The sequence below is a fragment of the Trichosurus vulpecula genome, chromosome 8, assembly GCF_011100635.1.
Source record: "Trichosurus vulpecula isolate mTriVul1 chromosome 8, mTriVul1.pri, whole genome shotgun sequence".
NCBI lineage: Eukaryota > Metazoa > Chordata > Mammalia > Diprotodontia > Phalangeridae > Trichosurus > Trichosurus vulpecula.
Genome location: NC_050580.1, coordinates 44,530,393 through 44,602,288, shown reverse-complemented (window position 1 = coordinate 44,602,288; position 71,896 = coordinate 44,530,393). Strand labels below are relative to the sequence as shown.

Sequence of the window (71,896 nt, the reverse complement as noted above, 5' to 3'; positions counted from 1 at the left end):
ATGGGTGCCTGCCCATTGATGGGGAAATGGCCAAACAAACTGCGTGACTTGAGTGTAATTGAATATGACTGAATTATGAGAAAATGAGGAATTTAGAGAAACATGGAAAAACTTGTATCTGAGTGATGCAGAATGAAGAAAGCCTACCTAAAGAAACATGTCCATCATTTCAATTATGTAAATCACACTATTGCTAGAAGTCAATGGATCTTGGATGAACCATAGTGAACAACCTCAGTCCTTGAGTGGAAAGAGGCTAACACTCCTCCTTTGTAGAGGGGTAGGGGGCTAGTGGGAGAGAAAGTGCCATTCGTGCTCCTTGCTTTATGGGTCACTTAAGCTTAACATTTTCTTTGTTACAAGCTAGGCTTAAAAGAAGGGAGGAGAAGCATATCAGAAAATGACTAATGGAAAAAGATACCTTTTTAAATGGGAGAAGGGGAAGAATGACTGTGTCTCTTTCAAAAAAGCAAAAGCACAAAACCCTGGAGCCTACGGGTGGGAATAGGACCTAAATTTGAGAAAACCTGCAGTTGTTCAAATGATCACTAGAGGGCTAAGTCAGCACTGACTTAGAGAGATCTGGAAATTGAGGAATTAATGGTCAAACCGGAGAGCAAAAGGTGGATCTTTTTAAAGCAGCAAGCAAGTGAACCACAAAGAAGGAATTGCCTTTATTCTATTTAAGAAGTTAGGAGCATGGGGAACACCTTTTAGATTTCTATCAGAACTTAGTCCAGTTTAAAAGTTTTGGAGCTGAAAGAAGTAAACCTTAATTAGGGTAGCTAGCTGGTGCAGTGCGGTAGAATAGTGGGTCTGGAGTCAGGAAGACCTGAGTTCAAATTTTGCTTCAGATACTAGCTGTGTGACCCTGGGCAAGTCAACCCTTTTGCCTCAGTTTCCTCATTTGTAAAATGAGCTAGAGAAGGAAATGACAAACCACTCCAGTATCTCTGCCAACAAAACCCCAAATGGGGTCATGAAGAGTTGGACAGGACTAAAATGACTAAAAACCAAAACCATAATTATTTAGAAAATGCAGAGATGGGAGTGACATCACCTCTGAGGCTGGATAAATGGAGTGTTACTACATAAAGACATCTAATAACTTTGTAGAGCCACCAGGAATTGAGTTGCATTTATAATGTCCAGTTATCTGCCATGACTCAAAATATCTGTCCCCAAATAACTGGCAATTTCAGATGAGCATGCAAAATGGCAAAATGACAAAATGGGAGAAGATCTTACTTCACAAGTAAAGAGTATCACACCTTGCAGACCCTACCTAGATTTTACCATCTGCTCTGGTATGCTATTGATGAAATACAATCTCCTGATTCTATCACTTCAAATTCTACTGAAAGAAATTTTTCTATTAATAACCAATTATGAAATTTCCTATGTTTCTCTATTGAGGCCCAATTCCTGTGGAAGGTAAGCCTCTGAAGAACATAGCTAATTGAGATTACTTCTAACTCTCTGGGAACATGCTCTTTGATCTTGGCTGGATCCCACTCAACTAGGAGACCTTACTTCTGTGTAAACAGAATCCAGTCTAGGTAAGTTCTTATCCCAAAATGAGCTCCTGTCCTTGAACCCCTCCATTAGAGTTTAGGGTAACCCAGCTCATGAGAGAGAAAACCAATCAGAATGGTCTAGATGAAGATGGATTCCCCTGTTCAGATTGCTGGAGGCAGCTGAGTCTCATGATCAAGCCGTGTTCTCAGCAGGAGGAACTAAAAACCTCTAACCTACGCCCTCAATAAATGTCCACCAATTAGCATTGATTTTCAGTTATTATCAAGGAAATTCCCTTTCAAGGATTATTTAAAGCTTTCAGGTTCTCCATGCTTTTTGCCTTTGGTTGCTGAGAGAAACTGACTATCAATTTATTGATTGTTAGCTGGCCTAATTGATTAAACTGATGATTAATTACCCAGAAACTCATCTCTCAGGTTTATCATTCATTACATTACTGATTCAATTACATGCTTTATATGCTATAGTATGAGATTAGTAATAAGTAGTGGCTGATGCTTGTGTGGACCTTTAAAGTTAGCAAAGGATTTTTACATATTTTAACTCTGAGTGCTGTACTGGTATCCTCAAGTTAGCAGGAGACCCAGAGGAAGACCTCCAGTGTATTTGGTGTGACCTCCATGGAAGACTTATGGGAAAGCATGGGCAAGAATTGCGAAGGCTGATGCATGACCAATTCTTGATAAAGTCATATTGGCTTCTTGGGATCATTGCTTGACTTCCACTAACCATGTTTAGTACATTCTAGAATTGTGCTAGGAATTGAATTGCTCTAGGATTGAGAATTGTGTTTCCAACATGATAGTCTAACTGTAGGCCATGGGAAGGGGTGGGAGGAGAGAGGGCTGGCCAAGACATTTTCTATGGCTGTCCTCTGAGATTCTTGGTTGATTTGATTGTGACATATCTAATAGAATGTACACTGGAGAGTAGAGTCTGTTTCATTTTTGCCTTATTACCCGTGCCTGGCACAGAGTAACTGCTTAATAAATGCTTGGTGATAGATTGGCATGTCCAGTCACATGAAGTATGTGCTCAGATTGATGACCCAGCAGAACTGCCACCAGGCCTGTTGCAACCACTGACATTTCTGTCCCCAGGGGGTAGTTGACTTAGATTTCTTCTGGATCTTCCCTTATACCCAGGACATGATTCCATCTTGGTGGAGAAAGACACGCTGAGCAAAAAGTTTGCTGCTTTCCTTGCCAGGAACTACCAGTGCAGTGAATTTTTGTAACTGTGGTCTTCCTCTGATATAATCTCTCATCTAGGCACCTAGTTTCTTTCACATTTCTTGTCTACAGTATTCATGGCTTTCCAGGTAAAGAAAAATGACCTTTCAAAATAATTTCATCCTCTCTAATGGGCAGAAAGTGAAGCAAACACTGCCTGGAACAGTATTTCTAGTACAGCACTCCCCAACAAGATAATAGAAAATTTAACTTCCTATCATGCTTTAAAAACAAACAAGGGTCCACTCATCCAGGACACATTCATATGTACATAGAACAATTACTATTCTTCTGCTCTGTACCTGAAGGCCAGGTGTGTTACCATTCATCCCTCCCCTCAGGTTCTCTGGCAATCTTTAAGGGATTTTTGAGGCAGCTAGTCCCTAGCATTGGCTCAAGCCCCAACCAATTGTGTTGCACACATTTTAGGGGGTCCCCTACACCCCAGTTCCATTTAACCACTCAATACATTAGTCTTTACAATGGAATTTTTACTTCAAAGGTATAACACAAACATACAAACATCTGCCCCCACACCTAGAGTGATAATCCCCTTTTATACCACTTCAGTCTTTGGGGAAGAGAGGGAGATAAGGTTCACAGCTTAATTCAGTTCCTATATGCCATCAGTCCTACTAAATTCCAAGTCTAAAAGCTTCCTCGGCTTGAGTCCAAGCACCATCGCTCCTCAGGGTTCCCTGCTTGAGTGGCACCACATCTGTTCTGAAATCCTAGTTCCGAGGTTAACAAGATTCAAGTTCCAGGATTTAGGGGCTCCATCACCTGTGCCTCCAACTAGACAGGACAAACAAGACAGACCAAAACCCCCAAGCCCATTTTTCAAGGCCACGTGGCCTAAAGGAGTCGGTAGGCCTTGTGCCTGTGCTATGTATGAGTGAATAGAGCCTTCAACCCCTGGATGCTGCTGGAAAGACAGTCCCAGTCTGGTAAGCTTAAAGATACAGTTTGTTCTGACAATGCCACCCATGTGGTAGCAGAACCAGGGATGTGTTCTCCCTGCCCTGTCCTACATGAGTGCCTCTATCTTGGACATTTTGGGCATGGGCAGCAAAGCCCTATTCTATATCAACTGACTTCCACCCTCAGTTTTCACCATCCAGTCATCCAATTCACCACCAGCATTCTCAAAGGGGTTAAGTAAAGATCATAAAAGGAGTAAGTAGGTAAACCAGTCAGTAGTTAAACCCAGGACTTCCGACTCCACGTCCCCTCTTCTTTCCATTGTACTGTTACCATCCAGAACTAAGGGAAAATTGATGTCTGCTTCCTTTCCTTACCTCTTCTTCTAAGAGAGGTGAGACGGAGGAAATAATGGATGAAAATATTGAGAAGTATTGGGTTGTAGGTGCCAGAAGTTGAAGATGACAATGTTAATGTGAAATGTTCCAGGAATATTTTTATTTTTTTTATTTTTATTTTATGGAATAAAGCATTTCCCTAACATAGTACAATAGAAAAGATGATTGTACATGAAACTGTAAATCTACTATGCACAACTTACTATTCCTTTCAAATATACAAGATTATCATGTAAATTTCTTTTTTTTCCTTTTTTTTCCTTCCCCCCACTCCCCTCCCTGATGGCTACCGTTAGACACAAATAGATATAGATATGTATATGTATATGTGTGTGTGTCTGTAAAATTGTTCTATACATGCTTCTACTTATCAGTTCTTTCTCTGGATGCAGATAGCATCTTTCTTCATATGTCCTTTTTAGTTAATTTGGGTATTTATAATAGTGAAAATATCTCATTCGCTTAAAGTCATTCTTAAAACAATATTGCTGTTACTGTATTCAATGCTCTCTCAGTTCTGCTCATTTTGCTCTTCTTTATTTTGTGCAAATCTTTCCATGTTTTTTCTAAGATCATTGAATCCATCATTTCTTATAGCACAGAGTAGTCCATCACGATCACATACCACAACTTGTTCAGCCATTCTCCAATTGATAGACATCCCTTTGATTTCCCCTTCCTTGCCACCACAAAGAAAGCTGCTATAAACATCTTATAATGTGTTGGTTGTTTTTGTTTTTCCCTAATCATCTCTGTAAATAGATCTAGTAGCGGTATTGATGGGTCCAAAGCTATAGTGGCTTACTAACTTTTGGGGCATAATTCCAGATGGCTCTCCAAAATGGTTGGATCAGTTCACAATTCCACTAGCAATGAATTGGTATCCCAATTTTTCTATATCCCCTCCAACATTTGTCATTTTTCCCCTTCTATCATTTTAGCCAATCTGGTAGGTGTAAAATAATATCTTAAGGTTGGTTTTTGTGTTTTTTTTTTTTTTGCTTTTTGGCAGGGCAATCGGGGTTAAGTGACTTGCCCAAGGTCACACAGCTAGTACATGTGTCAAGTGTCTGAGGCTGGATTTGAACTCAGGTCCTCCTGACTCCAGGGCCGATGCTCTATTCACTGCGCCACCTAGCTGCCCCTTAAGGTTGTTTTAATTTGCCCTTCTCTAATTAATAATGATTTAGAGCATTTTTTTATATGACTATAAATTGTTTTAATTTCTTTTTTGGAAAACTGCCTATTCAGAACTCAAGTTGAAGCTCAGAACAGTTGTTAACAGCAAATGAAATCAAGAAGTATAGAATAAAATGGATGACTGTGTGCTGCAGGTCTAGCTGAGGGTAAGTAATGTATGTAAATGAAAGCCCCATTTTGAAACTCTTCAGCAGCTTGGGTAGCAGAAGCAGAGAAACCAGATGGTGACATCAATGCCAGTTAAGGATGAACAGGACAGAAGGAACAGGTGAAGGGAGCAAGGGATTATGGGGTTTGTTGAATCAGTAAAGTTGGTTGGCCCAGAGTTAAGACCAGGTAAGGAGTAAAACAAAGATAGTGTAGAGGAGACAGATTGAAGGAACAGGGAGAAATCAATCAACAAACATTTATTAAGTGGTTGCTATGTGCCAGACACTGTTCTATGTGATAGGGACAGAGAGACGAAGGTGAAACTGTCCTGCCTTCAAGGATGTTACAGCTGAGCCAGGGAAAGCAACATGTCCATGGATAGGTATGAACAAAATAGACGTTAATTTGATGAGGAAGGCACTGGCTGTTGGTGGGATCAGCAAAGACTTCATGTAGAAAGTAGAACCTGAGCTGAGTTTTGAAGAAAAGCAAGGATTTTCAGGGGCAGAGGTGAGGAGGGCATGCATTCCAGGAATGGGGAAGAGTCTGTGCCAAGTTATGGAGGTGGGAAATGGAGAATTTTGTGTGAGGAATGGTAAGAAGGCCAGTGTGGCTGGACTGTGTTGTGTGTGAAGGGGAATAATGTGTAATAAACTTGGAAAGTTAGCTTGAGGTGAGATGAAGGGTTTTGAACACCCACGTGGTTTATATTTGAGTCTAGAAGTAAAAGGGAGGCACTGGAATTTGTGTAGCCGGAAGGTGACATGGGTGTGCTTTGGAAGAATCACTTTGGCAGCCAAGAGTCTAACAGAGCAAAGAAGTTGTGTGAATGAGAGAGCAGGAGAGAGAGAAAGGCCTGTGGTCAGAGGATGGGTTTGGGAGCTTCAGAAATTTGGTTGTTGTGCAGTTCTGTGTAATGGTGAAGTCTAAGATGTGCCTGCGTTGGCCCACCATTAAAGTGGGGGAGGGCCAGAGATCACCTGTACAATGAGGAGGGTGAACTAAATGATCTTTAAGCTTATACAATTGTGTTATTCTAATGAGTAACAGGTTTCTTTCTCAAACAAAGGGGAGGGGAACATTTCTGTCCCACAGCCACAAGGGCAGCCCCAACAGAGGCCCGCTGTTTTACAGATGAGGGGTGAGGATTGAGAGAAGGAGAAAGACTATAGATAACCCAGTGCCATGACCAGGATGACTGTGACAACCACTGGAAGCGCACATCTGGATGCCCTGGGTTCCTTGTGTCACCTTTGCGTAAAGCTAAAGGAGGGGGAGAGCTGATGCTCCTCCTTCAGATGTGGCCACTCTCATCTCCCACTTTTCTGCTGCTCCCTCAGAAGAGCAGAAGAAGGGCAGGAAAAGGACTGAACTGAGAGTCTCTGAACTGGAATTAAGTCCTCTCTCTGTGACTGCCTAGCTGCATAACTTTAGGTAAGTCACCTCCTTATCTGTAAAATGACAGGGCTGGACAAAACGGGAATGACAATGAGCACTTATTTAGGACCTTAAGGTTTTGCAAAGGACCTTACAAATACTGTTTTATTTTCTCAACATCCCTGGGAGATAGAAGCTACTATAACTCCCCTTTTACAGATAAAGAAACTAGGGCAGACAGAAGTTAAATGACTTGCCCAGGGCGTCACATAGCTAGTAAGGGTCTGAAGTAGGATTTGAACTCAGGTCTTTCTGACTCCAGGTACTATGTTCTTTCTCTCTCTTTTTTTTTTGATGGGGGAAGGTAGGGCAATTGGGGTTAAGTGACTTGCTCAAGGTCACACAGCTAGTAAGTGTGTCAAATGTCCGAGGGCGTATTTGAACCCAGGTCCTCCTAACTCCAGGGCCAGTGCTCTACTCACTGTGCCACCTAGCTGCCCCCTACTATGTTCTCTTTATTGTACCACTTATCTGCCTTACATTAGATGACCTTTGAAGTCCTTTTACCTCTATTTCTATGATGTCGTGATCCCAGCTTCACTTCAACCTCTCAGCCTCAGTGTCCTCGTCTGTAACACGAGGATAATCATAACTTGCACTTCCTATTGTACGGTAATGCTGTATATATCAAGTGATTTGTAAACCTCAAAGTGCCACATATGGGTATAAACCATTATTATTAGCTATAACAGATTATCTATTCTAATTAAATCAGAACACACTTCATACTGACTGAGAAAATATTCAAGTGCCTTCAAACTTGAAATTGTCCTTTGCCCTTTGCCCTTATCCACATGTGTTAATTTGGGACATAGAGTATTCTGCTGCGTTTAGATCTTCTCACAGCCGGAAATGATCTTTGTCCCTAAAAAGAAATTCTCATTGTTTCGCTTGGAACCTTTTAAAAAAAACCCCAACAAAACAGGAACAATGACTCAACTGAAATTGTTTGGATGACTTACTTGCGAAGATGAGAACCTCTGGTGCGTACAGCCTCCTCCTGGGACAGAGGTATATCTTTGTGGACAGGTGGCCTGAGGCTGGCTGTGTTTTCCCTGCCAATTAGCAATATAAGATTTAGTGCTAGAAAGGACATTAGAGTTCTAGTCCAAGGCCAACACTCTGTTTATTTTTCTTTATCTATCTATTTATTTATCTATTTGCTATGTTATATATTTATAGATTTTTTTTATTTTGCAACTCTATTACCTCAGCCAAACATGACCGACATGGTGGTCAGGACAGAGGAAGGACACCATTTTCAAGGGCAAACCATTTCAGAAACAACCTTTTAATGAGAATGCAAGAAGAGTGTTTGCATCCTTAAGTAAGCCCCACAGGCAATGGAAATGACTATGGAGTGAATAGGATGGTGAAAGTGTTGCCCCAAAGCAGACCGCTCCCCCCCCCCCATTCCAAAAGGGCCAGATAAGCAGGGTTTAATGACATTTATAGGATTCAATTCGATTTCCCCCTTTACCACAGCCAACAAGGACTTCTTCTTGAACCATCTTGGTTGTTAGGCTGCTTTTCTTGGCTCTCGTGCTCTGTATTTTGGCTGCTTCAGCATTTCTGTCTGACTGTCTTTTGTGATAATGGTCTTGGTTTATGCTTTTAGGGGATTAATTTCCTTTGCTTGGGATAAAAGTCTATTTTCTTCTCTTTTCAACATCACTCATTCCTTCATTTTACAGAAGGGCAGACTGAGTGCCAGAGAGGTGGTGACTTGCTCAGTGCCACATATGTAGTAAGTACCAGAGCCAGGATTCAGACCTGTCTTTGAACTCCAAATCCAGTGATTTTTCCCTTGGTCCATCTTGCTCTGTCTGTGTGCCAAGTTCTCTTGATGGCTTAAGCTTGAGCAATCTTATTAGCAGAGGGCCTTGCACATAGTAGGTGCTGAAATGTTTCCTTGTTGAATTCTGATGACACTCAAATGAACTGGCAAATGAATTGTATTCTTTAAATGGATATACATAGACACATATGTCTGTATATATACATACACACACATACACAGAGGTCTGCTCAAACTTGTCAGTGGCTTGTGTTAACCAAAAGTTCCCACATTCATGTGGGAACTCCTTATACCAAGGAGTCTGCCCTACAGACAATGCCTTGGATTTTTATGGAGTACCACATAAAGGGGAGGTCACAGGGAGGAGTGGAGGGCAATCCCTTACCCCCAATGGGAGTGGCATGGGAGGAGGAAGGGAGAAGTAGGGGAGGGGGAGTGAGAGGAAGTAAGAGGGCTTGGGAATGTGGGACCATGGAAGAAGGATGTTCTGCTTATCAGAAAGGATTTCAGCTGCACAAACAGTTTAACAGCCTAGGTTAGGCTGGCCAGAGCCAAGATTGTAGCTGACTTGGCTTCAAAAGCACTGAGAGTTTAATAGAGTTCAGTGGCAAAAGATCACTATTAAGTTAGTTGGGGTGGAGGTGGGGGGTGGGGGTGGGGTTCATCTCTGGAAGACAGGGTGACTCAAGAAAACAAATTCAGGGAGTCCCTTCACATCACTCCCATTTGTCAAGGTGGCCTCTGGGTATGCCAGTGACCAGAGAGAGAGCACCTGGTAAAACATTATCTTGGACACTACCTGGGAATAGCATCTGAAGGCTAAGGTCAAAAAGCACTTCACAAGGATAAAAATTAACAGATACAAAGCTAACAAGAGACCTAAGCCCTGAAGGATCACCCAGGCCAATGGGGAGCCAGGATTTCTGAATTAAGCTCAGAGACAAAGAAATATGGCTTGGGTATGGGGGTGATACAGAATAGTTCTAATTACAAAGTGGGACCAAAGTCATTGACCAATCACAATACAAACCATAGTAAGAATGTCTAAAACCAGAGACTAATTCAGAGAGGAAATTCATATAATGCCAAGATAACCAAGAGAGATCTTAGTATACAGATACAGAAAAACAAAAAGCCAAAGTAGTACAACGAACATCAACATTAACAAACATTAAGTTTCCTGTTAATTTAGCGACCCACTCCCAATGTCTACTCAATCAATACATTTCATCTTGGATCTCAGATGTCCCATGCAGCTGTCTGTTTTAGAACATCTTTTCTTGAGGCAGTTTGAAAAATATCGTCCTCAGGGGCACCACTTCAGAAATTTCCTTTCTGGTTCCAAGTTACTTGTAAACACTCTTTATATGTTTCTGCTAAAATCTTTTACAAAACAGATCTCAATACAAGTCTCAAAGTTTACTTCTCCAACAACTAGTCCGTGTGGTGAAAACCAGTTGGAACCTTGTGGTTTGATCTTATCAATAACAGAGCTATAAGGGGGGAGAGGGGGCATCTACTTTTGATGCCACTCAGCTCTCACCTGTGGCTCCAGCATGCTACACCTGGGTAAACTGTCTTGGCAGACAGGCTAAATCAGGTTGAGGGTAACTGACAGGCCTCAAACCATTGGTGAGTTAGGGGGATGTCTACCCCACGCATGTGAAGACTTCCCCTGGCAGAATGGGTGAATGAGAACAATTTGTTTCAGTGGCCATGAAGGCAGCTGGAACAGGCACTGTGGAGCACTTAGGGATGTCATACATCCAAGATGCCAAGGTCACCCACTGTATCCCAGGCCATTGGTGGTTATCTTGATTTTTGTCTTGCCACTGGACATGGATGACTCTAGAAGAGATAGTGAGACTGACAACTTTGTTCAGTTCTGCCCCACTTAAATCCAATTCACCCATGAGTTAAGACATCCCCCATGATGTCACTGGTCCTCCTCAAAATGAAAGATGAACAATGGCTACGCACCAAGCACTGCACTGAAATTCTAGAAGTACAAAAACAAACGTGAAGACAGTCCTGGAGGCAAGGAGAATTCTTCATTTGGGCTCTCAGCCTGATTAGAGAGGCAAAACTCAGGGCAAAGAGAATTAAAAGGATTTCATTGTAAGTATGCCAAGGTAGCAACATGTTGATGGGCTAATCACTGAAGATTCCTTCAAGGTGGGGACAGCTTTTATAGGTAACTTTAAAATAATCCAGTTAGGTCCGCCTCCCCAAGGTCGGGTCCTTGAATCTGGGTTCCTCTCCAAGGTAGCAGAAATGTGACAATTTTCAGGTAGGATTATGTGGCAAAGAGCAGGTGATGCAAAAACTGCAGACTCAGTGTCTCCTTCCCCACCAAAGCCTCCCCCAACAATGTTTGATAAACAGGGCTGGGAACAATGGGGAACTGAGCCAACATAACCTTCAACACATGACTGCTGGTGAGATGGTCAGCGAAGTGAATCATGGTAGAAAATGGTCCGAGGCAATCAGGGCAACTACTAACCAGCAATCACTCCCCAGGGTGGGAGGTCTAGGCAGAAAGGATTAAGTCCAATGGCTGAAGAGTGGAGTAAGAAAAGAATCCAGGACTCCTGACTGGATCCTCCCAGGACACTGCTTTGTCATCTGCTGAGTAAGCCAGGGAGTATGGGTTTTGTCCTCTGCATGGCATAGTCAGAGGTAACAAGAAAGTACATTTTTATTGTAAGAGTCTCAAGTCTCAAGGTCAATAAATAATAAGATAATAGCACAGTTTTGGTCAATTAATTGAATGGGATTAAGAAAGGCATAGATATAGGTGAGATAGAGATATCTGTGGGCAAACAAAAGTCAGTGCCATTTTAAGCTTTAATAATGTAACACTGCACTAAGACTTTTTGAGTACCCTGTATATGTATATCACTACGTGTATACACAGATATCCCTCCATATGTATAGAGATAAGTAGATGTGCATTTCCATACATATATAGCTAGCTAACTAGAGATGCCTACCTACATGTGTGCGTGTGTGTATTTACATATTCATATACACAGAGATATGTGTGCATGTATGCGTATTTACATAGTCATATACACAGAGATATGTGTGCGCGTGTGCGTATTTACATAGTCATATACACAGAGATATGTGTGCGTGTATGTGTATTTACAGATGGCTCTTGCTTTATGTAATCGACCGTTCCACCATGGATCTCCACTATTTTCACTTTTATGTAATGCAGATTTGCCTGGGATGTGGGGAAGGGAGGGGGCTGGCACACAGTTCAAGGCCATGGCTGGGGACAGAGAAGGGAGAGCAGGAGGAAGAACATGAGGGGGCCAAGGGGGCAGGGCCAGCCAGTTCCCTGGCAGGAATGGAGAGGAAGGACACATGGGAGGCAGACACTTTGGGGCTGGAAATGGAGAGAGACAGGAGAGGACAGACAACATATGGGGTGGGGGAAAGACAAGCGGTACCCAAGCACAAATGGAAGATGGACAGGCAGGTGGGAGGACTGAACCGAGCCAAGGACTCTCTCAAAGCTGGAGGTCTCAAGCCAAGCTATATCCCCCATCCCATCCCATCCCATTCCATCCCCACCCCATCCAACAGCATCAGAGGAGATCTCTCTGTTTGTATTCTTCTCCTTTTACTTGGAGGGCTTTTTTGGGGGGTGCACCACCTAGCTGCCTGTCTGTGTATGTGTATGTATATATATTTTATATATATATATATATATATATATATATATATACACACATATATATGCACACATATATACTTATATGTACATACATACTTACATATTCAGGTAGCCAGAGCTACATATCTACTCTCTATTATTAGATACGTATACATATATTAGATATATAATATACATACATACATGTGTATATGTGTGTATATATACGTGTGTATATATATATATATATACACATGTACGTATACACATACACATATATATACACACACATATACCCTCTCTAATATATCCCCTCCCTCTCTATTATTAGAGAGAAAGCATTTATTAAGCACTTACTAGTGCTAGGTACTAATTAACACTGGGGATCTAAATACAAGCAAATAAAACAGTCCCTGCCTTCAGGGAGTTTCCTTTCTACGTCAAGGGTATAGGAAGGATTAGGAGAAAGCGGGTACTCCCTCAAGGTTATGACCCCTGGCAAGACAATTGAGAACAACTTTTCCAGCCGAGGAACCCTGGGGGTGGACTCTGAGTTTCCTGTGGGGTAGAGATGAGCCAGAAGAGATCAGAGAGTTCTGGTGGAAACAGTATTGGTTTGGAAGTCAGAAGGCAGATCAAAGATTCAGAGCTGGCAGCAGACTCAGAAGACACCTGGTCCCAATGCCTTCGTGCTGCACATGAGGAACCGAGATCCATAGAGGTTAACAATACCACATTGCCCCTCCTGGATAATGGACTGCTAGATCAAGAAGTGACCTGGAAATTGTCTAATTTCCCTGTGATATTTTTCTATGCTGTACTAGCTTCATGACCTTGAGGGAATCAGAGCTGGGACCCTTTCTGTCTCCCTAGTTTCTTCACCTGGAAAACGAAGTGGTTGGAGTAGTAGAGGATCTCAAAAGTCTTCCAACATTGGTCTTACTCTGTAGAATTCCTGTTGGAGATTGTTCAATGTGGCCACAAGATGGCAGCCGGTGATCAGACATGGGACAGTGGTGTCTCCCTGCACAGTACCATACTTCTACCAAGGCCGGAAATGCAGCCATGAAGATACGTGGTTGTTACTGCTGATACTTGCGTGTCTGGCTATTTTTATTGGTACCTTTTGTTTCTGAATCACCTAACTTTCCCTCTGTTAGAGGGAGGAGAAGGGCATCACTCTAATGTTACAGTAACAACAGAAGAAAGCTTGGCCAGAGGAAAGGATAGCAATAAGGCTTAGAAATAAGTACAATAAATTGTGCAGCGGCTAGAGCACCAGCCCTGGAGTTGCGAGGACCTGAGTTCAAATCCAGCCTCAGACACTTGACACTGTAACTCTGGGCAAGTCTCTTAATCCTCATTGCCAAAAAAAGAAAAGAAAAAAAGTACATTAGGACTGTCCTTTCCCTAGGAAGGAAAGGTGATAGTTCCAACCTTGTTGAACATTTTACACTTATGGCTACATAAGAACAGTCCTGAGTACAGATTACTGGGGTAAATGAACCAGAAGAAAGATTGGTCATGTCTACGGTGGAAAGAACATTGACTTTAGGATCAGAGGATCTGGGTTCAGATTCCACCCATGAAAAGTATAGTGCCTTATGGTTTGCAAAATACTTTGCAAATATTATCCTTACAACAACACTGTGAAGAAGATGCTAATTATTATCCCCATTTTGCAGATGGGGAAACTGAGGCTGAGAGCTTATGTGACTTGCCCGCATTCACACAGCTAGTAAGTACCTGAGGCTGGATTTGAACTCAGGTCTTTCTTACTCCCTGTTTGCCTCAGTTTCTTCATCTGTAAAATGATTTGGAGAAGGAGGAATGGCAAACAACTCTAGTGTCTCTGCTAAGAAAATCCCAAATGGGGTCATAAAAAGTCAGACGTAACTAAACAGCAACAAAAAACACTTTTTTTGAGCACTAGTCTTAACCTGACTTGATTTATAGTCATCTGTCTGATTATCTCAACTAGATTGAACCTCCTTGAGGGCAGAGATAGATCATTATCCTCCAGCCCCAGCATGACGCATTGGACTAAGTAACAACTTAAGAAATGCTTATTGAATTTGTTGTATCCCACAACTATTTCTGGGATTCCATTTGCACAAAATTCCTCCCCAGCAGCCCTGGCTCTCCCTGAATACCAGATACCAGTTGCTGTCTGGTTTCTAGTGCCAAGAGACTCAGGTTTCCTCCCCTTAAACAGGCTGGAACAATTCACAGAATCCCAGAATTCCAGAGATGGAACATTAGTACAAGCCATACCTCAAAATGAATTCCCACAGTGCAAAGCCCTGGAGTCCCCAGGGACAGCAGCTCACTGCTACTCAGTGCAATGATTTCAGGTTTGCTTTTGTTTGCTTAACCCAGGGGTGCAGCCCTTTGGTGGAATCATTTAGTTTGGATTCAGAGGGCCACACTTGAGGACCTAGAGGGCCACATGTGGCCTCCAGGCCACAGGTTCTCCACCCCAACTTGGAGAAGCTAGCAGACTTCTAGTGGCCTAGTCAAAACTCAGGCTTTTTAGAATAATAAAAGATCTATTTCTTGCACTAAGGTCCTACTCCAAGGTCTCATTATTTATATGCAAGCAGTTTGAAAGTCAGAAGTGCCTAGTATGGTGCCTGGCACACAGTAGGCAGTTGATTAATCTGTGATTTTTTGATTGATTGATTATCATGGCATGGAGGCCATCCTGGGTCAAAGGAATGACGGCAATGTGGGAGCTTTGGCCTGTGAACTAGTAATCCAGAAGGCAGAGAGCACTTGATGTCAGTCACTCCAAGACCAATCTAGCTGCATCTTAGCCACCAGGGGATCTGTTTCCACCTACTGGGGACCCCTCCTCCAGGTCACTGCAGCTCATGACTCTTCTCAGCAGGGTTTCAAACTGTGTTGGATGAAGGAAGATTTATACCGATGGAATCACACATTATAGGGAAAGAGATTAAACCTGCGATTTCACTGGTATGGGGAACTCTGCTACCAGTGCTTATCAGTATGCATCTTTCTGGCAATTTCTAGCCTTAGACGTCTAGAGAAGAGGAGTTTAAGCACAGGGCACAATGCATCTAATGCAATTGGGAGATACTTAGCATAATAACAATACAGTAGAATTTAGATAATGTTAACATAAAGTTTTCTAGGTTAATATGCTCCTGCAGGGATCCTTGTGTACAGTTTAGTGGCCCCTCTCCCCCCACTTCTATTTGACCTGGCACTAATGGTCTAGATCACTGGTACATCTAGTTATTTGCCTGGGCTCATGCAGACAGTATGTGTTAAAAGTGGAACTTGAAAACCAGGACTTCTTTGCTTCAAAGCCTGGTCTCTATTGCAACACTGCCTCTAAGATTTAGACTTGTAAGGGCCTTAGAGGTTACCTAGTCCAACCCTCTCATTTTATAGGTGAGGAAATTGAGAAAAGATGAAGTGACTTGCTTAAGGTAACAAAGGTAGTAAATCACACAGACATTAGAACTTGGGTCCCATGACTCCAAGGCCAACGTTTTGTTTTTTAGTCTTTTTATTTTTTTAAAAAAATCTAATATATGCTTTTTAATTTTAATTTATTTTTTTAATTAAGAAGTAATAGTGATACCTAGAGCTTTATATTTGTCCAAGGGGCTTCATAGACCTTCTAGTCTCCATGATTCAGGTGGGAAGGAAGGAGCCAGGGTTAGACTGGGAGTCAGACTAGTCTGGAGACATGCTTGCGTTTCCGGGATTGGCGAGGTAGGCACTAAGGCCAAACTGGTTCCTACCACCAGGAGCAGTCAGTCTTTGCCATGCTGGCATTTGTCTTGCCTCAGGAGGAGAGAGTGACTTTGCACAGCCCTCCCTCGCTTAAATCCAATTCACCTGCATGCCATGGTATCACCTTCCTGATGCCACGGTCGTCTTCAAGAACGAAGTACAAACAACAGCAACATTTGACCGTAGTGGACATGTTGGGATCAAGCCCAGGGGGCTTCCACAGCAAAAGAAATCCTGGTGTAGTGGAGGGGGGATTGGATTTGGACAACCACACAGATGATCTGAATTCCAGTTCTCACTAATAGGATTAGAAGTCGAGGCTCCAGGTTCTAATTCTGCTTCTGACACATACTACCTGTGTGACCTTAGGCAGCTGACTTCACTTCTCCCTGTAAATTGAAGACGTAGGACGAAATAACCTGGGAGGAAGGTCCCTTCCCAGCCCTAGCATTGAGTGATTTTCTGAATCCCGTGTCTGGGTGGCCACCGTCCAGCAGCCAAGAGCAGCCTGGGGCTCGGACCCCTTGCCACCGAAAGACTCTGGCTTTGCTCTGCCCTGTGGGCAAAGGCGAGGCCAGTGGTGGGAGCTGGTGATGCTCAGGGTCGCTGTACGAAGGGGTGGTGGTCAGCCGGTCCAAGGGCTCTCTCTTGTTTTTTTTTTTTAATCTTCTCACCGCTCCTCCCCTGTTGAAAGTGAAACCATTTCCCACAGCTCCCGAAGGTCCGCCCAGTTCCCTCCCCCTGTTGATCCCAGCCCACTTTCTCCGGCCACGGCGCAGGTAGCCACGCGTAGCCCGGGACCATGGTGGTGCTGAAAGGAATCCCCTCGCTGCTCTCCCCCGAGCTGCTCTTCGCCCTGGCGAAGATGGGGCACGGAGACGAGATTGGTAAGAACGGCCCAAGGCTGGCCCAGGGCTACCCCAAGACCCTGGGGGGCGGATGGAAGCGGGGGCAGCACCCCCTTCGCCCCCGGGATCCCCTTATGTTTTGCTCCCGCCAGCGCTGCAGCGATCACTTCTGCGGCCCCGTCACACACTCCCACACCCCGCCACCATCAGCTCCCTTAACCCCGTCCTTCAGGATCCCCCAAAAGATCACCTGGCAGCTCAGGTGTCCACTGGACAGGAAGTCAGGTGACTGGGCCCAAGGCTCCCTTCAGCAAGCCGGCAGAAGCGCGGGCTATTGGAATTTCACATGGATTCCCCCAGAAGAGGGAAAGCTTTGGGGTCTGGCCCCCTGACAAGCTTCCTTATGACTTCCGATTTTCCTCTATATCCTTTTCTCACCTCCTTCTTTTCATGTTCCTCTATTCCCCAAGAAAAGAACTTCAGCCGGTTCAACTACACCAAGCCCTTTATTTGAAAATCTGCATTCATAAAACTTTTCTTTGCAGGCTTCCTTTGAAGAGGGAGCTTTCCTAGGCCATCTTAGGCAGGATTTGATTTACAGAAACGGGACCTTTCTGCTGCTCAGTTCAGAGTCGGAAGAATAGACAAGCTCTTTCAAATATCCACCCCTATAATTCCCAACCACTCTTTCCCTAGGCTGTATACAAGTCACCCCAGGTGGCCAGCAGGTGGTGGTAATGGCCTGAGGAAATACAAAACACATTTATAATCAAATGATGACTTTTGGGGAATCTGGTTCCCATTGGATTCTTCATATGTAAAATGAAGGGGTTGGGCTAGGTCAGCCCCTATTAAACTGTGGGTTGAGGCCCCATCATGTCCCAAAGTTTAAGAAGCCCTGGGCTAGATGACCTCCATGATCCTTTCCAGTTCTAAATCCATGGTGCTCTGACTCTTGCTTCCCTGGCCCGACGATCCAGAGCGAGAAGATGACCAGTGGTAGCTCCAGGCATCAAATGTTCAGAACCAGCTCTCTGGACTTTCATACTTCAGCTCTATGTGGTACAATAGACAGGTGGCATTTTCACCTATCCTCATGGTCAGTTGTGTAGCTGATGATGCAGCAACCTCAGGGAGATCTAGTCTGACTTGTTACAAAAATGGCTTGAAAAACAAAATTGACTATTGCAAGTCATCTATCTCAGTCTTTTAAAAGAGCCTCTATACTGACCTTGTTATCATTCCTACAAAAATCCACTCTCCTTTGGTAGGGAGATGTTTTGCAAACTCTCTTCACTGGGGTCTTTGTAGCAAGGCCAGGAGGTAAGAACACTGGCTTGGGAGCTAGACTGCTGTCCCAGTTCTGTCATTGACACTCCTTGTGACTTTGGGTATTGGCAAGTCACAATCTTTGTCATCTTGGGTTTGTGCTGTGTAATAAGTGGATACAGTGATCTCAAAGACCCTTGTATTTCCAACATTCTTTGGTCCTAGATGAACCATTTATATTGTTGTATCAGTCTTCCTTCCTTGCTGGGAGGATGGCATGAGCTCCTCGAGGGTGAGGACTGATTTATTTTTGTCAAAGCCCAGTGTCTGGATAGCATAAACAGCTAATAATCCTTTTTGGATTGAACAATGGCACTGATCTCTTTTATATATCATTGTTTTTTGTTTGTTTGCTTGCTTTTTAATGCTGTGGCTATGTCTTCCTTCTCTTGATGTCCCAGAAAACTTAGTTCCCAAGGCATGTCATACGCAATGTGGCCAAAACAAAGCTTACTATCTTTCCCCCCAAACCCACCCCGTTTCCAGACGTCCCTGTTACCATGTAGGGCACCACCACCCTTCCAGTCACCCAGCTTGACCACCTCCATGAGTCATTGTAGCTCTCTCTCTTTGCCCGTATCCATTTGGCTGCCAAATCTTGTTTCTGTCTTTTCTATGTGTCCCCTTCCCTCCTCTCACGCAACCACCACCCTAGTGCAGGCCTGTAAAAGTAGCCTTATAACTGATCTTGATTTCTCAAGTCTCTCCCCAGTCCAATCCATTCAGCTGCCAAAGTGTTAATTCCTCAAGCACAGGACTGATTACGGAACCCACCCCCATACACCCCCTTAATAAACTCCAATGGCTCCTTTTGCCTCCGGGATCAAATATAAAATCCTCTGTTCAGCTTTCCAGGCTCTTCCTTCCTTTCTTCCTTTCCTTCCTTCCTTCCTGCCTTCCTGCCTTCCTTCTGTTCCTTCCTTCCTGCCTTCCTTCTGTTCCTTCCTTCCTTCCTTCCCAGTCTTCTTCCTCATTACTTCCTCCATAAGCTCCATGTGCCAGCCATAGTGACTTCCTTGCTGTCCCTCACACGTGATGGTCCATCTCTCCTCCCAGTGCCTTTGCATTCAATGTTTTCCATACCTGGGGTGCCCTTTCTCCTCATCTCAGCCTTTTTGAGTCTCTGGTTTCCTTCAGGACTCTGCTTAAGGTCCACCTTCTGCAAGAGACCCTTCCTGGTGCTTCTAGCCACTAATGTTACCCTATAAATTTTATATGTAGTTCATATAGACCTATACATGAACATCTCGTCTCCCCTATTAGAGTGTATACTCACTGAGGGCTAGGATTTTATATTTTTTTTTATGTTTGTATCCCCAGTGCTTAGCACAATGATTGACACATAGAGGAGGCTTGATTATTGCTATTAATTGCCAGAAGTCCTTTACCTTGCTTTGCCTTTCCTGGTTGAGAGGGGACCTCTTATTTCTGATTGGTCTAGACCTTCCTTAGTTCACCTCTTTAAGTAGTCATACACCCACCAGCCAGCTATTGCACAGTATGGTACAGTGGCAATAGTGTTGGATTTGGCCAGAGGACCTTTGTTCGATTACTAACTCTTCCACTGACTACATATGTGACCTTGGGCAAAACCCACTAGCTTCTGGCCTCAATTTTCTTATCTACAAAATGGGAGGATGAGATCAGATGGTCTCCAAGATTCCTGTCTGCTACAAACCTACGCTTCTGTGATCTGGGCTATTATTTTTATTGGGGCTGATAATGATGACTTAACACTTCTGCTTTATTCAGTTCTTGCAGATGCCAATTTTCCAACTTCTTCCATATGCCGTTGTGGCCCAGTGGAAGTCAGAGCAGATGGTGAGTCCCTGCTTTCCTCCCACCCCATCCCCAGATACACAAGGATCAAAGTGAAAAAAAATCCACCTTATCCTTCATTGATAAGGTTTCAGATTTGTTGTCAACTAACAGCGGAAGGTTTTTCATCTCTCTGAAATGCTTAGAGGTAGCGTAAAGGAAAATTAACGTGGTATCAGAAGTGGGTCAGAGAGAGGCATCTGTGGCTTGCTGGAGAGAGGACTAGATGGGTTAGGAAGAACTGGGTTTGAATCCTCCCTCAGGCACTCAGGTGGAACCCTGGGCAAGTCACTTAAGCCTCAGTTTCCTCATTTGTAAAAGGAGCATGATAGTAACAGGCTTGTTGTGAGGAGTAAGTAATATCATATGTGCAAAGCATCACAAACCTTAAAGCATCATAGAAAGGTGACTCATTAAAACAAGAAGTGGGTTCCAGTCTCAGCTGCCACTTCTTAGCTCTGGTGCAGCAGATTAGGATGCTGGACTTGGAAATCTTGACCACAAGCTTTGGCTCTGCCACTTACTTTTGGGGTGATTTTGTACAAGTTGTTTAAACTCTCTGGGCCTCAATTTCCTCAGCTATTTAAAAAAAAAGGAGGGTTGGTATAGATGACCACTGAAATACCTCCCAATTCTAAAGCTACAATCCTTCAATCCTAATGGGTGGCGCAAAAGGCAAGAGCCCTAGACTTGGAATCAGGAAGATTTGAGTTCAGATCTGACCTCAGACACTTACTGACTCTGCGCCTCTGGGCAAGGGAATTAACTTCTGTCTGCCTCAGTTTTCTCAGCTGTAAAAAGGGAATAATAATAGTATCCATCTCTTCACCTGCATAATTGATATATTGCTTGTCTTCTCGGTGGGTGTGTGTGTGTAGGGGGATTTGGAACTCAAAATTTAAAGAGAAAATAATATTAAAAATAAATACTAAATTAAAAATTAAAAAAAATAGTAAAAATAAAAGCACCTGTCTCACAGGGGTGTTGTGAAGATCAAATGAGATAACATGTATAGTGCTTTGTAACCCTTAAAGTACTATGTAAATGTTAGTTATTATTATGATTACTTACTGAGTAGGGTTATTTTGAGAAATGATTCCATTTCTCAGACATTATTCATGCATTTGCTATGAGTCCTGACATCAGTCGAGGTCATTCATGTATGTCAAGCACTTGGTAAGCAGGCATGCTTTCTTTTATTTTTATTTTTTATTTTTATTTTTTTTTTTAAATTTTTGTGGGAAGGCAGGGCAATTGGGGTTAAGCGACTTGCCCAAGGTCACACAGCTAGTACCTAGTGTGTCAAGTGTCTGAGGCCGGATTCGAACCCAGGTCCTCCTGACTCCAGGGCCAGTGCTTTATTCACTCTGCCACCCAGCTGCCCCCATACATGCTTTCTAAAGATAAAATGCTGATTGACTAACTGATCCCATGTGGATCTAGCCTATTGCAAAAATGGAACTCCAGCTTAGGTCTTTAACACCATGCTATGCTTTCTCCATTGTGCTAAATTAATGACATTAGCTGCATAAATAAATAAATAAATAAATAAATAAACAAATAAATAAATAAATAAATAAATAAATAAATAAATAAAGACTAGTTTTTGTATGAAATTTTAGAATTGCGATGCACTCCACATATACTATCTCTCGTGATACTCACAACAATCCTGTACTATCATCATCCCCATTCTACAGATGAGAAGCCTGAGGCTGTCACGTTCCCAAGGTCAAACAGCTGGCAAATGACTGAGGCAGGATTCGAACTCAGATTTTTCTGCCTCTACATCCTGCCCTCTATTCACCACACTACCTAGCTGCCTAGTGGGGAAGACGAAGCCTAATAACAAAATACCCAAGGCTGACCACTTCTGCGAAGACTTTTAATAAGGGAAACCTATGTCCTCCTGCGGCAGCCTGCTTCACTTTGGGGCAGCTCCGTTTGTCAGGTTGTTCTTCCCATTAGATTACAGGGCAGGGACTGTCCTTTTGCCTCTTTTTGTATCTCCAGGGCTTGGCACAGTGCCTGGCACAGAGCAAACACTTAAATGTTTCTTGTTTGTTTGATTGCATTGAAGCATGATTTTGCCTCTTTGGCAACTTACGCCCACTCTTCCTAGTTCTGCCCCAAACAGGGCAGATCCGAATACTCTTTTACAGGGTAGTTTTTCAAGTATTTGAGGATCTCTCTTGTGCCCTTTGCCCCTCCCCCCCCAAATCTTCTCTTTCCAAGTGAAATATCCCAAGATCCTTTGACCATTCCTCATGTGGTATAAAGTTGAGGCCCTTCACCTTTCTGGTTGCTCTCCTCTGAACATCTTTCCCTTTATCTGTGTTCCTCCTAGATTGTGCTCAGAGCTGAGCACAATATTCTAGATGTAGCCTGACCAGGGCATAGTACGCTGGGACCTTCATCACCACCCCTTTGGTCCTTAGAGCTCTGCCTAACTTAGCACAGTCCAAGATTGAATTAGCTTTTTTAATTTTTAAAATTTTCCCCTGGCTTACAGGGTTGCTCTCAGATTCTAATAAAATACTGGATAGGAAAGTGCTTTGAAAAGTACTGTAGCATTTTAGGGATGTAAAGGATTGCTATTAACCATCATGGGAGGGAAGAGCTCAGAGGAAGTGGCAGCCACCACACCTTTTCACCAGGCAAGTTGGATAAAGCTGTGTGGTCAGGTTTTGCTGTCCCAGAAGCCTCTGCTCATAGCCTTCATGACTTAGCCCTGCCATCCCCAGTGTCCAGGCTGCACTGAGGCTGTCTTTACTTTCTTTGTGGTTGTAGGCTTGAGCATCCCACAGCTACTGGAGTCCATTTTGAAGCTGCTACCCTTGGATACTCATGAGCCAAATTCGGTAAGAATACCTTCAAGGCCCTGTACTAAGGGGTAAGGATAGCAAGACTAGTGAGAAGTCAGGGAGCTTCTGGGGTCACAGAAATTACAGGATCTCATCCCAGAAGGATCCTTAGAGATCATTTAGTCCAGTTTGTACAGGAAAGGAATCCTTTCTGCAGTATCTGTAACATCCCCAGCATATCATCATCTAAGTTTTGCTTGCAGACCTCTAGGGAGGAGGAAAGCTTGGACACTGTAATTTTTCACCCCAGTGAAGAGAGTGGGGGACAGCTGGGTTCCTGGGTTCAGTTCTGTGAGCCTAGACACGAGTTTCTCTGTGCCTCAGTTTCTCCCTATGACAAACTGGAAAATTTTTGTTTACCCTCATTCATGCCCTTTTCTTCAAATTATAGCATGTAGCTAACATTTATACAGTGCTGTATCAGAAACAAAATTTAATGCTATTTTGCCATTAACTAGATATAAGACCTTGGATGAATTATTTCCTGGTCTCTAGGTCTCTGCTTTCTCATCTGTGAAATGAAGGGTTTGGGCTTCATGTCAAGGAGGAAAAGCCCCCAACTTCCTAACTCTGGGAGCTAGCAAATAAGTGGAATGAGCTGCCTCAGGTGGTGGTAGCCTTCCCATCATGGGAGGTCTTTGATCAAAGGCTGGATAAAGGCTTGTTGAGGATGCTTTAGCAGGGATTCGCTTTTGGGTGTAACTTGAATTAATGGCCACAGAGGGCCTCTCCAGCTCTCAGATTGGGTGATTCTGTGATTACCTGATCTCTTAGATCCCTTCCAACTCAAATATTCTCTGAATCCACAACTCTGCCATCCTATTCCCACTTGAACTGAATGGCCATGAGTACCTCTGTCCTCAGTATTTGGGGATTTCTTTGATTGGGTGCAGCCTATCATAAAATCATCAGGATAGGCAATAATTAGTTGGAGAATACTCACTAATTCTTCCCATCTGCTTTCCAGGTAGTGGTCATGGATCCGGTAGAGAGTGACAAGGCCAAAGGTCTCCAGACACCTGATGTGTGGCAAACCTACAAAAGTCTCCTGTCTCAGGCTGGCTTCAGGGTAAGTTTTTTGACTTTTCTGTCACATAATAAGGAAAAGGTCGGGTGGGCAACAAGGGGCCAAGTGATAAAGTCTCTGTGCCTGCTGGTTCTCATGGTGACACAGGTCTCTGAGGGGCATCAGTGACATACATCTTATCCTCTCCCAAACCTACTCTGGGGACTTTGTGTATGTTTCCCTTTTGTTGTTGTTCAGTCATTTCAGTCACGTCTGACTCTTCATGACCCCATTTGGGGTTTTCTTGGCAGAGATACTGGAGTGGTTTGCCATTTCCTTCTCCAGCTCATTTTACAGATGAGGAAACTGAGGCAAACAGGGTGAAGTGGCTCACCTGGGGTCACACAGCTGATAAGTGTCTGAGGCTGGATTTGAACCCAGGAAGTTGAGTCTTCCTGACTCCAGGCCTTGCACTATGGTGTCACCTAGCTTCCCTTTATTCTGTTTATATTTATATATGTACTTATCTCCCCCATTAGAATATAAGTGCTTTGTGAGTAGGGACTTTTTTCTTCTTTATATTCATTCTGCCACAGTGCATGGCACAAAGTGAGTAGGCATTAATGAGTAGTACCTAACATTTTTGTAGTTCTTTGCTTTGTGAAGCATTTCCTTGTGTTATCTCATTTGATCCTCACCACAGCCCTGCGAGGTAGATGCTTTTTTTTTAAACAGATGCAGAAATAAGGTTTAAGTGACTTGCCCAGAGTCACTGAGCTAATAAATGTCTGGGCGGGGCTTGAACTTGGTTCATCCTGACTCCAAGTCCTATACTCAGCCACCTCGCTGCCCACAAAATTTTTGTTGATTGTTTAATTTAGATTGATAATAATTAATTTCAGTGGCTGTTATGCACATGGACCTTCTCTTAGGAAGAGAGGGACCCTTTTCTCCCTTGAGTTTTGGGCTTCAAAGACAAGCCACCTGGCTCTTGAACCTTTGCTCCCACCCCCAACAACAACAATAATAATCTCTGGACTAGGAATCAGGGGAGGCGAGATCTAGTTTCTGTCCACTATTAACTATGTGGTGTTCTTGATCTCCTTTTATGTAAAATGAGTAGAATATTTTTTCCTTACTTTGTAGATGATGATCTCACATAAAATCCCCCTGAAATGTCTGTAGAGCCACGTAAGGGAGAAGTGGTAGGGTTTAGACCAATGGTGTCAAACTCAAGTAAAAGCAGGGGCCACGAATTGATACAAGAGGGCATCTGCGAGCTGCATGTTAACTTAATTTGAAAATGTAATGTTACCTACATTTTACTGCATTTTTTTATTTATCTCGTAAATATTTTCCAATTTTTAAATCTCGTTTGGCCAGCACAGCCACATGTGACTGGGGCAGCATGTTTAATAAGTCTGGTGTAGAGGACAGAGTGATAGAGGAATCAGGAGAATCCTGAGTTTGAATCCTACCTTCAATGCTTACTAGCTATGTGACCATTTAACCTCTCTTAGCCTCAGTTTCCTCATCTGTGAAATGGGGATAATCCCTGTAGCATTGAAGTCACAGAGCTTGTGAAAGTGCTTTTTAAACTCCCTTAAAACTGTAGGAACTCCAGCCATTATTAGATGCAAAGTGTCGTGGTTGTTTTTTTCACCTGCTTTGGAAAGGTGTGGGAGGATGGTGGGATAGCATCTGGATGACAGGCTGGGTGAACACACTGAATGAGAATAATTCCATGGTGAGCAGGAGCAAGTCACGCCATTTCCCCGGGCGCCTTATTCCTCTTATGTGAAATGAGGCATGATTGTGCTTGGGACAGAAAGCGTTCTGAGGATTCATCGATAGGTTCTGCTGCCGATAATACTCATCAAGAAGCAGAAAGGCCTGGAAAAACCAGGCTATGATATGTTCAGAGCATAGACCCACAGCATCCAAAAGTCAATGGGCCCCAAACAACAGCCTTAACCTGCGTTATATAGATTTTGGTTACCTAGGCAGGATAATACAACAGAAGGAAGAAGGAGAAGGTAAAGATTTACACATCAAAGAACAGACAGTGAAAAGACACCTATGTGAGATAAAATGAGAAACTGGTCAGGAAACACTGGGGATATAGCTGAAATTTGCAGACTAATCATTACCACCAGAGCCATGGCTAGTTACCTTACACGTTCATCTTAAGGAAATCGAGGTAAATTCTCTTTTCAGAAATTCTCTTTTCATTAATCAGTTAATCGCTTGTGTTACAGTTTGAGGTCTCACTTTGAGTTTTTTTACATGACTTCCTTGTCTTACACAAATGGCAGTAATGAAGCTGGGTCAGAAGTTCTCTTAAGACATCCTATGATGGCCACCTACAAAGATTGTGAAGATTTCATGACCTAATCAGGCAGCTAGGTGGCATAGTGGATATAACAGCAACAACAGCAATAATATTGACGATAACGATAACGAGCATTTATATAGTGCTTTAAGGTTTGCAGAGCTCTTCATAAACTCGTACTAGCCTCCTCACAACAGCCCTGGGAGGTTGCTCCACTTGTTATCCCCAATCTACAGATGAGGAAACTGAGGCACCAAGAGGTTAAGTGACTTGCCCAGGGTCACACAGTTGGAGTCTGCAGTCCCATTTGAACCCAGGTCTCCCTGTCTTCAAGTCCAACACTATTCACTGCGTCACCTAGCTGCCCCCAGGCGCTTAAGTTTAGGTGCTTTAGTGTGGAGTCATGAAGTTCAGATCCTCTCTCTTAGACCATCAATAGCTCTGTGACCCTGGGCAAATCTCTCCCAGCCTCAGTTTCCTCATCTGTAAAATGGGGGGGGGGGTAATAACAGGACCTACCTCCCAGGGTTGTTGTGAGGATCCAATGAGATAATATTTGTAAAGAGAGCTTAGTACAGTGCCTGTACACAGTAGGTGCAATATAAATGTTTATTCCCTCCTTCTACAAAGCTTTGGACCCAGATCTGCACTCATGGTTTAGTCCTGTTCTGCAGAGATCAGGATAGGGATCGTATCTGTGATTTCATTGGTATAGGCAGCTTTCAGTGCAAGTGGGCACCTTCTCGGCAACCGATAATCTTGGAGAGACTGTAGCTGCACTACAACACGGAGAGTAGCTAATTTGCCCAGGGTCACAAAGCCAATGTGGGTCAGAGATGAGCCTTGAGCCCGTGTCTTCCTGAATTTCAAACTTCTGGCTCTCTCTCCAGTACTTCGTGTTGCCTTTGTACTATAAAAGTAAAAACAAAATATAAGCTTAGTAAAAATGCTAGACTAATTCAATGCTCACATGGAAAAATGTTCTCTATTTAAAACACATTGCCAAACACAATAATATCAGGAACAACTGATATAAAAAGCAGCATCTTCCAGGGAGACAATTTAAGCTCGCCAGTGTTGTGTCTATTCTTAAGCCCATTATCATCCTCCGATGGCTGTCAAGTAAAAGAGAATTATGTCGAAACAACACATGAATCACTTAATGTATACTGGTAACATCGATTTACATTATATAGTTTAACTGAAAAACAAGTTAAATAGGCTACTTTATCTCGTGAGAATTTTTCCAATGGCATTATAAAAATGTGATTTGGACTTGATAAGTATAAAATTCTTAATGCACACCAATGAAGAATGGAGACTGAAGGCTTTGAGCTTGAATGCAAAGGTCAAACTGAATCAGTGGGTGAAGGTGATAACTTTGAAATATGTTGGCCTTCTCCAAGCAAGGTGCATTGAGTGTGAGCCACCAAGAAGAAGCAAACCTCACTTTACAAAGCAATAATAAATGCTAACTGCAGGTACACAACACTGTAAGCAAATAGTCTCCAAATGGACACCATGGAACAGTCAAGATCCAAGGTGTTATCCAAAGACTCTCTATGGGCAACATCTACATGAACTCAACCGAAAATATACTGATAAAGAAGCATCCAAAAATGGCTTAACCATGTGAATTTGTTTATATCAACCAAGAAGTCTAATAGTGATCCAGGATCTTTTCATTGCTATGAGAAACAACAGAAAATTTATCTTTAGGAAGCCAGGACTCATTGATTAATGCAGATTACACAAAGAAATGATGGAAACTACAACATATCTCTACAAGTTGCAAAATTTTAGTGTCAGATACTTGGAAAGATGTGAAAAGGTAGCTTGAATTGTACACCAGAAGCTCACTACTCTTTACAGACTAAGAGCCGACAAACCCCCATGCTACAAATACAAACCCTAAAATAGTCTTGAGAACTCAACAAATACATAGTATTGGAAGCACAGAGTCATTACAGACAAAACTGATGCTTTCAATCAACTGGACATAACATTGATCTATGTGCATTTTTAACAGATGTAACCATTTCAAATACTTGTAATGTCCCTACAAAATGGAATGAAAAGCTTTCAAAATATAGAGATTTAGTGGAAGAAATTGAAAACCATGTGGGATTGGGATGAGGTATTTGTCATCCCTGACATCTTCTCTGTTATGGAAGTTGTGTCAAAGATGTTTTCCATGAGTTAACCTTGAAATTAGCATTAATCCTAATCATGTACTTTCAGGTACCATGTTTAAAAATAACTGAATCCATATACAGGTTGCTCTTTATCCACCTGGGACTTTTTGTCACTCTTTTTTATCTTTAACCTAATACTGTTTTTTTAAATATATGTTTATAGGGGTTTCTTTGGAGCCATACAAGCTGTGAATGCTTTATATTAAGTACATAAATACTTGGTTTTTATTTGAAAGGGTCATGGGTATTCTCATCTTCTGTTAATAAAAATGTGATGCCTTCTATGAAGAAATATAAGATCAGGGAGGAAGGTGAGTTTGAGTCAATAATTGTGGATCAGATCCAAACCTTCTATTTTCTAGTTTTGCAAAGAAGTTAGAATTTCAATCACCTCCCTTGATGTTGCCATTGTGTTGTTTATGACATTAATGGTACATAAGCTTTCTGTTCTGTGTTTAATCCACTCATGTTTTTGTTGTTTTGGACTTATTTTAACCAGTTAATAAACATTTACTAAGCGCCTACTCTGTACCAGGCACTGTACTAAGCTCTGAAGATGCAAAAAGAGACAAAAGACAGTCCATGATCTCAAGCAGCTCACAATCTAGTGGGGCAGATAACAAAAAACAGATATGGAAGGGGCGGAGCCAAGATGGCCGCATGAAGGCAGCGTCTTACCGGAGCTCTCTTACAAGGTCTGTCAGATTCCCATAAAAAAGTGAATTTGAGCAGATTTGAGAGAGTCAGAAACCGCGAGCAGTCTGCGTGGGGCAAATTTTCCAGCCGGGAGAGTCTGAAAGGCCGAAGGCACAAACCTGTAGGCTTGGAGAGTGCTCGGTGCGGAGCTGCTCCAGACCAAGGCGGAAGCGGCTGGCCGGGAAATCCACGTGGGAGACAGGCTGGGAGAAAGCTGGGCACCCGAAACCAGTGGAGATCCCCAGGCCACCCAACACAGGACGGCAGTCTGTGGAAGCGACGAGAGGCAGCGCAACGCCACTGGCTGTGAAACACCGACTCCGGAAGCTTGCAGCCCAAACGTATGAAACGCAGCTTCTTGAACTTCCGGGAGGCATAATGCCCAGGTAAAGCGCTCTAATCCCTCCCTTCCCCACCCAGAGAATTCCTCGGGGGAAAAAAAAGAACGCTGGAACTGAGCAGAAAGTAGTGGGGCTTCAGTGGTCAAATAGTAGAAGTTCATCAGTCCCAGAGGGGCAGAGTCGGCAGGGGTCAACACCAGGAGCCCAGACGTAACCTTGCTCCCCCAGGGGAAGTGCCAGACATCAGCTCAAACAACAAACAGCTGAGACCATTGCTGATAAGCAAGAGCTGGAGAGCACCCATAGGGGGTGAGAAGCCAGGGAGCCAGACCCCTCCCCCACACCTCAGGAAACTGAAGGCTATAATTCTAGACTCACAACCCCCAGAATAAGAAAGCTGGGACAGAAAGCCCTGAGGCCCAAAGGTAGAAATTCATTGTAAAGGCAGGAAAAGGCAAACCAACATGAAGAAGAACACAAAAAAACCAAGGACAATAGATTCTTTTTATGGAGACAGGCAGGATCAAAATACCAACATAGAAGAGGACAGCAATGACACTGTAGATACATCATATACCTCAAAAGGTAATATGAACTGGTCTCCAGCCCAAAAAGCACTGCTGGAAGAGCTAAAGGAGGATTTTAAAAACCAAATTAGGGAGCTAAAAGAAAATATGGAAAAAAAGATTGGCGAAATGACTACGGAGATTCAGAATCTAGAGAGAGAAAATGACACCCTGAGAGGTAAAATCAACCAATTGGAAAAGGAGACTCAAAAGCAAAATGAAAACACTAACTCATTAAAAATTAGACTTGAGCAAGTGGAAGCTAATGAATCTATGAGGCACTAAGAAGTAGTAAAACAAAAAACAGATATGTACAAACAAACTCCATAGTAGTTAAATAGGAACTAATTAACAGAGGGAAGGCACTAGAATTAAGAGGGGTTGGGAAAGACTTCCTGTAGAAGGTGAGATTTTATTTGAAGGAAGCCAAGAAAACCAGTAGGCAGAGAAGAGGACCAAAATCATTCTAGGCATTTGGGATGGCCAGAAAAAACACCCAGAGCCAAGACATGGAAGAGCCAGGAGGACAGTGTCACTGGACTGATGAGTACATGACATGGAGTAAGGTAGAAGAGGGTTTGGTTATGAAGGGCTTTGAATGCCAAATACAAGATTTTGTATTTGATCCTGGAGGCAATAGGGAGCCACTGGAGTTTGTTGAGTAGGGGGCATGACGTGGTTGGACCTGTGCTTTAGGAAAATCACTCTGGTTGCTGAATGGAGGATGGATTGGAGTGGAGAGAGACTTGAGGCAGGTAAATCCACCAGCAGAATAGACCAGGTATGAGGTAATGATGGTGGGCACCAGGGTGGTGGCAGTGTCAGAGAAGAGAAGAGGACATATTGGAGAGATGTTGCAGAGGTGAAATCAGCAGGCCTTGGCAGAAGCTTGGATATGGGGGAGTGAGAGCTAGTGAGGAATTCAGGATGACTCTCAGGTTTTGAGTCTAGGGGACTAGGAGGATGATGTTGCCCTATATTGCAAAAGGAAAGGTAGGAGGTTTTAGGAGAAAAGATGACTTTGATTTTGGATATGTTAAGTTTAAGACATCCAGTTCAGTATGTGTGAGAGGCAGTTAGATATATTGGATATAAGTGAACAGAAATTCTCTATATCCTCCTTCTTTGAGAATTCTTTCCTCAAATTTGTTTGCTTTTCAAGCCTCTAAATTTAGTTTTTCACTGATATTGAATTATTTAATTTGTTCTTTGTCTCCTTTCACTCCTTATAGCTTTAACCTTTGGCTTTTGTTTTTGATTGTTGGTTGAGGGTATTGAGAATTTCTGATGTACTTTTCCCCCCTAGATTCCATTCTGCATGGGTATTTTTCTTTTTTGTCTGCCTTTAATTGGCAATATGCTGTTGGCATTTTCTAATACACTTAATGGAATGTTATTGATGTTATGAGAGGTGGCATGGGATAGTGAATAGGCCTCTGGATTTGGGGTCGTGAAGACGTGGGTTTGAATCTTGTCCCTGACACTTACTAGCTGTGCGGTTCTGGGTAAATCACTTAACCTCACTGTTCTTCAGTTTCCTTATACATAAAATGAAGGGATTGAACTTAATAGTTTTTAAAGCCCTTTCTGGCCCTCCATCTACACCTCTGTATGCTTCCATTGCCTTTCTGAGAGTCTTCAATAGTTTTCTCAATCCACTTCTGCCTTGGTGGTATTTAATGCCTATCCTTCAGATTATTCCTAGGCAGCTACTTCTTTCTTCCTATGTCTCTATGTATTGGTGATGGGTCTAACATATGCCATTCTGAACAGTTCCTGAAATGTTTTTATATACTCAGTCAAGTAATTCATTTGTTCATGAGGGTTATAGCAGATACCAGCTTTTTAGGATGACTCTGTGTTGGTATACCATAGTTGGTCTATCAGTTGAATCTGTGCTAACAAACTAAAAAAAGGGGGGGCTTTTTAAAAATTCTATTGTAAGTGTGCCCATCTCTACTTCAAAGTTGTTTTAGACCTTGGCATTATTTTTTGCCATCTGTTTCATTGTTATGCAATGCTCCTGGTGTTCATGCTAGGTGTAGCTTTTCACTGTTTCCAGGTTCATCCGCCTTTCTTTCTTCAGATTTAAGTCACTCTGCAATTTCCACTTTTAGTTCATCTAATCTGGGATGAGGGATGAAGTTATTTCTTCATATTGCCATACACTAATGCGTAATACCTAGCCATGTGATTTAGAGGACAGTGTTGAAAACAGCAATACAAAATCTTTGTCTAACCCTGCTAAGATCTTTCCAGTTTTATCAGGCAGCCCTGATGTGTTATAAAAGCATTCGTATCTTCACAAACTAATAACAACATTAATAACTACTAACATGTTTATAGTGCCTACTACATACCAGGCACTATGCTAAACACTTTATAGTTATCACATTTAATCTTCGCAGCAACTTTGAGAGGTAGGCGCTATTATTATCATCCCCATTTTACAGAAGGAGAAACTGAGGCAAGCAGGGGGTAAATGCTTTGCTTAGGGTCACTTAGCTAATAAGTGCCTGGGGCAGGATTTAAACTTCTTGACTCTGGACCTGGCATTCTGGGCACCATGGTGCCAACTTTCTTCCATCTCAAGTGAACTCGTGTATTACCTACTTTTGTGATTGGGGGCATGTGCACTGAAGCATTTCTAGCGTGTGAGAGAATGGTATCTCTGATCTGTTCCAATACATTTTTACTTCTTGTGGTAATAGAATGCAAAAGAATGTGCCCCATTCACTTCTCAGATTCCTTCCTCTGGCTGGGGGTACAGTATTATCAGAGTCCAATGGGCCAGCATTTCAGGGCTCTGCCAGGCCTTCACAGCTACTGTTGTGGTCTCAGAGCACACATAGTCCCTTTTCTATATGTTACCTAGATTGGCTTCTCCTACTTGGCCTTTCTTTCCACCCCTATGTACTGATGATGGGTTGGGTTTGGGCACAGGGGTTATTATTATTGGTTTGAACCTGTTGTTTAATCCAGTGTTGGGATACCCCAATGTGGAAACTTCCTCAACCAAGGCAGATTATGCATTGTTATAAGATAGATAACATAGCAAGTTATGTGTGATATGTAGTGTTAGGATGTCACCTGGGGCTCTGATAAGTTAAGGGACTTTCAAAAGGTCACACAACTTGTGTATGTCAGAAGCAAGACTTGAACCCAGGTGTTTCTGACTCTACGTTAGGCTTTCTACTCACAATTCTGAGATATTTTTGTCATCATCATCATCATCATCATCAAATTGGTAATTATGATGCTAGTGTTGCCTATGCAATGAGGTCATGTAAGGACCTAATACCATTACATATGTAAAGTGCTTTGCAAACCATAAAGCATCATGCAAATTTCAATGATTACTGTTATCACTAAAAATGAGTAGTACGTACATTATGGGGCTGGTGTGATGTTCAAATGAGTAGAAGTGTGTGAAGGACTTTGGGCACTGACTCTAGAGTTATCTGGGTTTGAAATCCTATAGTGACCCATTGCTCAGGTGACCTAAGGCAGGTTATTTATCTCCTTGGGCCTCAGTTTCCTCATTTGTAAAATGAAGAGTTTGGACTCGATGACCTCCAGCTCTGGATTGATGGTCCTACCTCTATCTATTCTCATTAATTTTTTTTTGCATTTTAACAAGTCAATTTTTATTTAATATTTTAGTTTTCAACATTGATTTGCACAAGATTTTGAGTTACAATTTTTCTCCCCATTTCTACCCTCCCCCCCATTCCAAGATGGCATATATTCTGATTGCCTCATTCCCCAGTCAACCCTCCCCTCTTTCACCCCACTCCCTGCCCCATCCCCCTTTCCCTTACTTTCTTGTAGGGCAGGATAGAGTTCTATGCCCCATTCGCATATCTTGTTTCCCAGCTGCATGCAAAAAAACAACTTTTTTTAAATTTTTTAGGCATCTGCTTTTAAAACTTTGAGTTCCAAGTTCTCTCCCCTCTTCCCTTCCCACCCACCCTTTCTAGGAAGGCAAGTAATTCAACATAGATCACACATGTATCATTATGTAAAACAGTTCCACAATGCTCATGTTGTGAAAGGCTAACTATATTTCCTTCCATCCTATCCTGTCCCCCTTTATTCAGTTTTCTCCCTTGACCCTATCCCTTTCCAAAGGTGTTTGCTTTTGATTACCTCCTACCCCTATCTGCCCTCCCTTCTATTATCCCCCCTTTTAATCCCCATCCCCTTACTTTCCTGTGGAGTAAGATACCCAATTGAGTGTGTATGTTATTCCCTCCTCAAGTTGGATCCGATGAGAGTATAATTCACTCTTTTCCCCTCACCTGCCCCCTCTTCCCTTCCAACAGAACTGCTTTTTCTTGCTACTTTTATGTGAGATAGTTTATCCCATTCTATCTCTCCCTTTCTCCCTCTCTCAATATATTCCTCTCTCAGCCCTTAAATTTATTTCATTTTTCTAGATACCATCCCTTCACATTCAACTCATCCTGTGCCCTCTGTCTATGTTCCCTTCAACTCCCCTAATACTGAGAAAGGTCTCCTGAATTACACACATCATCTTTCCATGTAGGAATGTAAACATAACAGTTCAACTTTAGTAAGTCCTTTGTGATTTCTCTTTCTTGTTTACCTATTCATGCTTCTCTTGATTCTTGTATTTGTAAGTCAAATTTTCTATTCAGCTCTGTTCTTTTCATTGAGAAAACTTGAAAGTCCTCTATTTTATGGAAAGTCTGTATTTTGCCTTGGAGCATGATACTCAGTTTTGCTGGGTAAGTGATTCTTGGTTTTAATCCTAGCTCCTTTGACCTCCGGAATATATTCCAAGCCCTTCCATTCCTTAATGTAGAAGCTGCTAGATCTTGTGTTATTCTGATTGTGTTTCCCCAATATTCAAATTGTTTCTTTCTGGCTGCTTGCAGTATTTTCTTCTTGACCTGGAAACTCTGGAATTTGGCAACAATATTCCTAGGAGTTTTCTTTTCGGGATCTTTTTCAAGAGGCAATTGGGGGATTCTTTCAATTTCTATTTTACCCTCTGGTTCTAGAATATCAGGGCAGTTGTTCTTGATAATTTCTTGAAAGGTGATGTCTAGGCTCTTTTTTTTAATCATGGCTTTCAGGTAGTCTAATAATTTTTAAATTATCTCTCCTGGATCTATTCTCCAGGTCAGTGGTTTTTCCAATGAGATATTTCACATTGTCTTCCATTTTTTCATTCCTCTGCTTCAGTTTTATAATATCTTGGTTTCTCATAAAGTCACTAGCTTCCACCTGCTCCAGTCTAATTTTTAAGGTGATATTTTCTTCAGTTGCCTTTGGACCTCCTTTTCCATTTGGCTAGTTCTGCCTTTCAAGGCTTTCTTCTCCTCATTGGCTTTTGGGTACTCTTTTGACATTTGGGTTAGTCTATGTTTTAAGGTGTTATTTTCCTCAGTATTTTTTGGGGTCTCCTTTAGCAAGTCATTGACTTGTTTTTCATGGTTTTCTTGCATCACTCTCATTTCTTGTCCCAATTTTTCCTTTACTTCTCTTACTTGCTTCTCCAAATCCTTTTTGAGCTCTTCCATGGCCTGAGACAAATTTTATTTTCCTTGGAGGCTTTTGATATAGACTCTTTGACTTTGTGGACTTCTTCTGGCTGTATGTTTTTCTCTTCTTTGTCACCAAAAAAGGAATCTAGAGTTTGAGTCTGAGTTCGTTTTCGCTGCCTATTCATGTTCCCAGCCAACTACTTGACCCTTGAGCTTTTTGTCAGGATATGACTGCTTGTAGAGTAGAGAGTATGTTGTCCCAAGCTTTTGGGCCCAAGCACTGTTGTTTTCAGTTACTACTACTCAACCATCACCCTAGCCTCTGTCCCAGCAGTGCTCCTCCTCCACCAAGAACCGCCAACCAGGACCACAATCCAGATCCAAGCAGGGCAAGCAAGAGAATCTGCCTTTGTGCCCACAAAGTGTTCCTTGCACTCCCTCTCTGATCCACTGCTACATTCCTCCCACTCTGTGAGCCAGGGACTCGGGAAGCAGCTGATGCTGGAGTTCTGGAAGCAGCCTCAGGAGCTTCCTGCTGCTGCTACCACCAGTGCTGCACCACCTCCTCCACCCTCAGAGCTGGCGGCCGGACCACTCTGAACTTGATCCCGCAGTTTCCCCCAACATGCTCTTTGGCGTTTATGGATTGAGAAGTCTGGTAACTGCCACAGCTCACTGTTCTGGCTGGCTGATTCTGGGTCTGATCTGTCCTGGCACAGCCCACACTGGGCTGCCCTCTGCTCTCAGCGCCGTGCAATAGACCCTTCCTGGCAACCATCCAGGCTCTCCTGGGCTGGAGACCTATTTCCATCTGCTATTTAGTGGGTTCTGCAGCTCTAGAATTTGTTCAGAGCCATTTTACAGGTGTTTGCGGAGATTTGGGGGAGAACTTAAGCAAGTCCCTGCTTTCCAGCTGCCATCTTGGCTCTGCCCCTTATCTATTCTCATTATTAAAGTTATTGGTGACTCTCTTCCAGACTTCCTATTGCTGTCCAGGGCACCATCATCCTCCCAGTCACCCAAACTCACAATCTGAGCATCCTCTTCAGCTCTTCTCTTGTATATCCAATACTTGCCGAGTCTCCTCAGTTCTACTTGCTTGACATCTCTTGTCAATGAACCTTCTCTCTGCTCACACAGCCATCTCTCTGGGGCAGGCCTTCAGAACCTCACAGTAATAGCCTGCTGGTAATTCTCCCTACCTCACCTCTCCTTATTCTTGTCTATCCATCTCAAGCCAAAGTGATCTTCTAGAATTTCAGATCAGACCATGTTACCCCTCAATAAAACTCCAGTGGCTCTTTTTCACCTCTGGAATCAAATGTAAAATCCTCCAACTTTTAAAGCACTTTACAACCTGGCCCTTTTCCTACCTTTCAAGGCTCCTCACACTTTACTTCCCTCCATACTAACTACAATCCAGCAATAATGGCCTTCTTGCTGTTTCTCACACACAACAAACACCCCATGTCTCAGTTCTGTGCCATTTCACTGGCTTTTCCCCATTCCCAGAATTCTTGATGTCTTTACCTATGCCTCCTGACTTCCTTCAAGACACAGCTCATATTTTACTTCTTCAAAAGGTCTTTTCTAGTCCTTTCCATTGCTAGTACTTTCCCTCTGAGATCACCTCCCATTTATGTTATATATATATCTTATATGCACATAGTTGTTTACATTTTCTCTCCCTGATTAGGATGTGAGCTCTTTGGGGGCAGTCACCTTATTTTTGCCATTCTTTGTATCCTCCCAAGTTTAGCATGGTACCTGGCACATAGTAGGTGCTTAATAGATGCTTATTGATTGATATTATAAGGTCCTCAATTGTGGGCTGATTGCAGAGACTGTGAGTCTCTGCTCTCTTTTCACTACGTGAACTCAAGCCTCACTGAGGTGCTTTCTCTGATCACATTCTTTATAGGCTCCAGCTCCCAGCCCTCCCCATATGCCCAACTGTCCATGCAGTACTGTAATTTATAGATTCCTAGCATATAACTTCTGCCCTTAATTAGTTCTCATGGACTAGGGCCTGGTGGGCAGCCTTGACTGGTTGAGATCCAATGTGGCATCTACTTAATTGTTGGGTTCAGACTCAAGACCGCAGTTACTGTTCCATACCAAGGAATGAAAATTGCTGCATTTTAATTTTTGGCACTAGGAACAACTACACTCCCATACTCCACCTCTTCAACTCAACCTTCCTTCTTTCCCTCTCCTCTCTCTGTGAGTCTCATACTTCTGAAGCCTTTGTTCAGTATCTTCTGGAGGAATTTCTGTCCTGCTATTTATAGAAGAAAAGCACATAACAAATCATAGTTTCAGAGCTGAAAGGGGCTTTTGAAGTCAGTTAGTTGATAAACATTTATTAAGCACCTACTATGTGTCAGGTGCACTGCTAACCACTGGGGATACAAAGAAAGGCAAAAGACAAAAGACAGACTTTGCTTTCAAGGAGCTCACAGTCTGATGGCAGAGACCATCAAAGGTCATTTAATCAACCCCTTTTATGGATGAGGAAATGGAGTTCCACAGAGGGTAAAGTGACTGGCCCATCATCACACAGCTATGGTCAGAGTCAAGATTTGAACCCATATCTTCCTGCCTCAAAATCATTGCTTTATCCACTACTGTAGAGTCCAGACCCCTTTTGTCTCCCTCCTTATTTTTATCTCCATCAACTCCGGGAGACTTTCTCCTTTCCCTTTCTTTGACTCCTCCAAGGTGACAGCAGGTGGGGCTGGCCTCAGCTTCTTTTGTGATGGTAACATAATTACACGGTGTTGGATCTCTCCTCTCACCATTATCTCCACGTCATCCCTCCGAGTCCAGGGGAGCGTAGAGCATCTGTTGCTCTCTGCTACATTATTATGCCACCTTTCTCTTTCATCCTCCGGAAGTCTGGCAGTTTATTGCTGACTGTCATCAGTCTGGGAAACAGCAAGTAAAGATCGGATCTTTGTCATTCCCAGGCCTCAGAAATGCCTTCCAACTGTGGTCATTCACACAGTAAATTCACACAGTGCTTATCCGATGCCGTGGAAAGGACACTGGCCTGGGCGCCAGGTAATGAGGTCTCCGTTCCTCCGTTCTGGCAATCATGAGCCATGTCATCATGGGTAGTCCGTACCATTTCTCTGAATTCATTTCCCCCTCCTGTGAAAGGAAGGGGCTGGACTAGATCACCTCTAAGCTTGACTTCTAAGCTCAAATTCTAAGCAAATGCCATTGACCCAACTTATGAGGGAAACTGAGGCACATTTGGTTTCAATTGTCATGCCCACTGTCTCCAACCTATTCTGAAGCCATGCTGGAGCCTGGCAATAGATTCTCACATTACTGAATTTTGCATCTAACATACATTGACCTTCTGCTGATCATTGAGCCAGATACTCAGCATCACGGAGAGATAAAAGACCTTGCAGGCTTAGAGTCAGAAAGACCTGAGTTCAAATATGGCCTCAAGTACTCATTAGCTGTAAGACCCTTGGCAAGACACTTAATCCATGTGGCAATCAAACCTCCTTGCAGCAGGGTGTTCCAGTGAACAGAGCAGTGGACTTATGTCAAGAAGACCTGAGTTACTCACTAGCTATGTGACCTTGGGCAAGTCACTTAAGCTCAGTCTGCCTCAGTTTCCTCATTTATAAAGTGGGGATAATAATAGCCCATACCTCCCAGGGTTCTTATAAGACTTAAATGAAATGGAAATATGTGAAAAGCATTGCAAACCTCAAGGCTCTATATAAATGCAAGCTATTTATTATTATCTAATGAGGGAGAAGGGATGAACGCATAAACATTGAATGAGGATAATTGCAAAAACTATATATATATATATATGTATATGTATATGTATATGTATATGTATATGTATATGTATATGTATATGTATATGTATATGTATATGTATGTATGTATAGTCCACAACAGCCTTCCAGGTGGTCTGTATACTTGTCTTTTGTGGCATTGATGTTTATAAGATGGCTGCATCTCTTCTCTGTCTGGCATGAATTAATAATTGACTTATAGTTAATGAAAATCAGATGTTGTCTCACTGCCTGTCTCATCAAAAACAGCTGCTTTCTTGCCATTGTGTTTTTTCAGTGGCAAGCAGGAGATTGGGGTGATAGGTGGCTCCCAGAATTCTTTGTCCTGCTGGCCAAAGGATCCTAGGCCTTCGAGTCAGTAGAGATCTTAGAAGTAAATCATCTACATGAGAACCAGGAAAGTTGGAAAATGGTTGGGCTAGGACTTCAGGAGGACTGGATTCTTTTCTGGGTCTTGCTCCTGGCTTTCTTTGTGACCACTTAGCCTTTGGGAGATGAGCGTGTCTGTGAATCTCTGACTAGCTCCCAGGGCTAATATGAGGATGAGTGAGACATATCATGGGAATAGGTTCTTTGAGTTCCTGTGAAGAAAAATTCCAGGAGAAAGTGGTGAGGGTGGGAGTGATGGAGGGGGTGAGGAGGGAGGGAAGGCAGGAAGATACTGGAAAGGGCAGAGAAGGAAAGACAGGGAGGAGAGGACAGGAAAGGGAGAGAGAGAGAGAGAGAGAGAGAGGGATGGAATTTTTTTTACTCTATTTTAATTTCCTGGGCAGGTTTATCTAGTGGACAGAATGTTGGTTTCTTTAAAAGTTTCACTTTTGTCGCTTCTATTGGTGCTAAATCTCTGTCATGAAGGGGGACTGTTGGATCTCTCCCCAGATGGGGCCATGTTTTAAGGACTTACCTCAGTGTATCTTAGCCGAAGGCCTCAGTGCTAGGGACCCTAACAATATCCACACTATCCAATAGGAAAATGAGACAATAAATGTATATAAATGGCTCACTGAATTCCCTTGCAAATCTCTCTGATGATCAAGGCCAGAGTCTACCAAGCACAGAAAAGACTATTTGTGGGTGGAATTGATGCTTCTTAGGAGTGCATTTATATCTTCTGCTTGGACCTGCATCTCTGATTGTTCATGTAGGAAGAAAGTCATGAACCTCAGCTCTGGTCCTTCCCCTTGTCAGGGAACTCGGTTTCTTCCCTCCTCATTCACTTCCACCCCACCCCCCACTCCCTTCTGCATCTCCTCTGTGAGTGGAGTATGTGTGTGTCTGTGTATGTATGTATGTGTATATATATGTGTGTGTTTGTGTGCATACATGTGTGTATGTACATATGTGTGTTTGTATGTATACATATGTGTATGTGTATATGTATGTGCGCATACATATGTGTGTATGTGTGCGTGTGTGTGTACACCTGGATCCTAGTTATCCTGGGTTTCCTCTCTGTGGACTGAGCACTGAGGAGGCCAAGGCACCTTAGTGTATGCCATCATGCATCTGGAACCAGATTATTTGTTCTGCAGGCAGGTATGATGTCAGTGCTTGAGCATGATAAGGCAAATGCAGCTGCGCTAGGCATTTCAGGAAGCTGTTCTAAGCCTGGGTACCTGGATAGTGCCAGTAATTGACCTGGCACAAGCAAGGGGTCTGATGGTTTACTTAGCCAGGAAGGTTACAGTTGTCAAACAATGTTTGAGCAGTGATCAGGTTAGGGTCTATATGACTCCAGATGTGTCGGTTTTACCTTTTACAATCTTGTTTTTCTGACTCTTTGTCCTCTCCTCTATTTCATAGCCTTGTTTGTCTGCTGCCTCCTAGTTAAATTTTTGCTATGCTCACTGGCCTCAGAGCATGTGTCTTAGGGCTGCCTTAGGGCATGGCCAAGCCGGTAAACACAAAAGCTGACACAGTCTTAGGTTACGTTAAGAGAGATGTAGTGTCCGGGGCTGAGGAGGTGGTACTGCTATGGTGCTCTCTCTTGTTCAGACCGCACCTCTAGTAACTGTGTTAACTTCTAGGTGGCACATTTTAGGAAAGACCTCCCTATAGCTGGATACTATCAGTCACTGATCCAGTTCTGAATCTACTCAACTACATCCTTATCAAGTCCGTGGCTGCCATCTTATATTGGAGGGGAAACTAAGAAGCTGTCAAATGCTTGGTGGAAATCCAGACATGATCATGCCTTATGATGGCTGAAGGAAACTGAGGCGTTTGACTTAGAGAAGAGATTTTAGGAAAGGGCGTGATGACATTTGAAGGGCTGTCAACTGGAAGAGAAAGTGGCCTTGCTCAGCTTGGCCCTAGAGGGCAGAACCAGGAGCAATGGAGGGAAATTTTGAAGATTTGGGTTTGAGGTCTGGGAATAACTTACCAGAATGGGATCCCTTGGGAAATACTAGGGTCTCCCTCCTTAAACAAAGACCATGTGGCCACTTGTTTGGTATATCACAGAGATGCTTCTTGATTGATTGTAGGTTGGACTAGCTGACCTCTGAGGTCCCTTCTGACTAAGCTTTTGTGATTCTCTCAAAAGAATCGTGTTGGGGCAGGGAGGACATCAGCATGGGTTTGGCAGATCAGGTGGCTAATGTGCATCAAGTTTCAATGAGCCCATGGCTATTTACTGAACTAAATTGGAAGTGGTTGTGGGCTTTTCCGTTGGGCTTCCAGTGTGAACTCAACCTTCCCCATCTTGCTGTGGGTGGTGCCTGCACTTTGTAACCCCCACATGACAATAACTTAATGTACTCTTTAATGTCTCAAATGGCAATAGTTTCCACTGTGGGGAGGGTGGGAGAAGATACTCTGTGGAGAAACGTTTTGACAATGATAACAGTAATAATAACATCTGATATTTGTCTAACGCTTGAAAGATTTCAAAGCATTTTACATATTTTAGCTCATTTAAACCTTAATAATACTCAGTGAGGAGGTAAATATAATATCCATTTTACAGATGGAGAAACTGAGGCCCAGAGATAAGTGGCTTATTAGTAAATATAAGAAGGGGGATTTGAACCCAGCTTTTCTTGACTTCAAAAGCCACATTGAAACTTTGATAGAAGATTTGCTTGGGTGCTAAAATATTATCCCCTTTTTACATGGGGTTGGGGAAGCAGATGGGGAAACTGAGGCACAGTTTAGTTCAATAAGCATGTATTAAGTTCCTACTATGTGCCAGTTATTTTGTTAAGCTCTGGGGATTTCAGGTGATCAGCTTATCCTGGGGGATGACTGAAGTTCTATGGAATGGAGACCACGCTGAGGTGCTGATGGAAAATGGACAGTAAGGAAGCTCAAAGGAGCTAAGTGACTTGCTAGCAAGTATCTGAGGTAAGATGTTGATAGAAATGATTATTAATAACCAATAATTTGGGAGAGATCCAGAGCACCCCTGTTTTCTAAAGTCTCCATTTCGAAAGCTCAGTCTCTGAAGGTTGAGCTTTCTCTTCTGTCAGTGGTCAGACCTCACCCAACCTTAAGAGGAATCTAATCCAAGGTGAATTCCTGCCCACTGTGTACCACTGGAGCAAGTTTGGGTGGAGGTAGATCCTTTGTCTAGAGGCTAGGGGTGGTCTGGGTGGTCTTTGACCAAGAGTGCCCAGATGTCACTCCTAGCCCCTCGTTGGAGTGAACCCACTTTTCTTTGTAAAGTTCACCTCTCATTAACTGTTAACCAATCGGAGTCGATTGTCACCCTCAGGACCTCGTCCGAGGGCATATAAGCTTCCAGACATAGCCATGGTTTTTCTTTGGTCTCATCGAGAGGACAATGAGCCGTTTTTGTTAACCATTTGCTAGCCATAATTTATAAAACTGATTATAATTTACCCCAAAACTCTGTCTCTCAGAATTACTTTTTACTCACCATAGTGTGAACCCATATCTTTTTGACTCCAAGTACCACATTGGATCATGGACACAAGCCTACTACAGTTGGTCACAGAGTAAGAGTTTGTCACAAGAAGAGGTCCAGGCCTGGCTCATTCCAAGGGGTTTAGTTCTTGATACCACCCAAAGGTCCTTGTGCACAGGGAGACTCATCGGTAAAGGTGACGAGCTTGAGGGCACTCCAAGTACCACATTGGATCATGGACACAAGCCTACTACAATCAGTCACAGAGTAAGAGTTTGTCATAAGAAGGGGTCCAGGCCTGGCTCATTCCAAGGAATTTAGTTCTTGATACCACCCAAAGGTCCTTGTGCACAGGGAGACTCATCCGTGAAGGTTACAAGCTTGAGAGAAATTATCACCATCAATGGAGAAATCCTTGGGTGCAAAGGAAATGAGATAGAGTCAGTATTTCTCAGTTTCCTTAATCCATGGAATGACATATTCTGTGGGTCCTGGGATCACCTCCAGTTGTGAGAGGTATCTTTGCCTCTGAGCTCAGAGAGAGTCAGCCTGATATTGCAGGTGGCATGTCGGCCTCAGCGTTCAGAAGGCCTGGCCTGTGACATATTCTGGCTGTGTGACCTTGAACAAGTCGCTGATTTCTCAGGACTCTAGGCAGTTCTTTACTGATCTACATTGGTAGAAAAAGTATCCAGACCAGGAGCTCCTTATACCAATCAATCCAGATTTAAAAAAAAAAAATTTGAATAAGGAGCTGGTGCCTCTGGGAAAATTAAGCTTCTATTCAGTGCAAGCATCTCGGCATTAAGGAGACCGTGCTGAGCATAATTTTCCATCTCCTCTGAGAAGGACATTTACTGACTTTAATCCTGGACTGGGGAACAGCTTTGTCAACTTCTGTTATTTGCACTTGAAATGAATTTAGCTTATTTTGTATGTACTGTAGACATTTCATTTGAATGCCTTTGCTCCGCCAGATGGCTCCATGGAATTTGTGGCTTACAGAATAGCAGGCGTCTGACTAATGGAAGGATTTTTATGTTTGTTTTTAGCTGGTTGTTTTAAGGTGGTGGAAGGGAGGAAGGGATGAGAGGTATGTCTGCTACTAGGACAGACCAGTGTTTAATATATGATTTGGAAAATTGGTCTAGTTTTTGGTAGCTGGGTTGTAATCATGGAATTTGAAAGTTGGAAGGGATTTCAGCAGCCATCTAGTCAAACCCAAGACCAAAAGGAGTCTCTCCTATTACAGATGTGGCAAAATTACCATTACTATTACTATTACAATTAGTGTTACACATCCAGCCTCTGTTCTGGGAGAGGGGAGAAATATAGACTCTGGAACCAGAGGGCCTGTGTTTGAATTCCTCCTCTGATGGTCACTACCCATGTGGCCTTGGAAAAAGTCGTTTCACCTCTCTGAGCCTCATTTTCCTCTTCTGTAAAATGAACAGACTGTAACTAGAATGGCCTCTGAGGTCTCTTCTAGCTCTAACTGGATCCTATGATCTGCAAGGAAGGGGACCCTTCACTTCTTAAGACATCCTGTTCCTCTTTTGGACAGCTCTAATTGCTAAGAAAATTTTTTTTTCTGACATTAGGCCTAAACTTCCCTCTTTGCTCCTGGTTCTACCCCTTGTGGTCAAGCAGAACAAATTTAAGGCCTCTTTTACATAGTTGCCCTTCAAATACTTGACGGTCTCTCTCATGCCCCTCCATTTTTCCTTCTGCAGGCTAAACATGCCCAGTGCCTTCAGTTGATCCTTTCATGACATGGACCCATGGCCTTTTGCCATCTTAGTTGTCCTTTTAAAACTATGGTGCCCAGAACTGAACTGAATACTCCAGGTGGGCTTTGACTAAGGTGGTGTCCAGAGGGACTCCCTCAGGTCTAGAAATGATGCTTTTCTTAATGAAGCCCAAGATGACATCAGTCTCATGCCATCTTTCTTACCTGTGTAAATTCTGATCAGCCACTGTCACCGAATGGGGACCATGAGATTGACCTCAGTGCTACCTCTAAAGGGGATCAGAAAGAAGCAAGAGGGCATGTTCTAAGGACCATCTACTCAGAACCAAAGTCCTTTTCTATTTTAATGGTTGTGTTAGATGTGTAACATGGATGGTTCTCTTTAAGTTCTCTGGATATGTGAAATACCAAGTCCTCTTCCTTCAACAAATCATTTCAACAAACATTATTGAGTCCCTGTTATTTTTAAGACTTGGTGTTGGGCACTGGGGATATGAAAATCGATTTCTGCCCTCCAGGAGGGCACATTCTCCTGGTCAGTGCACCTGTCAACAAACAATTGCAGCCATTCTGTAAGACAGCTTTCTCAGTCCTCCTTCTGAGATTATCACCAATTTATCCTGTCTGGGTCTTGTTTGTCCTCAGGTGTTTTCATTTGTATGTTTTCTTCCTCATAAGACTGTGAGATTCTTGAGGGCAGGGTCTGTCCTTTGCCTTTCTTTGTTATTTCCAGCACTTAGCACGATGCCAGACACATAGTGGATGCTTAATAAATGCTTGTTGACTTGACTTGGTTTCAAGGAAGTAGAGATAGATCATTGGAGAATCCGAGAAGGCTTCAAAGAGGAAGCAGCATTTAGGGTTTTTTTTAGTTTATTTATTTTTAGCTTTCAACATTCACTTCCATAAGTTTTAAATTTTCTCCCTTGCCTCCCCAAGATGGCCTGCAACCTGATCTAGGCTCTACACATACATTCCTATTAAAGATATTTTCACATTAGTCATGTTGTATAGAAGAATTGTAACAAATGGGAGAAACCATGCGAAAGAAAGAAAAATAAAATAAAACAACAACAAGAAACAAAATAGTCTGTTTTGCTCTGCATTCAGACCCCACAGTTCCTTCTCTGGATGTGGATGGCATTTTCGAGGAGGTAGCATTTGAACAGAGTTTTGAAAGAAGAGAAGGAAAGAGAAGGATTCTGAAAGATAAAGACGAGGGAGCCCATACCGGGCATTTGGGTCAGATTGTACAAATGCCTGGAGGGTAGAGATAGGATGTCAATGGTAATAATTATTTTGAGGTCAGCCATTCCATGCTTACTGATTTCCCCTATCAGGGAGGCAAGACAGCTGTGGGCAGCATCTATGGCAGCTGCCAAAAGGCCCCATGAGGTCAGCATCCCCTCTGCTGCTCCAGGGCTGCCTGTACATGTCAGATAAAAGCTAGGAGAATGTTATAGGCTGCTCCTTTGTAATGATGAGTTCTGGTAAGGAGGGGAAGGGTGAGTCCAGTGAGGTATCAGTGCAGCTTTGGAGGTCTCTAGTTCTTGGGTGGCTTTTATGAATGTGTTTGTGATGTCCTGTGTTGAGTCTCCACTAGGGATGTATTGTGACACCTTTCACACAGAGGATACCATCTTCTTTATATTTCCTGGCAGGGTGAGAGGTCCCAAATTGGAGTCTTAAGGTGAGCAAAGCTGTGTCCTTGACAACTCCTTCTGAACACTTTGTTTTACACATGCCTGGTTCAGAAGTATGGGACCCTAGCAGTCAGAGGTCCAAGGACCTTGGCATGTTGTGGGCATAACTATGGACTTCCCTCATGCTGCTATCAGAGGTTGGATCTGCCCAGGTTGAATGGGGCAGGCTACCCTTGCTTTCCCTACTATGATAAATGAACCCTTCTCAGAGATAGTTTATAGGAGCCAAACAGCCAGAAGAGCAGAGGGGCTTGCCAGCGAGTAAAGCCTACTTAACATAAACCACCCAGGGGCACATATGCCAGGGTTTGGGTAAAGGGGACAGGCAAAAAAAAACCCAAGATCTCAGAAATAAGTAGAAACTCCAAATGATCTCTTGGGTCCTTCGTAGCTCTCAGTCCTATGATGCTATATTCTCATGAACAGATGGGTGAAGACTAAGTCATTATTTGTTTCCATTTAAAGCTGTTAATTAATGAAAATATTACTTTCTTTCTAAAGACACAGTCATTTCATTATGCCAGTATGCTCAGAGCTTCCTTGCTGTTTTTCTCGGACAATTCTCATGATTTTCTTTTTGCAAGCTGAGGCCAAGTTTGTATGGCTAGCCTTAGCCAGATCAATAAAGGAGAATTAAATAGCTTTCACTGATTATGTTAAGTTGCAGGTATTTTACAACCCTAATCCAATGGTGGAGATCTCAGGGGTGATCATCTTTGATGCTATTTGAAAATATGGAGTTTGCTAGTAATGAAAAGGAATGGCCTCTCATCCTTTGGTGAGTATAGGATGAACTCGTGCTTTTTTGTGAAACTTGTAGGCATCGCCACTATGGGGGCTCATGGCTCTTTAAGAATGATTTACCACCAGTGGTGGCCTTCCTGAACAGGAGATGATTCTGTTGAATCTCTCGATTAAAGGGACTTGCTTTTGACACTCTAAAGTGGGTCATAATTCATGGTCACTGTGGCAGGATCCAGAAGACTCACTGGATCAGACTTCCGATTTTTGGCATTTCCCACTGGATTGGGGGAATGTTTCCCAGTTTGGAGTATCATTATGCTGAGGATCAAGAAGCAGCTCAGTCAACAAAGAGAAGGAAGTTGCTGTCACCAGGCCTTGCTTTATCTATATAGAGATCTTAGGTATTAGCTGCCTTATTAGCCAGAGAATCATGGATACATTTTGCGACATGAATCATTATCTCCTTTTGAATGGGACTGATTGTCTTGTCTGCCAAGGAAAAGCCATTAGGAGGTAATTGTCACTTAGGGGCTGACAGGCCCTTTGTTAACATGCATATCAGGTACCACCTAGTATTCTGAGCATGAAGCAGAGTAATTTGGCCTGAATTCCAAGTAGGAATGTGCAAAGAACCCAAGACTCTCTGGTAGACATTCATAATGGTCTTGGGCCCCCGCTGCAGGGCCCAGTCTGTGTTGGCCCTGACAATGTGCAAGTTATCTTGGATAGGAGAGTAGCAGTTGAAAATAGATAGGGCATCCTCAAATCAGTGTTTAAATGAATTGCCTAGATCTCGCCTTCAAAAATTCCAAACAACACGCTGCATGTCCATGATAGGGCTAATTTCTTCCCCGTAGACTGGAAGAGTTCCCAAGACACTAGGCCACAGTGAAAAAGCACTGGTTCTGGAGTCGGAGTCCCTAGGTTCAAATCCCACCTCTGGTACTTACTAGCCATGTAACCCTGTCAAAATAAGTAAGTTGACTTCCTTGGGCCTCGGTTTCCTCATTTGTAAAATGAGGGGGTTGAACTAAGTAAATGGCCTCCGAGGTCGCTTCTAACTCTAGACTGATGACACTAGGCAATTTCTAAGAGTATCTTATTAGATCCTCAGGCTCTTCCTTCTCTCCTGGAAAAGGGCAAACAGTTGTAACCCTGGTTCACCCACTTTGACCCACTCAGTTCTTGATGTCTTATGGTCTGCTCCATGCTGGAATGATCTGGTACAGAGTCCAGAGACACCCTGTCCTGCCTCGCCCTCCCAGCTTCTTCTCAGAAGTCCACTCAAGGTCGAGACAGGAGACCACAGGATCCAGGGAACTCTGGGTAAAAGCACCTGCTAGTTTTTGAACAGACACTTCCTGCCTCTTAAGTTCCCACGAAAAATGCCATGAGAACAGTGAGCCAGAGCTTACGGTGTTAAAGGGAACCTGCATGGCCACCCCTGTTGGTGTCCCCACACCCAGAGCACGTCACTTTAACCGGACTGAACTAGCACTCACTTCATACTTTAAAGGTGATTCACATTTGTTACCTCATTTCATCCTTCCAACAACCTTGTGATGTTGTTGCTATTACTATTTCCATCTTACGGATGAAGAAACTGAGGCAGACAGAAACGAAATGCCTTGCCCAGGGTCACACACCTAGTAAATGTCTGAGTCTGGATTTGAACTCAGATCTTCCTGACTCCAAGCCTAGCACTCTAACCACTGTGCCACCCAGCTGGTGCATTCCTTTTCGCAGTTCCAAACTTAATCCAAGCCTTCTTTCTTCAAGAGTCCTTGGCCCTCTTCCCCTTTGGTCCTACGGGCTTCCGCTTGCTCCTCAGAATCCATCCTGAGCCACTTCAATTTGCCATCCCCTTATGGAAGTGAGAATCAGGCCCCACTCCTTCCCAGGGAATTTGGGTTGCAGGATTTTATTTAATAAACAGATTGGTATTTTGTACAGGAGCCCAGAAATCCCAAGGCCATGGGTCCGTTTTTAAATGTAATTGAATAAATACTATTATAGTTGTGAGTCATAACTTAGTGTTTATATAAATTTATAGGTTGGAATTTATGAAAAGGGTCCCTATTTGCTCAGATCTGGTCTGTGAGCCATTACATTAACACTGCAGAAGCTTCCAGAGAGGCTACAATGGGGGTTATTTTCCTGATCAGGCAGCTTGGCATATGGAGAAGGTCCTGGCCAGGCATTTAGAAACCTGTAGAGAGAGGAAACAGACCCAGAATCAATCAAGGGAGGTGCTCTGGAATAAGGCTGGAGCTGGCTGATATAAGCTCAAATCAATCAATCAGTATGCATTTATTAAACACCCACTGTGTGCTAGGCACTGAACTGAGCAAAAAGAAGCTCAAGGAGATTCTAATCTAATGGGGGAGAAAACATGCAAACAAATATGTACAAAACAAGCTAGACACAGGATAAATCCTGTCTCTGACACTTATTCCAATGGAAAGAACATTGGCTTGAGATTCAGAGGACCTGGGTTCAAATCCCCCTTCTATCTGTGTAACTTTGGGCAAATCATTTAACCTCCCTGGCCTCTATGTCTGCTAGAAGCCTTTCTCAGGGGCCTCCCTCTGAGATTGCCTTTGAACTGCATTGTATATAATTTTTACAGCGTTATTTGCATGTCATCTCTTGAGGGCTGGGCCTGTTTTTTGCCCTTTTTGTATCCCAAGTGCTTAGCACAGTGCCTAAAATACAGTAATCACTTAAAAAGTGTTTGTTAACTGACTGGCCTCACCTTTACCTTACTCCCTCCAGACATACATAAGGCACAATATTTTTACTTGTTGTTTGCTTACTACTTTTTCAAATTGAGGAAATGGATTTCTATTAGCTCTTGAGTACAACCATTACTACAGATCATTTTGCCTGAGATGGAAGTTGACATTGGTGGTTGGGTAGAGAATGGTATGTGTGTGGGGTTGTCAGTGCTGGTAGTGGTACAGATGGTAACAAGGGGGCAGGGTAGGTGGTGGTGCAGAATAAAGACCTAGGTGGGGGTGATGGTAGTGCAGTGGGCAGTTCAACTATGGGTACAGTTGCCCTGGAGGAGTAGTCCCCCAAAGAGACTTATGTGTACCCCTGCACATTGTGAGGAAAGTAGGCCTGAGAGAAGGTTCTCCATAGCAATGGGACCCTGACAGTGAAGGAAACCTCACCCTGAGGTTATGGTCAAACTAGAGAGCACAGTCTATGGAAGACTAAAATCTAGGGAGGAAGTACGCCCTCCTGGATGTCCACAGCCTGAGACAAGGCTCTGATCAATGATCCTGTCCTAGTTACAGCTTTGATTGTGATTAAGAGTTTGGGACAAGCCTTCAAGTGTTAAGCAAAGGATTATGGTTCTGGCAGATAATGTGTAGCTCTAGAGAAAGCAGGTGTTTGGGTCAGGACTTCTTTTGTTCAGCATAATACAGTTAATTTTAAAAAGTCTCCCTGTCTAGAGCCACAAAGTACAGTTTCCTCTGAATCTGTAATCACATATTTTCTCCTTGACCTGGGAGCTCTGGAATTTGGCTATAATATTTCTGGGAGTTTTCATTTTGGAATCTCTTTCTGGAGGTGATTGGTGGATTTTTTTCAATTTCTATTTTACCCCTTGGTTCTAGAATATCAAGGCAGTTTTCTTTGATAATTTCTTGAAACATGATGTCTCGGTTCTTTATTTGATCATGAATTCTAGGTAGTCCAATAGTTCTTAAATTATCCCTCTGGGATCTATTTTCCAGGTCAGTTGTTTTTCCAATGAGATATTTTATGCTTTTCTCTATTTTCTCATTCTTTTGATTTTGTTTGATTGTTTCTTGATGTCTCATAAAGTCATTAGCATCTACTTGTTCAATTCTAATTTTTAAGGAATTATTTTCTTCAGTGAGCTTTCATACCTCCTTTTCCATTTGGCCATTTCTACTTTGTAGGGAGTTCTTTTCTTCATTACCTCTTTTTCCATTTGGCCAATTTTACTTTTTAAGGAATTCTTCTCTTTAGTGAATTTTTGCATATCTTTTTCTCTTTACATCTGTATTATATCAGTTCTGCTTTTCAAAGCATTCTTTTCTTCATTAGATTTTTGTGCTTCTTTTACCATTTGCCCTAATTTGGTTTTTTATTTTTTTATATTTATATTTTATTTTTATTTTCTTTAGGTTTTTTTTAACCCCTTTTACCAAACTGTTGATTCATTTTTCATAATTTTCTTGTATTATTCTCATTTCTCTTTCCAATTTTCCCTCTTCCTCCTTACTTGATTTTAAAAATCCTTTTTGAACTCTTCCATGGCCTGAGACCAATTTGTATTTTTCTTTAAGGCTTTAGAAATGTATCAGTTCTCAGTTTGTGTTTTGATCTTCCCTGTCACAGTAACTTGCTATAGTCAGGATCTTTTTCTGCTGTTTGCTCATTTTCCCAGTCTATTTCTTGACTTTTAGCATTGTTCTAAGCTTCATGGTTTTTGTGCAGTTATTTTCAGACATAATTCTAGGGGACCTGTAAGTTTTTGGTTCTTCCAAGGTGGTTTGATTTTGGGAGACGTGTGTTTACTACTCTCCTGGCCTGGGCTCTGCTCTGTGAGCAACCACAAGTACACTTTTTCACCCTGGAATTGTGACCAGGGTCACAGCTCCCCTGCAGTTGCAAGCTCTGGTGTGCTAGTGCTCTTCCTTGCCCCTGGACTGAAACCGAGGACTGTGACCCAGATCCAGATATGGACAATGCAACAGAGTCCTGCCCTTGCTGCCAGAAAAGGGACCCCTGTAAGCTCCTTCTGACCAGTTGTCTGACCCCCTTACCATCTGGAGGATAAAAGGTCCAGAAATTGCCACTGCCTCCACAGATTCTGTCACCCCCAAGGCCTACTGCTAATTTGCTGAGGGATGCCTGCTCTGGACCATGCTGCACTCTCACCTTGGTACAACAAACCTTTCCTCTTGACCTTCTTAGTTTTCTTGGGGTGGAAAATTGTTTCACCCCTTCCTTTTATGGGTTCTACCACCTCAGAATTTGTTTTTGAAGCATTACTTAAAGCTGTTTGGTAGGGTATGGGGGAGAGTTCAGGTGAGTCCCTGCCTTTTCTCCACCATCTTGGTTCTGCCCCTTTAGTTTGCAAAGAAGATAACTACCAGGGAAGACAACTTCCTTAAGTTTTTCTCATCCCACCCCTATTCTGCCTCCTAACCTGAGCTCAGAGATTTTGACTCTTCATGGGTGACGTGGGGAGTGGGTTATGCAGATAATCTGGAATGTTGGGCAGAGCCCAGACCTTAGGAAACAAGTCAGTAAATTCAGCTCACCCCATTTTAGTGTCTTCATTGAATGGGTCCAAGGTCACAAGCATCTGCCCTGGGGACATGTGATGCAGGGATAAGGAGAACAAAAGTGGGCTAAATGTAATGGCAAAGGCAGGCCTGCTGCCAATAAAGATGATGGGGGTGAAAGGTTAATTCATTAATGGAGGAGCAATTTGTCTGAAGAGCCATTTAAGTGTGCAGATCAAAAGTCGTAAAATATCATTTCTAGTTCATAAACTCCTTTTGACTCAGATAAAAGCGGCTGCAGAGACCTCAGCATGTCACAGGTTCCTGGGGGCTCCAGATTGCCTGCTGCCTAGCTCTGAATCAAATCCCCAGTGGGTAGGGCTGCTTCTGAGAGCCCAGGCACCTCTACCAATTTCACTAGATCAGCTTGATTTGAGAGTTGTTGGGTGTGAGTCCTGGGGACACACTAAGAAGTGACCATAGCCTGAGATGAGTAATATCCCCAGGCATGAAGCAGGACAAAGAACTCTGAATCCATTCATTTTAGTGACTCTCAGGCAGCTCTGGTGCAGAGGAATTATCAGGAGTCAGAAGACTTGGGTCCAAATCCTGGCTGTGTCACTTACTACTTGTATAAGGTGGAGCAAGCCACCTCCCCTTTCTGATCTTCATTTTCCTTATCTGTAAAATGAGGGTACTATTCTAGCATCCTGCCTAATATCCTGCAGAGCCATAACTAGGGTGGGGGAGGAATTTCTGAACCCTTTCTTGTGTCATGGACCCCTTTGGCAGCCTGGTGAAACTGATGGACCCATTCTCAGAATAAGTTTGTTCCCTACATTATGCAGAATTATGCAAATGCTAAATTTCAGTTAGAGGTTAGTGAAAATAAAGATGTAGTTTTTTTTTCTCCGATTTCATGGACCCCCTGAAATCTATCTATAAATTCCAAGTTAACAACTTCTAATTTAGAAGGTGAAAAAATTTTAAAAAATTTCTTTCTGCAGCAGAAACAACTGATTTTAACTCCTAGTTAGAAAAAAGAGTTAGTTAAAATAAGAAGCTACTAGATTGGGAGAGGAGTGTTGTTGATGACACTCATTTGTGAGACACTGTAGTAAATAATGTCCTCCTTTTGTCTGACTGAATTTGTCTTAAGTGCTTGTTGAATTATTTTCATACTATGAATTGTAAGGTTGCTTTGTGGGTTCCTTTTGTGTTGTTTGCACTTTATTCCATGATCCATAATTAAGACTTTGCTTTGATGTATCCCTGTGATATGATGGTGGTCCTGTATGCTCACACGTTATGCCAGTGGAGTACCATTTCTGACACATCCTACCGAGTTCGAAAAGCTTTGAGTGCAGCCCAAGCTGTAGACACTATGTCTGTTGGCAGAGGACCAGCTTAGCTAAGAAGCTCATCATCAGATGCCTGGGCACCAGGAGGTGACAAAGACTTTGGTCACAGCAACTCACAATGCCTGTCTACTAGGGCTTGGAGAGATCATGATGTGTATTTGGTGAGATAACAACAACAGAAGGAAATCATTTGAAGTGCCAATCTAAAATGTGGATAATAACGAGGTATACTCCCTGTCTCACAGGAATATCATCAAAAAAGCTTTCTGTAAATCATAAATGTGTACTCTTATTATTAGAGGCAGCTAGTGGCACAGTGGATAGAGGGATGGGCTTAGACTTAGGAAGACCTCTGGCATTCATAGCTATGTGACCCTAGGCAAGATACATGACTTCTCCGTGCCTCAGTTTCTACATTTGTAAAATTTTGATAAATGGAGATTACACAAAATAATCCTGTCTGAAAGTACTATACAAATGCTAGCCTTTATGATTAAATAACTATTATTACCACCTTCTAAGCAGAGGTAAGTTGATGGCACAATTTTCTGAACCTCTGTAGGATTTCTGAGTATTTAAAGCATTGTTACATAGATCACAGCCCCTTGAGAGCAGGGGCTATTGCTCATTTTTATCTTTGTGTTTCTAGCCTCAAGCAAAGTAAAGGGCTTTATATATAGTAAATGCTTAATAAATGTTTGCTAATGATGACTGAGCAAGAGACAAAGAACAATCAGGCATGTGTGGAGGAGTAGTTTAAAAAATGTTTATTAAGTGCTTACCATATGCCAGGCACTTTGCTAGGTGCTAGGAAAGAAAGGAAGGAAGGAAGAAAAGAAAGAGGAAGGAAGGAAGAAAGAAAGGAAAGAAAGAAGAAAGGAAGGAAGGAGAAGAAAGGAAAAAAGTCTCTGTTCACTGGGTTGCATTCTTTTATTGGGGTGGTGGGCAGTGTTCAAGACAATATACACACAACTGAATTAATATAAAATGTATAAAAATAAATACAAAAAAATTTTTAGAGTGTAGGATACTGTTAGCTGAGGGAATCAGGAGATGCCTTGTGTAGATGATGACACTGTGATTTGAAGGAAGTTAGACATTCTAAGACGCAGAGATGAGGAGGAAGGGAACCATTTCTCACCCATAGTCCCCGCCCCACCCCACCCCGAGGGGAGAAGGGTTTGTTTCATCTTCTGTTCTTCTGGAAGAAGATTGAAAATCTATATTTTTTCACATAGGAAAAATATCACGGAGAAAGGTTATGTGTGCTGCGTATAATCCCATGATAGGCAGTAACATCCTTTGTCACTCAAGCAGAGTACTGATGAAATGACTGCAAATCAGATATGCTTGCTGTCTGTGGTGAGAAATATGACTTGCAAATACCCCACCTCTTCCTCCTCCACCTTCCATCTTTTTCAGGATGCCAGAATTGGAGACAGTGGATGCAGATATCAAGCACTGGAATTATTTCCAAGTCTTTTCCACTCTGGCCAATGGTGTCTTCTCAAAAGTCCATCCTCAAGACCTCCACCATGGAGATCACGGGGCTTCTTTGGCTGTTGGAGAAAATGCAGCCTAGAGAAGGAATGTGACTTCTGCGATGATGCTGGCATTCCAAGCTTTGATATTCAGCCCACTAGGGAGCCTAGGGTGTGTCCATCCAGTGGTGATTCCCCTCTTGGCAGAGAGTAATGAGAGCTTATGTTGTCTTTCAGGAGAACCTGGGGAAGATGGAACGGTTTGCTTTTTATGAACAGGCAAAAAAAGCTTTTGCTGTGGTTGCGACGGGGTAAGTACTTGAACCGGGGAAGGGTGGGAGCCCGAGAGTATCTTACTTGTATCCTACAAGGTTAGGAAATGAAGGGCTGCCCCCTGATGGCGCAGAAATGCTCTCTTCTTTTCTCCTGCCTCTCAGTGCTCACTAACCTTTCCCCCAGTGTAGTATTAACCTTGCCTCTGAAATAATCTTCCATTTGCTCTGTATATATCATGTATCCTTTTTTTAAAAAAATGTAACAACCATCTTTTTTTTTCTTAATTTATTTTAAATTTAAGTACTAAAACTTAAATAGACAATAAGAAAAGAAAAAGAAACCTATAAACTTAAATACAAAATAAGGAAAGAAAAAAGCATCGCCATGTGCACAGCAGAACATGAGAGAATTCAAAATATACAGTAATAAATTTCCACTTCAAAAAAGCTCATATAAAAATTTTATGCATTGTGTTCAGAGCTGTCTATCTTTGCTTCCTTGTGAGTCTTTTTTTTGTTCTCTGCTGTGTATATTTTTTACTTTACTATCCTTCCTTTCTTGATATCTCTATAATCTATGCTGTTGTTCACATGTTGTCTCCCTAATTAGAACGTAAGCTCCTTGAGGGCAGGGACCAGTCTTTGCCTTTCTTTGCCTCTTCAGGGCTTGTCACTATCTTTGGCACATAGTAAGTACTTAATACATTTTGATAAGAATGACTTTTGCTCCAGTTTTCCCACCAGCTCATTGTAAGGGGAAAATATGCCACCGGAAATGCAAAATACATAAATCATTTTTTCATATATGTTGTTGAATTTAGTCTGCCATCAGTGTTTGATACATATTCTTTAGGTTGGTGGCTAAATGCTTTCTGGTACACATTTGATATGTCTGTCTGTGCCTTATAGTGCCAGCCCCATGGAAGAGTGGAATATAAGCTGCAGACTCTGGTCTTCTTTCTTCCCAAAGGAAAGCTGAAGCTTTTCCTCATGACCTCATGACCGATATCCCTCATAAGGTCACAGGCCACACCATTCCTGATTCTGTTTGAGGAAAAAGGGAAAGAGAAAAATAGTATGATGTGGGAGAAAGCACACTTGGGAACTAGAGTCTCTGCCTAATTCTACCACTGACTTATGGTTACCCTTAGGTAAGTAACTTCCCTTCTGTAGGCCTCAATTTCCTCATTTGTAAAATTCTGGGGTTGAACTTCATAGTATCTAAAGTCCTCTCTAGCTTTAATGATTTTAATGTTACTTTTTTATAGTGCATCCTTCCCCCTTCACTCTTGTCTTTCCTATCAACCCCTCGTTCTGAAGCCTCTTACCAGGCACAAGACTCTTAAGGCTCCTCCCTCTTCCCTGTCTCCCTTCCCCTTTCCTGCCCTGAAGACTAGCCTCTTCAGATGGAGTTGTCCAGTATATCTGCTTGTGCATCATCAGGCATCCTCAACTCTTCACTCTTCCTCACCCCTCTCCCTCACATCCATTATTCTTATCTGTCTCCCTTTGTCCATCCACAGATACCATCCTACTTTGGGCCCCTGTGCCTGAAGATGTGGGTTGAGTATGACTTCTACCAATAACTTTCACCCATGTTTCTTAGTTCTTCTTTTTGGGACAAATTTAATTGTTCTATCTGATGACTCTCTACATATCTAAAGGGAGTTGATATGCCACCACCACCCTTGTCCCTATTCTCTTCTCCAGTTGCTTTGGCCTGACCTCATATAACATAATCTCAAGGCTTTGGGTTGTTTTTTGGGGGGGGGGGTGGAGTCATCTCTGGTTATCAGTTGCTTAGGTTATAGGCTCCAAATAAAAGGGATATCAAAAATTTCCCTCCATGAAATTGACTTTAAAAAGAATCAATATGGGATAAATGAAATGAACAAAGTACAGCCCCCACCCACCAAGAGATCATAGTATCACACATTTCAAGCAGGAAAGGATCCTACAGTTCATATAGTCCAGCTTCCCTGAACTTTACAAATGAGGAGACAGGCCCAGAGCGGTTCAGCAACTTAACTAAAGTTACACAGGTTACAAGTGGCAGAGTTGGACCCCAAAAATCCTTCTGTACTTTTCAGAGTTTGGTGCAGTCAAATAATCGATCTAGATAATGTGGATGTATAAGAGGCTTTGTCAAAAAGGTGGGTATTATGAAGGGGGAAAACCACTGGATTTGGAACCAGGAGGCTTTGACTTTAATTCATGTTCTTCTACTTACAGCCTGTGTGACCTCGAGCAGGTCATAGTGATCAGTGTGCTAGATTTGGAGTCACGGAGAGCTGGGTTCAAATGCTACCTTAACACCACCTACCTCCCTGGGTTGTTGTGAAGATCAAATGAGATGTTATTTATGAACTGCTTAGCACAGCACCTGGCACATAGTGTTATGTAAATGTTACTTATTATTACTGCCTTTGACACTTAGGAGCTGTGTGATCCTAAATGACTCACTTAATTGCTCTGAGACTTAGTTTCCTTCTCTGCCAATTGGAGGAGTTAGACTGAATGATTTCTAGATCCCTTCTAGCTCAAAATCCATGATCCTATATATAATCCCATCTAAAGACTGAGCACATGACCAGCAAGATGGCATTATTTGCTTCACACTTTCCCAATCCTAAGACCTTCAAAGAAAGGAATTATGTGCCAAGAGGCACAGTGGATAGAGCACTGGGCTTGGAACCAGAAAGACTCATCTTCATGAGTCCAAATCCTGCCTTAGACCCTCAGTAGGTGGGTGACCCTGGACACTTCAGTTTTCTCATCTGTAAGATGAGCTGGAGAAAGAAATGGAAAACCACTCCATTACTTTGCCAAGAAAACCCTAAATGGGGTCACAGAGAGTCAGACAGGACTGAAGAAAATGGCTTAACATGAACAGAGTAATTACAGCTGAATCCACAGCATAAGACAGAATCCACCCATCCCACCCCCTCCCCCACCAGAAGGCAAAAAGCACATGAATTAATACTTATAGTTAACATTTATATTATACTCTGGACTTTGCAGAATGGTTTGCATATGTTATCTTATTTGATCCTTACAACAACCCTGTGAGGTATTTCCCAGATGAGAAAACAGGCTGGAAGAGGTTCAGTGACTTTCCCAGCATCTCAAAGCCAGTAATTGTCTGAGGCAAGATTCAAATTCATTCATGTCCTCTTAATTCCAAGTCTAACACTCTATCCATTGTATCATCCAGTGGCCACATTGGAGAACCTCAATACTTAGAGATCTCATTGTGTTCCCACTCTGTCCACCTCAGTGAACACAAGGAACCCCATATCTGTGATTTGGGGTCTGGCTGTAGTGATTCATTCTGAAACCTAGCCCCACCTCTGGACCCCTCTAGAGGCAGCAGATAGCGATTCTGCCCATCTTCATGGAGGTGGGATGGGAGAGGCCATGGAGTTGGAAGACTCTGGCAGGACAGAATCTGCATCTAGTGCTTAGGGCCACAGGGAAAATGAGTGTCAGGCCTTAGGAAATGTACATGAAACTTGGAGTCTGGACAGCAGTGGAAGGGAAAAGGGCCAAAGAGTGGGGAGGAATCCCAAAGTGAATGATGGGGGAATACAAGAAAGAAGCTGAAAGACTAAAAGATCAAGAGACAAAATCTGAGTAAAACCTCACCCTACAAGCAGATAATCCAACAGAGAAAATCATGGACAAAAGGAAAAATGAGCAGAATCTCAAAGTGAAGCTAAAGCAATTTGAACAAGCATTGCAATATGAAGGAATATGAGATAGAGAATCCTACAGATTCCCCAGAAATCCTGGAGTAAGATCAAGAAACTCTAGAATAGCTCAAAAGAAAAATCATACTCATAAAAGAAGATACTAGGAATGAATTCAAGTGAGATAGCCAGTCACTTAATCTCTCTGGACCTTGGTTTCTCCTATTAAAAAATGAGTGGTTGATAAGAACAGAGAGTGCCTGAATAAAGGCCTGAATAAGACTGAAGGGTAATTTATTAATCCTCTACCAGAGTTCTTCTCTGATACTTCACTGTCTTGTGGAAACAACTTTGGGTTCTCAGAAGCCATGCCACAGGAACTATCAATCTAAAAAGGCTACAGTTACTGGTGTGTTGATATATATTTATCTACTCTTGTCCAAGGACCAGCCTACTTGAGATTGGAGAGTCATGTCACCAAATTGGAAACAGAAGGATGAACTTTTCAGCCACAAAAATTCTTGAAGACTAAGACTGATCATATCGATGGGGTAGTGGGACTTGGACCCCCAAAAGCCCTAAGGCCATGTCTCTGAAAGTAGGACCCTCACACTCCCCTCTGCCCTGTGAGAAAATTTTCCCTTGTTCTGTGCCTGACTCTGTAATTCCCTTATCAGGACAGAGACAGGGATACTGTCCCAAGGACTCTCTTTTTGGCACCAGATCCCCAAGGTCCATGTCTCTGACAACTCCCTCAATGTCTGGTATACTCGCTACACTTTTCCATCCATAGCTCCAAGAGACACCTGGACTCCTAGATTACCTAATTAGCATCCCTGGCATTCCCTTCCCATGCCCCTTTTCTATATATGCCCTAGATTCACCCCCACTGGGGGTAAGTTCTCCAAAGGGATTTTGTCCACTTCTGTTGGCATTAAAATAAAGTGTCTCTGGACTGAAAGATGGCTTGAGTGTGTGAATCCATTCCAGGCAAATCTGCCTCGACATTCTTGAGGTCCTAGCAGCCCCAAACATGATCAGAGAGATGGTGGAGTAGTGGTTTTCTCCACAATCCCAAAACTTTAAAAGAAGGAAAATCTCTCTCTCTCTCTCCCTCTCTCTCTCTCTCTCTGTCCACAGATACACACACTATATATATTATATATGCCAAATAAAGAATAATACTAGATAAGCTGACATGATAAGAAGACAGAATCCACCTTTCCCCCCACCCCAAAGGCACACAAGGCAAGAATCTCATGAATTAATAATAACAGCTAGCATTTATCTAGTGCCTTAAGATACTAAGTTACAGAAATGTCATGATTTGTCTTGGTGGAAGGAGCACTCATGACAATGATGAAATTACAGATTGACAAATGTAGTTTAATGCAATGTAAGCAGCAATCTTGCCATTTACAACATATTTGTCATAGGAAAGTATCCTGGTGCAATGGGGTGTACCAACAATACTACTGGCCACTACTATGGCTGTGTAAGGCCAATAACACCAGCACACAGGAGGGCTGCTAGCACAGGTCCTTTGATCTGGTTTTTTTTTGCTTTTAAACTTAGAAATCTATTCTGTTTAATCCACAAGCTTTATATAGCTTTATTTTAAAAAACAACAAAAAAGAAAAAAAAACCCAACAAAAAACAAAACAAAATAAAATGGTAAAAACATGACAATATCCAGAATTGAGATCCTTCCACTTTTCCAAAGCAAAGAGCTCTGCAAGTTCAGTCTACCAACTGGAAGAACCCTAAGAAGACAAGAATTATGAATGAGGCAATGATGTCATTTCACAACCAGAATTTTATGTAACTGAAGGAACCTTTCTGGGGCATAACTGTCCTTACAAGCCAATGGGGGGTGGGATGGGGGAACAAGACAGGAAAAAATGGAATTCCAGTGTTCCAAATCAACTAGTTACAACATCAGTATAAGCCCACAGTGCCCTGGTGAACAGCATGGGTTCGTTTTCTGGACCGCCCTCAGAGCTCTAATCTTGATTCACTTCAGCAGAGACGACAGCAACGGGAAAAGTGTGTGGCGTTAAAAATGCTTGTGTCAACTTCTGGTGAATAGTGGTCTCTCTTCTGGGCAGCTTCAAGGTCAAAGCCTCTTAACTTACATGGGGGCCAAGAATTGAACAAGAACTTAAAAGATAACCTCTGTGTACGGCCAGGGCTGGGAGAGGATTTAAAGGAACCAGACAGCTGTCAGCCGGACTTACACCCCTTTAAAAAAAATTTGTCCCCTTAAAAATGTCTCTAAATGAAGTTATCTTGGCTGTCAATGAATATCGCTAGTACACTGTGGACACCTTTTGAAAAGTAAATCCATGCCCTTTTTTTACATGGTGAACCTCAACCTGGCAATTATGGCGACAAATGTAGCCTAAAGCTCAAACAGGTTTTAGCAATTGTGAAATGGAATCTGAGTACAAACCCAATCAAATGTACATTATAACAAACGGTTCCATGTAGGACTGCTGGGACACTTGGGCCTTTCTCATGGACCTCAGTGCCTTTTCCGGCAGGTGTTTCTCTAGGTCAACAGGTTGTCTTCAGCTTCATTCTCATTTTTGGGCTCTGTCTCTGCTTGAGGCTCTTCCTGGGCTGACGTGGTGGTGGATGCCACGGCGGCAGCAGCGGCAGCTGCCGCCTTCTCCTTCTTATGTTTTTTGTGCTGCTTGTCCTTTTTGTGTTTCTTGTCCTCCTTCTTCTTTTTCTTCCCACCACCCTCCTGGTCTGAATTCCTGGCAGGGGATTGGCCCGGCACGGGGCTTTTAGCCTTCTTGCCAGGTGCTGCTGGAGACCAGTTTGTGGATGGGGACTGAGACTGGGTGGGGGATGGAGGTGCTTGGTGTTTCTTAGCTGCTGGCTGAGGAGATCTGGAGGCAGATCAGGAAGATGAGACCCTTCTTACAGACTGGGGACTTGGTGAGGCAGCCTCTTTTGCTTTTCTGGGTTGCAGGGTTCTGGAGACTCTCCTGATAGGCCTAGTGCTTGGTGATGGGGACTGCCTTCTTTGGGGTGAAGATGAAGCTCCTCTTCGGAGTGGGCGAGGACCTGCAGAGGTATGAGGAAGTCGAGGCCGTGGTGAAGGTGAGTGCCGTTTGTTTGGTAGAGGAGACTAGGATTCTCGGGTAGATAGGTTAGGGCGGGACCCTTTCCTATGCTTAGATGATAAGGAAGGGGAGGGGAATGTCTCTTTGTAACAGGGGAACTTCTTGGCCTCGGAGGTGTCGAATGGGAGACCCGTGGCTTTGGGGGAGGCGACCGCGATGCTCTTCGCTTGGGAGGTGTTGGTGGGGAAGCTGTTCCTCTCTGAGGAGGCGGGGAAGGAGAGTATCTTCTCTGGATTGGAGGAGAGTATCTCCTTGGAAAAGGTGAGCATCGACGTGTGGGAGGAGAAGGAGTCCTGCGCGGTGGTGGTGGCGGCTGCTGCAGCGACGATGTGGGAGACCTCCGCCGCTGGGGTGGAGGGGCAAGAGAAGGGGAGCGCCGTCGTCTGGCGGGTGGTGGAGATGGACTTCCTCTCCGTGTACTACGAGGAGAGGACTCTCTGGCGTTTCCGTGGCGATAGGGATGCACTCTGGGACGCTGAATGTCTTCCACGCCTTCCCACTTCTCCATTTTTCACGTTTGATCTCTTTGGTCGCTCATCTTCTGAGGAGGAGGACTAACCAGAGTCAGAAAAAGACTGCTAATTTTGTCTCCGGTAATGCCGCCTGTGTTGCACAGACTCAGCTGCTGCCATTTTGCCACCTTTGTCTTTCGATTCAAATGACTCTACTTTTCGAGATTTTGGTGCTGGTGAAGGTGACTCCCTTTTCTCGGTACCTTTATGTTCTGTCGCTTTACCTGAGGTTCTCCCTGGAGAAACAGAGCCACGACTTTTTCTTGTACTATTTGACCGCCGGGTTGTTGGTGACCCACGGGTTTTTGGCGGTGGGCTTGCTGGCCAGAGAAAGATGCTGACGAGCGCCGCCTTCGTCTCACAGAAGATCGACTTCTTCTATGGCTTGGTGGAGGAGGCATTCGTCTTGGAAGCTTCGAGGAGATGGCCGCCTTTTTTTGGACTTGGTCGCCTTCTTGATTGTGTTCTATGACGCCGCCTAGGTCGAATATGAGAAGGGGACCGTAAACGTGTTCGTGACCTCGATTTGGATCGTGAGCGAGACCTGGGGAGGGTTTTTTCCTTTTTTGAATTTTTTTCTGGTTCTGGTGTAGGTTCAGGTTTGGGAGCTTTGAGAATGTCACTAGTAGAGATTGCCTCTTGTATGGAAGGTTCCTTGGCCTTCACTGAAGGTTCCGGAAGTTGTGGAATCTGTTCTTTTTTTGCTGGAGCAGGGGAGGGGCTTCGGCTCTTGGTTCTATGAAGGCGAGATCGAGAATGCCTTCGCCTTCTCTCTCCTCTGACTGGGGGGCACGTCTTGTAGGGGAAGGAGATGCGGACTTGCACCTTCTCGGGCTTCTGGATCGCTGCCTTTTGTCTCTGCTGCTGTCCTTAGCTTCTTTGTCCCTCTTATCTTGGTCTTCATCTTGTTTCTTCATAGATGCCAGTTTTTCTTGTTCAAGCTGTCTTTGTTTTATTTCCTCCTTCTTCAGTTCCAAGAAAGCAGAAGGGATCCCAGCAATGTTTTCCTGTGCACTCAACTCCAATAAATTCTCTAGCAATTTTTCCGTTGAAGAACCCAGTCAGGTTAATCTGCATCGTTTTGGAATCTGGATTCTTCACTTCCAGAGGGTTGAATATGAATTCCATTACTACATCATCCTCAAATCCAAGAATTTCTGTTACTTGTTTTGTAATCCAAGCCTTAATCACCTCCAAATTTACTTTGCCCACCTCTACCTTTTTTTCTAGACATTCTGCAAACTTCAACTGCTTCAGTAGCTTCTTCTGTTTATTGCTGAAATGATTGTTTTGTTCTGAACTTGTTCCTCAGAAGAATCCTGAGTCCATCTTGCTGCCTGGCACAGCGATGGCTCCCTCTTGAACTGCTTTTCTAAGGAAAGCAGCTTAAAGGTGTTTACGAACTCACTTTAATCAGACATACATATATCATTCACTTAGTTCAGGAGGAAAAGTCAGCACCCTGAACTTCAAAGCAAATGCAAACAGAAATTACAAACAGAGAAAATACAAGCAGAGGAGATAACACAAATCAACACACAGGCTTCTAGCTGTCTGACCAAAGCTATACATACAGAGTTGTCAGAGAGAGAAGCGCCAACATCTGGGTTTTGAAAGGAGGGGTGCTCCTTAAGGGCTACTCAGTCTCCACACCAACACTCTTCCAATGAGAGAGCCCTGAACAAAATGCTAATCTCAGAGTATATATACACTTCTTCAGGGTCAGATCGCACACCTCTCCAGCACACCTCTCCAGGGCTTCTCACCTCTCCTGACCTAATTAGCAAAAGGGTGTGGGCTTTCCTACAAACAAAGGCAAGACTCAGTTAAAAGCATTCTACTGCCTCAGTGCTGAGAAGCACTCCAAAACAAAAGACAACAAAAAGTCCCACTTTGCTTGCCCTCACAGGGGTAAAGCCCTAGATTTGGAATCAGAAGAAATGGGTTCAAATCCTAACTCTTCCACTTGCTACCTCTGTGACTTTAGGCAAATTTCTTTGCCACTCTGGGTCTTAATTTCCTCATCTGTAAAATGAAAGAGACTAAATGGCCTTGAAGGCCTCTTCTAGTCTGAAAATCAGACTCCATATTTTGTAATGACAGAAAGTTTGGGGAAAAAAGCAGCACAAGAGGGAAAGAGTTTGTCAGTATTTCTATAGTGGCTGTCTCAAGGAGCTGGTAGTCTAATGAGCAGTATGATCTGATCTAGAAAGATCTGACCACCTCCTGAGGTAGCCCATGCTACTTGGTAATAGTTCTCATAAGTTATGACTCTGGAAATGGGCAATTAGTGATGTGGATTGAAGCCAACTGAACCAGGAGAGCAACTGATACCATAACAATGTTATAAAAGGGACAAACATGAAAGACTTAAGACCTTTGATCACCACGTTGCTGCATTGGTAACTAAGGTGGGGCTCCTGGTGCGGCCAATGAAGGGAGGTCTGATTATTGCTTCACTCCCAAGTAGGCCCAAAACCCCCAGCTACTAGATGCTAAGCCTCCCTTCCCCTTCCCTGCCCTGAAGATTACCCTCTTCAGACAGAGTTGTCCAGTATGTCTACTTGTGCATTGTTAGGCATCCTCAACTCCTCACTCTTCTTCACCCCTCTCCCTCATATCCATTATTCTTATGTGTCTCCTTTTGCCCATCCACAGATACCATCCTACTTTAGGCCCCTATACCCTCTTACCTGGACCATTTCCACAACCTCCTAACTGGTCTTCTTGTCTCAAGTCTCTCTCCTCCATCCAGTCCATCTCTCCTTAGGTCATTTTTTTTTCAGCTGTGTCTGACTCCTCATGACCTCACTTGAGGTTCTCTTGGCGATGACACTGGAGTGCTTTGCCATTTTCTTTTTTTTCTCTCCTTCTCTACCTCATTTACAGATGAGGAAACTGAGGCAAACAGGGTTAAGTGACTTGCTCAGGGTCACACAGCTGGTGTCTGAGGTCAGATTTGAACTCATGAAGATGAGTCTTCCTGACTTCAGGCTCAGTAGTCTATCCACCTAACAACCCAGTCCATCCTTCACACAGCTGCAAAAAAATCTCACAAGAAAAGTAAACAAGATAGAAATTAAAGACCAAATCATATCGTCAAAGTATATATGACCATGTTAGATCCAGGAGATCCAATGGCTCCCTCTTGCCTCCAGGATCAAATCCATACATATTCCTCAATTATTTGCAGCACTTCACTCCCCAGCTGTACCCTACGTTTTCCAACTCATTAGACATCACTCCCTTTCATGCCCTCTGTATACTCTGGTCCAGGGGTGAGGGGACTGAGTATGGCCAAAGTGTACTACCGGTTCCTCTTAGGTAACATTGTCTCCGGGCTTTTGCACTGGTTGTCCCCCATTTCTGTGATGCACTCCTTTCTCACCTTTATCTCTGAGAATCTAAAGCTGCCTTCAAGGCTTAATTCAAGTGTTCCTACTACAGGAGGACTTCTCTGATCCCACAAGATGCCAGTCCCTCTCCCTCATTCCCGTCTACTTTATTTTTTTTTGTTTGTTTTTTGCCGGGCAATTGGGGTTAAGTGACTTGCCCAAGGTCACACAGCTAGTACATGTGTCAAGTGTTTGAAGCCAGATTTGAACTCAGGTCCTCATGACCCCAGGGCTGGTGTTCTACTCATTGCACCACCTAGCTGCCCCTACTTTATATGTATTTTATATTTGCACACCTACATATGACTTAAGCTCCTTGAGGATAGATAAAGACTGGTTTATTTTTGTCATTTTTTTCCCTAGTGTGGTATTAGGCTCCTGGGAGGCACTGAGCACAAAGTACACTTGTTGATGGACTCGTTATTCATTTTCCAGAGAGACAGCTCTATATGGGAACATAATCCTGAGGAAAGGTGTGATTGCCCCACAGGAGCAGCACTAGGACCTGAGGATGCAGAAGACCCAATGATAGCTACCGGAAGACACATCCATTCCTCCGTTCTGGAATCATTGCTTACAGTAATGCGTGCACACATTGGCTCATGTGAAAGTGGAGTGGAAACCAGACTTTGGCTCTAATGCTAATGGAATAAATACATTTTCTACTTCTTTTCTGTTTCCTTCTTTGGTTTTTTACTTCTCTAGTAAGTCGCCCTTTTAGTGCAGGTATTTCTGAAGGCCCTCTCCTTGGCTCGTTTCTCTCATTTCTCTTGATACCCTTCCTTGGCAATCTCAAACACCTCATCTTTTTAATTATCACACCTACATAGAAGACTCCCAGGCCTTTTAGTTATGACTTCTTGTAAACCTCAGCCCTCCATCTCTGCTTTGATGTTCCACAGGCACCTCAAACTAAACATAACCTGCCCTCCCTCAAACCTGCTCCTCTTGAAGTCTTCATTTTTGGCTGTGGTACCACCATTGACTCTGGCTTCTATGTTATAACCTTGGGATTGTCTTTGTCTCTCCCTCACTTCTCATATCCAGTCACTTACCGAGTCTTGTTAGCTCCATCCCCTTGGCATCTCACATCCATTACCTTCTTTCTACTTCTGCTGCCACCACCCTAATACAGATTCTCTTCCCTGCCCACTTGGACTATAACAACAGTCTCTTAACCATTCTTCCTGCCTCTACTCTCCAGTCTCCAATTTAATTTCTTTCTGCCAGAATATTCTTTCTTATACATTGATCTGATCAAGCAACTGTTTATCCAAGAATCAGTCACACAGTTAATAAATGTTGGAGCTGGGATGCAAACCCAGGCCTTTTCACTCCAACTTTACCATTCTTTTTGCCACACCATGCTGGTATAAACAGAACCTGCTAGTTCTTGGGCCATCATAGCTTTTATGTCAGTTGATATTACACAGAAAGACACCAGGCTGTGATTTGTTTCTGAGAGAAAGTTGTAAAGTTCACCAGCCATCTCAGTCTTCTCCAACCTTCCTATCCCTTGTGATCTGCATAGAACAGAGGATCATGATAAAGAACTGTTTTCTTCACCATAATTTTATCCAGCAGGCAGTTAAATGGTGCAACGGATAGAATGCTAGGCCTGGAGTCAGCAAGACCTGAGTTCAATCTCTGGCCTCAGGCACTTACTAGCTGTGTGACCTTGAGCAAGTCACTTAACCCTATTTACCTCAGTTTCCTCATCAGTAAAATGAGCTGGAGAAAGAAATGGCAAACTGCTCCAGTATCTCTACCGAGAAAATCCTGAATAGGATCACGCAGAATTGGATATGACTGAACAACGACTATTTGAAGAAGTAAAGCTCTTGGACTCTGATGCAAACTGAGAACTGAAATGGGTTTCTGATCATAAGTAAGATGAAATTTAAGCTGAGGAATGCAAAGGAGACGATAGAGGATATGGAGTTCATAGTAGAATTCAAAGAGCATATGTGAGCTTTGCTTGGGCATTAGTTGTCTTCTGTTAGCAGCCGGGATTGAGAGAAAAGGTTGATAGCCATTGGCTGATCAGGCTGACTGAGTGAACTCTAGAGCTTTCTCCTACAAGGAAGTGGTTACCACTCATTACACCTGCCTACCATCCATCCCATGGATACAAAACAGTAACAGGTGATCCCAAAGGTAGGCCCTCAGTCAACCACTATGGCTGAGGCATAGTGGGAGGCTAAAAAATCTCCAGACATATCCCATAGGTTAAATGCTTAATAACCATAGCATTCATAGTGAGTGCTAGATGCAGTATTAGATGGCACTGACAGAAACTACAAGGCTGAGGATCAGCTTCAATGGAGATGTTATGATCGGTGGAAAACCACTGAGATAGCTAGCATACCTCTTGGGGAGTATTGGAAGGTAGCATCTGTTGGAAAGAAAGCCAGGCAGAGAGCTGTGTGATAACATCACTAGAAGATGCTGGCCTCTTTGCATCATTGCCAGTGCAGGTATAAGATGCCCCTCCAGTCCTGCACCCTAGTCACAAGTATTCTCCATGTGCAGTTGTAGTTTATCATTGCATTATCACTTTCTCCATTTGAAGGTGTGTGTATATATGTATATACATGTGTATATGTGAGAGTAGAATGAGCTGAAGGATTATGGGGAAATGCCTCATTGTTATTTTAGTACTATTTTTTTTCATTAAATATCTTTATTTTAAATTAAATGTGACCTATAATTGATTTGAAGAAGTAATCACATCAGTGGGCACTTGTGAACTTTTGTTTGAAGAGGATTCTGACCTACTGTGTGACCTTGAGCAAGTCACTTAACCCTATTTAACTCAGTTTCCTCATCTGTAAAACGAGCTGGAGAAGGAATGGCAAACTGCTCCAGTATCTGTACCGAGAAAATCCTGAATAGGATCACGCAGAATTGAACATGACTGAACAACGACTATTTGAAGTAGTAAAGCTCTTGGGCTCTGATACAAACTGAGAACTGAAATGGGTTTCTAGTACCTAGAACATTGGGTATCTTTCTGGAGGGGCATATGGGTGAGAAGAAACGGTTGTTTATATACAGAACAATTGTTTCTTACTAATAAAAATTCATCCTATTAGACTTTTCTACCACATCCCTACACTGTTTCCATGACTCCCATTAGTTCTCTGCTTGTGCTCTTTCCCGGCAGAATTCTGCTGGAACGTTATTAATTTTGGACTTAAAGACCAAGGTCTTCATAATCTCACTACTAACCCAAGTTTGTGGTCTAAGTAAAAATAACAAACTTTCTTTCATTTTTGCATTCATGTAAGTCAATCAAAATTTAGAGCTAAAGGAGAACCTTAGAGATTTCTCCCTCACAGGAACATTTGCATTTTAAAAAGACCACTGACTGAGAGGAAGCCAAAAGAATGACTTATTTTCAAATAGAATTTCAGAAACTGTCACATCTTGGTGACACTTGGCTTAGGGTCCTTCCCCGGGCCTTGAAAATCTCCATGTGTATGGAAAACCAAACTGGAATCCTCAATTCAATTACATTCAATATACCATTTATTAGATATCTACTGTGTGCTAGGTACTGGGGTTCTGAAGACAAGAGTGCAAAAATCTTACACTCTACCCAGGGGAAACAGTGTGGATCAAAGCCAGAATCAGTTGAACATGGGTGACTGGTCTTCCTTGTTGGTTTATTTTCTTTCTTCAATTGTACCTAAATGCCAAAATCTTGCCCTAATGTCCTAACCAGGTAAACACTGAGCCTTGTCCCCCAAACTCATTGTCACCATTGAGATACCGACAACTCTCAGCGTCTCCTTTCCTCTCTCCCACTTGATAGCATCATAGATTTGGAAGTGAAAGAGAGCTCAGAGGTCCAAACCCTAGACAAATCATGACCCTTTTCTGCAACATGCCCCCAGAATGATCACCTAGCCTCCTCCTAAACACTTCTGGTGATGGGGAATTCACTCCCCATTCCATTTTTGTACAGATTTAGATTATTGGGAAGATTTGCCTGAAGATGTGAGTTGAGTATGACTTCTACCAATGACTTTCACCCACTTTTCTTACTTCTTCTTTTTGGGACAAAGTGGAACAAATTTAATTGTTCTATCTGATAACTCTCCACATATCTGAAGGTAGTTAATATGCCACCACTACCCTTGTCCCTATTCTCTTCTCCAGTTGCTTTGGCCTGACCTCATATAACATAATATGAAGGCTTTGGGTTTTTTTTTGGGGGGGGTCATCTCTGGTTATCAGTTGCTTAGGTTATAGGCCCCAAATAAAGGGCATGTCAAAAATTTCCCTCCATGAAATTGACTTTAAAAAGAATCAATATGGGATGAATGAAATTAACAAAGTACAGAAGTAATGTCACATTCCTCCTCCCCCCCCCACCCAAGGGATCATAGAATCACACATTTCGAGCAGGAAAGGACCCTACAGGTCATACAGTCCAACTCCCCTGTACTTCACAAATGAGGAAACAGGCCCAGAGTGGTTCAGCAACTTACCCAAAGTTACACAGGTTACAAGTGACAGAGCTGGACCCCAAAGATCTTTCTGTACTTTTTTTATTTGTTAAATTAATGACTGAATTTAGTTCTTTATTTACCTTAGGCATCTTTTCCTTTAAAAGGTAAAACAAGGCACAGGAACAAGGAAAAGAAACCAAGGCAAAAGCACAAGTGGTATTAGATCTCACAAGAATCCCAAAGCTAACCATTGTTTCAGATAAGACCAGAATCTGTGCTATATCCCAAATGCTCTTCTCACCAGGAGTCCCTCTGGCTGCATGTGGGAGAAATACAGGTGATATAGTGAAGGTCCTAGTTGAAGTCTTCACCTAAAGGCAGGGGTTGCTCAAGAGTCCAGGTATATGGGAAAATATTAACTTTTCTTATCCAAACATGTCAAATCACTCCTTGATCCATGGCTGATGATTGTGGCAGAGTAAAAAGCAGTTGTGCTAAGTTTGGGAAGACAGGAAGTCTTGCCCCTTCATCCTGGCTGGCTGGTAAGATCAGAACTTACTGCAATAAAGGGTTAAAATCCACTTGGGCACACGGAGGAAGCTGGGCATGTACGGGGCCAGCCAGGCCAGTCTGGGAACCTCAGAAAAGGCTGATGGCAGGGACAGGTAGTCAAAGACAGGGCGGCCATCCACATCCTCAAAGCCATATTTTTGAGCCAGATCACAGGACATCAGAACCCGACCACTCAGTTGCAGAACATCAGGATCTGTTGCCAGGGCCACCACACATTTGCCACTCAGCTCTGGGGTCTCCCCATC

At 42.9% G+C, this 71,896-nt stretch overlaps 2 protein-coding genes and 1 pseudogene across 3 annotated transcripts in view; 1 reads left to right on the top strand and 2 right to left on the bottom strand.

The window, feature by feature from the left end:
* The first annotated feature begins 16,859 nt into the window (after nt 1–16,859).
* Nucleotides 16,860–67,290, top strand: FUOM (fucose mutarotase). Of its 2 annotated transcripts, none has more exons than XM_036735702.1 (6): nt 16,860–16,991; nt 20,034–20,102; nt 22,890–22,960; nt 23,931–24,032; nt 55,854–55,927; nt 60,025–60,352. In XM_036735702.1, exons 1-6 carry the CDS (start codon nt 16,907–16,909, stop codon nt 60,110–60,112), a joined length of 489 nt encoding a protein of 162 aa, XP_036591597.1. In that variant the 5' UTR covers nt 16,860–16,906; the 3' UTR covers nt 60,113–60,352. The 2 variants fall into 2 exon arrangements, with proteins under 2 accessions (XP_036591597.1, XP_036591598.1); XM_036735703.1 differs by lacking the exon at nt 60,025–60,352 and adding an exon at nt 67,057–67,290 and having other exon boundaries at nt 16,867–16,991.
* On the bottom strand, nt 62,037–64,555 carry LOC118828350 (annotated as a pseudogene).
* A 3,873-nt stretch (nt 67,291–71,163) lies between the features above and the next one.
* Nucleotides 71,164–71,896, bottom strand: part of LOC118828833 (dehydrogenase/reductase SDR family member 1-like) — a 1,593-nt gene continuing 860 nt past the window's right edge. The window contains exon 1 of the mRNA XM_036735701.1: nt 71,164–71,896. This exon is cut by the window's right edge and continues 860 nt beyond it. Within this exon, the coding sequence (XP_036591596.1) occupies nt 71,627–71,896 (270 nt within the window). The 3' untranslated portion in view covers nt 71,164–71,626.

Excerpts from the sequence above, each read along its gene's own strand:
- FUOM (XM_036735702.1), top strand. The coding sequence starts at position 16,907 with ATGGTGGTGCTGAAAGGAATCCCCTCGCTGCTCTCCCCCGAGCTGCTC. Across the intron at positions 16,992-20,033 it reads GGGGCACGGAGACGAGATTG|TTCTTGCAGATGCCAATTTT; the intron begins GTAAGAACGGCC and ends TGCTTTATTCAG. Across the intron at positions 55,928-60,024 it reads TTTGCTGTGGTTGCGACGGG|GACCAGCCTACTTGAGATTG; the intron begins GTAAGTACTTGA and ends CTCTTGTCCAAG.